Source organism: Diadema antillarum, unplaced genomic scaffold, assembly GCF_040938485.1.
Source record: "Diadema antillarum isolate AM-2024a unplaced genomic scaffold, OU_Dant_1.0 seq00000321_RagTag, whole genome shotgun sequence".
Taxonomy (NCBI): domain Eukaryota; kingdom Metazoa; phylum Echinodermata; class Echinoidea; order Diadematoida; family Diadematidae; genus Diadema; species Diadema antillarum.
The window spans coordinates 2,145,692-2,201,487 of record NW_027271340.1 but is presented as its reverse complement, the minus strand read 5'-3'; the positions used below and the strand labels follow the sequence as shown (position 1 = coordinate 2,201,487).

The window sequence follows — 55,796 nt, the reverse complement described above, 5'->3', positions numbered from 1 at the left end:
CTACTTTAATTTTACTCGTCTTTGACTTGTGCAGTAAATTTACACACGTAAGCGTAGGAGTCCTAGGACAGACAGTGCAGTGCCAGCCAGTGCAGTGACTGTCACTGTACAAATGACTACAGTGCAGAGGCAGTGCCTGTTTCATTCATTATTGTCATATTGAGCTTGTTGGGCTTGCACCTTGGCCTTGCCTTTTGGGATTTCAAATGTTTACAGTTGCGAAGTCATTGTGATTTTTGGTCGTCCACCCACACCTGTCACTGGCAGCCAAACTTCTCAATCCTTAGTTCTTGACGTTTGGGTCACTAGGTAGTAGGGGGGGGGGGGGGGGGGGGGACTACGTACTTACTACTACTTGTGTGCATGCGCACTAGTAAGAGGGACTTTCTTCCAGACACCATCCGCCTGTGGAACCACCTGCCTCAAGACGTAGTCAACTTGACATCACTTGACATTCAAAGATGTCAACTTCAACTAACCACCCAGGGCAGCGCAGAAGGATTTTAACTTGTACAAAAACTTTTTAGAAACATGTATATATTTTTTGTGCATTTTTATGCCTGAGTCTCATGATTTCAATTTCGGTTTTATTAAAAAACACCAAATAAAAGTCCGAAGACTAACCATATTTGGTTTACAACTAACTTAACAGCTTTACAACTGTACAGGGAGACGTAAAGAAAAGAAATAGAACAAAGTGACACTTTACACAACAACTGATGTCTGTCATGTGGAAGACCCCACCAAGTGTGCAAGTATACTCTCAGGAGGTTCTGCACAGTACAGGAAGAAGAAGGAGAAGAAGAAGAAGAAAGAAAAAGAGTAGGCCTATATTGTTAAGTTTACTACTCATAGACCACCTTATTTTTACTATTTTAGATGGACCAGCTTCACACAATGGCCTTTTTGCTTATAAAATCAGAAGTACAGATTGTACCCGTGGGACGGGGTGCAATATGCTGAAATATTTTAGCATAAATACAAATCAAGAGAAATGAGGATGGTACAAGTGAATAACCTCAGGAAACAGAAGGAAAGGAAGTGAAGAAAATCCTCATTAGTAATTGATGTTAACAGGTCTTTGCTATTTATGAGATTTCAATGGGCAGTTGATTTGAATAAAACGATGAGCTTGCACCGGCGCACAGTTAAAAATGTTACTTCCTTTTGTCCCCGAGAATTGCGTATATAATCAGTAATCTGAGCCTGTGATATGAATCTGTTATTTTCTGCCATAAATGAAATGAAATTAAGGTGAAACTGAGGAATTTTTACTAAGATGCTTACTTAGAAAAAATTCCCACCCAGGTTCGAACCATGCTTGCAGCGCCAATGTGGTCAAAACACATATTATGGGTATGAAACTCACCTGTCACGGGCGAACTGGGTATAATCTGACATCGACAAAATTGAGCTGGATGGAAGAACAAGAACGCAGGTAGAACAGAACAGGAACAAAGAAGATGACACAAACAGAGCACAGGAACGAAGAATATACGAACAGGATTGTAACTGAGCCGGAGAGCTGGAGAGAATAGCAAACCTTTCCCCCAGAGCTGTAGCAGTGGTGGCAGAGTCGAAGCAGAGAGGCCTTGTGGCTTCAGATCCAGTACCTGGTAGAGACGAGACCTCTCCAGACAGGATAAAGCATTGAGACAGTCTGCGTTGATAGTCTGCGCCCAGCCGGGCACAGGCATCCACAGCCCCAGTGCGCATGCCTAGCGCCGCCCCTAAAAGCTTGGCATACACACCTATACAATTGTACACTAGCCGTGATCAGCCATGCTTAGTGGCCACCCTTATGCAGTTACGTGTTAGACTGTACTATGCCCCTGTCGTGTGATTAGCTACCATTGGCCGTCACTTTCACGAGTTTACGAGTTTACCTGCACCAAGCTGACGCCACTGTGATTGGCCGCCATTAGCCGTCATCTGCATGCGCCTGTGCGAGCTGCTAATAGTCCATTCGGACCACACAAGTTATTTAGTCAAAAGCGGTCGATGAGTAGTAGGTCCAACCATACGCAATTTGACAGCTAATGTCTTGTGACATACAAACTGTAACAATACATGCAGGTGCATCCCATTGAGGCGCCACCCGATGACCATCGATCAATGCTGCAACAGGTAGTGGACTGATCACGTGACAAGCTTTGCAAAGTTTCAGTTGTGAACGTTCAAATATGCCTAGTTTGAGTGGCCTGGGAAGTTTCATGGGAAGGTTGTGGTCACACTGGCAATTCTTAAAGATCCTGATCTTAAAACCGAGTCTACATGCAATCATACCATTCCCTCTGGTAAGGGCAAAACACTGTCCCTATGACAGGACATTAAATGCAAAAACATTCAGTTCTTGCATGACTGCAGAACTGTCAATTTTTGCTCTGAAATGTATTCAGTCAAATGCATCTAGGAAATGTGTGAAATAATGCTGAAATAATAAATTATAGTTGAGATAATGACAAAAATGTGAAATATAAGCCAAAAATCGTGGCTGGAATTACTACAATCTCAGAGTTTACCCTATTGTGGTTGCTGCAGTGTACATGATGTTTCATATTTGATTACATCGATTACAATATATTGGGCCTATAGCATTGAAACAAAAGTCACACCGCTACTGTAGATACACCTCCTGGGTAATCCAACTTGCTTTTATAGTACTTTAACAAGCATCCTTGAATGTTTAGAAAACCATGTCCTTTCACTGCACTGTAAAGAAACTGTTCAGCTGCTGTCTATGACATTGGTCAATTAATTTGATACAACACTGTGTCTCAAGTTTTTCACAAATGACTTTTATCTGCTCATGTGCAGAATGTTACTCCAAGCTGGCTCATAAAATAGAGTGTCTGCATTAACGGTGCATAGTCCCATTAGTGTAGAGGGCGCTGTTGAAGATACTGCCGATCACCGTTAGCATTGATACGAAGATTGCCAAAGTTGAGCTGTCATCAAGAGTAAAGCGCGTAGGTGTTGCAAATAACGTTGCCTTCGTTGTCTTCTCTGCGCATCACGCAGTCTGTAGTAATGCCAGGGTGCGTGCATATGTGCTTCTTATTATGACATCACAAAAGAAGTTTGCTAAAGCTGTCATCCCCCGTGTTCACCGAATCATGAGCCGAACTGTGATCGGACCACTGACTTCAGTGGATCGGACTTCTTCGGACTCGGGGAAATGGGTCACAGCGTAAGCGCTGAAGAGGAGTCGGTAGCGTAGGTCTCTATAGGAAACTTGCGCCGTGCGCCCGCGTACGCATTTTGACTAAACCACCGGGACCATGTGCCTTTAATGCAGAGCATAACAAAAAATATTTGTCTTACTTGCCCCATTGCCAATAGTGTAAGCTACGCTGCACACTGGCACTGGTCCAACAGTCCTTGACCAGTAAAAAGCACTGTCAGACCAGTAACTTTTTCAGGAATTCACTAGTAAAAAATGGAAAAACTGGGTATCTACTGGTCCAATGGACTGGTTGGACCAGTAGAAGAAATGATTTAGTGTGCAGCCCTGGGGTATTAAAGGGTCTCATACATTGTACTTTGTACAGGAAAGTTCTTATCAATTTGATTTGTCTGGTAGTGAGGTTTGTTTGCCAAGGACAAGTGTAAGAGTGGTTTTGTGGCAGTACCCAACAATGGCAGCAAGATGTGCCTTTATGTTTGACATTTATTGGCAAAAATCTTAGCAGAGCAGGCTAGAGCAGATCAGAATAGAAAAACAAGTATTGTGTGGGTATTACTTTGAAGAATAATTTATCCTTCATGGCATTTAAACATCCTTCCTTTTTCAGTGTAAATGTCAGTTTTATTGCTTGTAAAAGATGAACCTTTTAATAAACAATTGTAAATTCAAAGTTGCATGTTCAGTGTTGTTCTGCCATACCTATCATAATTATGTGAGTGGCTGAGTTTGAAACTTGATGCAATAATGTGCATTAACTTGTACAGCTGTAGATGTCCTCATGGTAATTCTCTGATTTAAAATAACAATGTGCTGCAGTGATCAGCAGAGACTTAAAATGGAAGATGCTTGAATGCTGTACTTCAATACTACACTTTGTACTTTTAGATTTATTTCAGAGAGATTGCCCATGACCACAAGTTCCAAATTTTTTAAAATGAGGGGAATCATTTTCCTTCCTGGTATTGCATAGCAATTTGCTACATGCATTTTGGTATGATTGCTACTACATGCTAGATTCATTACAAAATACCATTTGCGTAGTATTTTCATTACATAGATTGTACACCATTCAGGGGCAGATCCAGGAATTCCGTAAAGGGGAGGCACCTTCACAAAATTATTTTTTTCTTTTCATATATATTTTGTTTAAAAAAAATATAAAGAGGTTGCGCATGCCCGTTGCGCCCCCCTCTGGATCTGCCACTGCATTTTGTTCCAGACATACATATTAAAACTGTTTTTCATTTTAGTAAAAGGAAATTATTCCTTGAAATGCCATCTCAGTGGACCATAAATCTTTCCAGATGGAGCTCTGTTTCCCATACTAGTAGGCCAGCCAAGACGATTTTTTTTACTTTGGACGGCAAAATTTGTTAATGCTAAGTTTTCCAGCTGAAAGTCTTGCAAAAATACTCAAGTTTAGCGTACGGCCGGATGTCAAGCGCGTTTTTGCCGAAAAATGCCTTTTTTAGCACAAAATTTGAAAGAATGTCAAAAATCACGATTTTTATTTTTTTACCGAAATAAGTAATGGCTGATAAATACCTTTCAAACTAGAAATGTGTTATATTCCATTTCAAGTTTAGAACCTGACTAATATGCATTTGAATGTAGAATTTTTACACGCACATATATGGCGCAATGAAACATAAAAACTTGATTTACTCAAAATTGTACTTTGTAAAATCTACCAATATTTCAAAGTTTTTTTAAACTACCTAAATCAATCTATTCAAAAGTTTTTATTTTTCCGAAATATAATATATATTCTGATATCTTATGCAGCAAAGAAATTACAAGATAAGGCGAAAGATAACTCGTTTTATGTTATCCTAAATGGGACGATGTATTTTTACCGGACGCGCATTTTGAATGAAAAATCGAATGTATAGCCTAAGCCCATATATATTGTACATGGTATAGTGCGTGTAGGTATTTATCTTACATAATTGGCGAAGTCAATGGACAGGTTGGATAGCTGACTGCAAAACCCTTTGTGGCACCTTGATATGACTGAAATGTGCTTCTTCCCCCCCCCCCCCCCCCCCTCCAAAAAAAAAAATAAATAAAATCAGTAGTGTTGTTACCATGGCAACTGATCATCATTAGGTCACTCCCTGAAAATTTCAAATATTCATAATTGTAAAACGTACGAAAGTGTTGAAACATTTTGTGTGTGTGTGAAAAATGTATCAATCTAACTAATCTATATTTAACAATGAAACCTAAGAGTTATATATAAATTGTTTACTATGTTCGGAAATGGTTGTCATGGAAACCGTGATAACAAATCACGTGTTACTGGGAAAAATTACGATACCAAATCTCCCATCCTGCATACTCACCCCTTCCCCCGAGAATGCTTTGGAATTCATAATGCTATATAGTTTGCATTCTCAGGCCCTGAAACGGAGCCCTGCAAGGGACAGGCACGAAATCACTTTTACTTTTGTAATGTTCTAAGGCGAGGTGTTTGCATTTTATTTTGATTTACTCTCCCGCAGAAGACTTATACTAAATGTTTCTTTTATGATGGTTGATTGTTTACATGAACGTTGTTTGGAACGCACACTTAGTCGGCGACATAAAAATGTTATTATGTATCCCGGATTTGTGTGAAAAAGTAAGGCAAATATCACCCTCAAAAGAGAAAACAAGAAGTAAAAAGGAAGAAGTGAAATGCGTACAATGCAATAGCAGCCTCATTTCCCCTTCCCATCATTAAGTCGGTTATATCGAGTCTATATTGCAGATTATATTAATCCTTGGCCAAGTTCTATGTCCTTGGAGCAGACATGTAACAACTTGTTTGTTTGCAATTCGATTTTTTTTCTATATTATCACAAATTTGTGAAAAAGAAATCATTTCAGTTATCACCAACACTCTGAATTCCCAGTCAAGCAACAAAACGTACTACACATTGTGCACACGCCCGCAACCACCGTCTCAAACAGCGTTCACGAATGAAATACAGTAAACAGTAAACGAGGCAATTTCTCTTTTTTAAAGCAATGATTTGCCATTAGCGTACATTTACTAGAATAGCAGCACTTGGCATCTATGTTGCTGGTTACCAAAATGCTGATTAGAATACCATACACAGTAAGAACATGCTTGAATCCTGCAAAATATATATAATTATTTCTCTTCAACAGTATTTCGTTTTGAAAGGTAAAGAACCTCAGTCTCCATTTGTGGACATCTAAAAACAAACAAAAAAATCCATCTGAAAGCAATCTTCTTAAATGATTAAAAGCATTAGAAAAGAATGAGTCCTCAGTGAAAATGTCTTTCATGAACAAATCTCTGTGACATACATCCAAAGAGTTTGAAAAACAATACAAATTGCGCTGACTACATTAACTGCATTGATAGCCTCAATTTTTTTTAATGTGACATATACTATAATGTGTCCAGCATCACAAACGTTACACCAGTTAGAAAAACAAAATGTTCTCTTTAAGCAATATTTCAATATCTCTATCTTATTAACAATCTGTGGTTACATATCCTAGCTAATTATGACTGTACGCTGTTGCATTGAACTTTCGTCAATGTACAACTAAATTAGAATGGTGACTGCCAAATTTTTAAAAATCTACTTTTAGTCTGATATTATTTTTGTGTTCTGCACACCAGTGTGATAAGATATCTGTACTGAATACTTGTCTCTCAGTGAAGAAAAAAAAATCACTTCTCCAAAATGCATGGGTAATGTTTCCCTCTAATACTTTCCCTTATTCCAAGTACCAGAATACATTGCTGGGGCCCTGAATAGCTAACATATATTACAGTATTACCAACATCATGACAATTATGGCACATGTGAAAGAAACCTGGCAAAACATACATCTTGACCAGTACATTTTCTTTTCACGACTTCTTGTACTTGGCGTTTGGATTGAAACATTTTACTTATGTTCGTTCCTTTAAGCTACATACTATTCTTTTATATCTTAAACTAGAAAAGAAAAAACATGCTCTATGCTATTTCCCTTCAGTTTCACCAACTGTTACTTTGTGAAATTTTCTCTTTTTAAGTACTTCAACGTGCAGTTTTCTTTTTTTTTCTAACGTATCACATATTTTCCTCCATCTGATGAAGAAAGGCAAAGTTCACTTCCCTTTTGTTGCCCCCCCCCCCCCCCCCATAAAAACAAAAACAAAAGACATTCCAATCTGACAGGATTGAAATGTTGGCGTTTGGGCTTCAAAGGAAATAACAGGATCAATTTCCATGAACTACTAGTATGCGGCTTGTAACTCTGAGTCTCAAAGGCATTGTATAGTTTTGGTTGAGATGCAGATTCAGACTTTAACTTTTTGCAAGCAAATAAAAACAACTTATGAAATATGAAAGAGCATCAAATTCTTAGAGTAATTTGAAGTTTGTTTGATTAAAGTTCTTGGTTTTGAAACGGTCGAGAATTTTTTTTTAAAAAGTGACACAGAATGATAATAATTAGAAGTGGGTGCCACCTTTATTAGGACCTCTTTGTTTTTGTACATCTCAGCCTTTTCAAAACCAATTTTTAACAAATAAATTTGGAATTCCTCTTGGTATTGTTTACTCTTTAATATTCCATAACGGGGTTCTCATTATTTTACAAAATCTCCATCTCAGCCCCCATCTCAACCAAAAGTAGACCATCCCTCATCCCTTTAATGCTGCCATCAAAATTGGAAGTAGATCTATATCAAATCATATTGTAAATGCTCTTTGCCAAGTAGTGTTGTGCACATTTTGATATCAGGCCTTGTTTTACTTCATCACTAAGGAAAAAAAAAAGAAAAAAAAGATTAGAAAATAAGCATTTAATCTGGATTAGTAGAAATTTCTAATATATACACATGTCTTTTTTATATTCAACTTCTATAATAGTCCTGAAAGCACATTGTGATTATATTTGAGAAGTTTAGATGGATGCATTCCACATGTAAGTTCAGGTTCTGATGACATCCTTCATACGGAATCTGGATGCGGACTGGATAGCCTGGCAGGGTTGTTTCTGGAGAGAGACAGAGACAGAGAGAGAGAGAAAGAATGGTGTATCTGTCTTTACTTGATGAGGAAAGTGACATGGGCATTTTAATCTTTGGTGAAGACACAGTGACATATACGCTAATAAAGACATATGGTTACTTGATTTCCTCTATATGTAGTGTTTCCTTGAAACTGTGAAGTATATTATTTTATACAGTAGATCCTAATTGTAGCAATTTAATCTTGAGTACACGATGAAATATTAAATGTAGGAAACTTTCATGATCCAAATATCCAATTCTTTCCATTAAGCTTTTTATTCCATTCAGAAGAATTTCAAGCTAGTGCTTGCCTGATACTGCAACTGGATACATTCAACACTTTCGTGCATATAATGTCCCCATGACCTTTCACATCAATACCCTCATAACTAATCAAAGTCAAATTGCTTAGAGGTTATGGTAACTTTGCCATCCGAAGGTAAATATAATGTCATGGTAGCAATGCTCTACAGTCAATAAAAATCAGGGTTTCCCTGTAATTTACAATCAGCAGCAAAATCACAACAATAACTAAAATGCTACTTGTACAAGGCTCAGCAGGTAATCATCTCTTCTGTATAAAACCAAAGTTGAAGATGATCTGCTGAGTAATGTTAAGTTATTGCAAGATGAGAATAGGACAGATGTGCGTGTGAATGGATGACTGCAACACCACAAAAACTCCTGCGACCATCTTTGACAGAGGCTAAAAAAAAAATAATCAGCGTTAATTCATGTAAATCTTCATTGTTGGAGTGATTGACTACATGCATATGCAGTACTGCATTCATTTAGCAAAACATGCGTTAATTTTCTGCCCAATGAACGATCGACAGTCAAAAATTTGGTCAAGATATCAAAGGCTTGACAAAATATTCCAACATATTTGGGGTTTACATTTTACATGTATTATTGCTTACCTCCCATATTTCCTTTCGAAATAGAGTACAGGATGCACAGATTAGAAGTTGGTAGTCAGGACATCTGTCTCTTTCTTTTTTTTTCTCTCTTGTCCGTAGTTGGCTGTGGTTTGCAGGGTCCATTTTGTCCACTTTGTGCTAATTCTGGTCGAAAATACAATTAACAAAAACTTAAATAAGTTATCATTTTTATGAGTGAAACAGGATAATCATACTGCAACAAAAAACAAACACATTCATCATGAATTAGAATTAATCATCACGATCTCATGAATCCCTTAGTATGAGATTTTGGATCTTCAGGTCACTGTCAACATTAATTTGTCTTACATGTAATACATTAATCATGTCATTGTTATTATCATCATTGATGCTCTAAAGCCATATCTTACTGAAAATGAATTATGTAGGATGGAAGTCATCTTGACACCTGTAATTCCTGTACACAAATATTTGATTGTATCATGCTCTCATTTGTATGTGGATTAGGATATGATTTCCTTGCATAAATCGGTTTGTATTCATGAGATGATATTCCTAATTTCAAATCGTTGACACTTACTTGTGAGCTGGAAAGGGCATTCACATCGCAGTCAAGACATCTTTCTATCTCCCCCTCACTCTAGTGGATGTGATCTCAAACTCAGCATGTCCATTTGTTGCTGACACCTTGATAAAAATAAAGAACAATACCTCACAGCATATCACCCTTACGTCATACTTAACGCAACATAATAACAATGGAAAGTTAATTGATTTGTGACTACAGACGTATTTTCATCTGTGCACACATTAAACACTTGTGCCAATTGACATGGTTGAGAAATATTTCATTACATATGATATCTTACTTGATTACATTTATGTTTGATTTTTATATGATCTCATCTCCAGTAGATAGAATACCGTTCTGTCATATTATGATCCTCTACAATAGAACATGCAATGAATTTACAAGAAAACAAGAATACACATTTGATCATAGATTTGCTCCCCTTCTTATATAAAGGGAGATACACGTGTATAAGATTATTCTCCTCTCTTTGTTTGCAAAGTACTTGTACACTGCATTGTAATGCAACTGTCAAAGTGAAAACATGCTTGTTACAATTTATTCAAATGGAATAGGAATATTTGATACTCAATGTATTTAGATTTGGCATTATTTTCAACCGGGCACTGAAGTAATACATTTTATAATCAACCACTTAGTAAGTTAGTATTTAAAAGATATTTCATATTAGACCGCTATTTAAGACATTTACCGTTTCTTACCTTCTGGTTGTTCTGCACTTTGTTGCGGGTAGAAAGAGCTCAGTCTTTACAATTAGATTTTGGCAAGTCAGGATAGGCCTATGTCTCTCTCTTTGGTGAAGTTTGAAGACAAGACTCAGTCTGTCCACTTGTTGGTACATCTAGCTGAAAACAGAAATCAACATGACTCAAATAATTTTTTTTTCATCTTTAAAGCAGAGCATTATAAGCTAACAGTGAACAAAAAATAAATTCAATTTGAAATTTGATTGTTTTGAAAAGGCATCTTGACATTGACATAATTTCCTTTGTACCCCATGCAAATCAATTATAACTAAAAATATATCTCTTTTATTAAGATGATTTTTTTTTTTAGCTTTTTAAAAAGTTAAAAAAGAAGAAGGAAGATATTTAGGTTTCAGTGAGTCGGTATAAATGATCCATTAAAAATGTAATATTTACATTTTTTTTCAAATGAATCTTTATTCTTTGAGACATTAACATAAGAACTTGGTACTTATGAGTAAAGATATTTCTAAATAGTTCCTCTTTGACTAGATCTGTTTGTAAACTAGAAGAGTACATGTAAATGATTCACAGATCAGGAGAGGTTGGCAGTCAGGACTGAACACTTTCTCTCTCTCTCTCTTTCGGGCATATTCGAATGGCAAGATCACTTTGTTGTAGACTCGCTTTTATATAAAACACCTAGGCCTAAATCCTAGACTCTTTTTCTGAACCCACAGGTCTACAAATACCAGAAAGAGTGGAATCAACCTTAGACCTCTGCTCTAGAGACTAATATTAGTCTAGCTAATTCACGTTAGAGCTAATGTTAGGATCTCCTAATGTTAGATCTAACATGAACTTTTTGATCAAAGTTAGCCTACATATATAGTATAATTATTATGCATAGATTTTAGAACCTCTAGAGTTATTCTAGATGTCTAAACTTAGGTCTAGCTAGGCCTAGTAAGCTGGGTCTTTACAACAAAACTGCCTAGATATGAGTAGTAGGTTACTAGAAACCTCTAACGTTAATAGGTAGAATCAGTGGCCCAGATCTTGACTAAGGTTAGACCTAGATCCTAATTCCAGACGCCAGCTATTTATGCTTCAGACCCCGGCCCTAGATTTTATATTGTAGGTCTAGTACTGAGTATATTAGACTCTAAACGTTGGTAGATCTACATCTACACCTTCTGTATAGACTACAGCCCCCTGCCCTGGACCTGGCTCTAGCCCTACAAATACATCTAACCAGCGCAGTAACGTTAGTAGTAGTGGGCCTGTACTGTCCACGTTTATACAACTGCTAATGTGCTAACGTTAGGTGTTACGTTCATTGTGATTATACACAGTACTATCATAGGGCCTAGCCCAATTGAATTGTTTTGGCATAATAACAGGCGTAGCCGTACATTCTAACACTATAAACACTAACGTTAGAGTAACACTACCCCTACTAGCTAGAATGTCTAACACTAACGTTAGTATTAACAGTTAGAGAGAGTGTAACCGTTAGATAGATTAGACCTAACAGTAGACGAGGATTCAGTCCAACTGCATGTGATGAGGCCATAGATTACAAACCTAGATCGAACGAACAAGACACCTAAATCTAGACGTAGACCTAATGTTTGTTAGGCCTCTTTTCGCACCGTGTCAAGACGTGCTTTACGGAATAATCGGTGTTCCACTAACAAGCACCGCCGGCACGGTCGGATGGCGGCCCGGGGGTTGGTAGGCATGCCCGCGCCCACGGGATCGGTGCGAAATACAGTAATTAAAGACATCGGACTAACGTAGTACTAGCGCTTGAACCTGGATATTAACCAAGTCTCAGATCAAAGTTGTATATCTAACTGTTAGATCAAAACAGATTTTTAAGTTCCGTTATGCAGTGCAATAAAGAACTATGTATTTATTTACTAAGTTACTTACATTCGAAGGAAATAGTCCCTTTTCCAGTCACCACGTTTCCAACTCAACGACCGAAACACGCAGCTCTCGCGCGAGAGATTTTACCTGTAGCTAGCAGCTCGTAGGGCTAGGGGTAGACGTACGCACACGTATTGAGTATTCGCGCGCACACAAGCTGCGCGGGGCTACTGGAAAATGCTCGAAAATGCATTTTCTGAGTTCCTGCAAGTTCAGAGTTTTGATTAAAAGTAAAGATTTCTTCAAGAAAACTAGAAATAATATTGACACATTCAATTAAACAAGCACTTGTAGTTTTATAAAACATTAAATTACTTTTGGAAGATCATCTAATTAGCTTGGAAAAGCAAACTTTGCAGAACGTTAATTACTCTGTGAATATTATTTCGAGAAAACAACACTCAAACATTTGAGAGCCCCATATATGGCTGTACAAAATGACTTTTTAAATTGCTAAGGAAACACATTTAAATTGCAATTTCATTAAATGGGACAATTGAAACTCATGATCTTTCAAATATCAATTGAATGCAAGCAAAAAATAAAAATCGTGATTTTTGACATGCTTCTGAATTTTGTGCTGAAAATGAAATTTTTCGGCAAAAACGCGCGTGACATCCGGCCGTACGCTATTCCTTAGTATTTTTGCAAGACTTTCAGTATGAGAACGGAGCATTAACAAAAAATGCCGTCGAATCCTTATCTAGAGCCTTTTTTGAGGTTTGGCTGGTCTACTATACACAGTCTGCGCACTTTACAGAATGAGTCCCAAGACAAAAACTGGATAAGGGAAATGCAAATTTAGCTAGGAAATTTGCCCAAGAGTGGGCTGAAATATGTGTGTAAGCATGGTGTGTGTTCGTGTGTGTGTGTGTGTGTGTGTGTGTGTGTGAGTCAGAATTGAATGATGTTGAGATGGTGATGAAACATCCATGGTGACAGCAGCAATAATTCCTGGACGAAAGTATTGTGTGACTGATTAGCTGACTGCCTGAAGGGCCTTGCTTGTCTGTCAGACTCAGGGTCTAGTACCGAAATCATGTGCTCTATGGTTGTACTAATATGTTTGTTTGTTTGTTTGTTTGTTTGTTTGTTTGTTTGCTTTCCAATTGTTAGACAAATTGTAACCTTTAAAATTTTGGCATGTGGTGCTTTGGGCTGTGTGCAATGCTAGAAGTACATGGGGGCAAAAACATTTTAGCATTTTTATATGAAAAGTCAGTGTGATCATGCTTTTTTACTGGATAGTCATACGCTCTGTAGGTGTGATTGTTAGTGATCTGTTTCTTTGCAAAGTTGTGGTATAAAGGCCTTCAGTATTAAAGTCTTCAGCACTCTAGCAAGACAAAATACAAACTGCTAACTCCAGGAGCTGGTGTTTCTTTTGTCTCAAAATACTGCCAAGTACGAGTACACTGTACACCCTCAGTGTATTGTTCAAATGGAAATTGGCCATGCAAATGAGTGCGAAAAATGATTCTGCACTGTCAACCAGCAAGACTGAAACCTTTAATTCAGAAATAGTTTTACAGATCCGTGATACATAAATAGTTCAGGATTCTTTCTCAAAGCATGAATAAGAACAGAAGTCAGTGAGGTAGACATAAATTAAAATTATAGTAACTGCAATAAAAACAAGGTGGGGTTCGATTTCATTTCCGTTTTGAGAGTGTGGCATGTACAGTGTAGCATGCTGAATGGTTTCCCTCCTGGTCACGTGTCCACCACTCTCCACAACAAGCTGCACTCCAGTTTCCGTCTGTGGGCGACATACTTGGGAAAAATTTGACGATGTTTTACATCTCACATGGTGAATACACTCAAGTACAAATGTCATCAGGCTTATGCGGAACCTTAATCCTGTACATTGCCTACGTCACTGTGTAATGATCATACCTGGTATGCGGCATGTGGGATGGGCATGGGTGCCCTGAGGGTAGACGGTTATGTACAAGTTACTGTAGACAAAGTCTGGTGGGGGAGGGGGGGGGGGATGTGGCACACTCTTGTACTGTCTGTTCAAGTGAATACAGACGTAACAATCTACTGGTGCAACTGCTATTGCAACATGATTGTTTCGGGTCAGCTCACAAGTTTTCTGCTGTGGATGTTATTGTTTGATGAGAATGTGTGTCGATAGGCATATGTTGACTTAGTGTGCTTTCAGCATCTAATGTACAGTACAAGTGTCAAAGGGCATAGTGACTAAAAGCACAAAACTGAGTAACAACATAGATTTTGAAGCTCTCACTTCCTTTCTGGCTGATTCCCCCAACAAAGTATCAACATACAGTACAATCTGTTCAGTATGATGTGTCTGCTTGTGACCTGTGTTGGGAAATTTCTTCACTTTGTCTTTTTTTACTTTCACTTTGAGCTTGTAATTTAATACTGGTTGATTTTTTTCATTCTTTCACATACCAGAGTGACAGTTGTTATCTCTTGTGAGAGTTAATAATGTTATTTTGTTTACTTTTTCATACCATCTCATGGAGAGTTCTCTTATTTTATTTCAGTGTTTGCAATTTGCAAGTACTGAAAATGGACATAATGACAATTTATCCAATAACACAGAAGACTTTGTTATTCTTGTAAAAACCAGGAAATTGGCTCTTAAACTATATTTCTTAATGAAAAAAAGAAAGTAAAACTAGCTGTACCTGTCATTAATTAAAGAAAAAAAAAATTTGCGAAGCACGCAGCAGACATGCCTTACTGTCTTTCGTTTGCCTGAGTTCTATGAGGTAAAGGAATTTCTATCACAAAAGTATACCTTGTGTACGTCTGAGTCTGTGCACCCACGAAGCGGTATTTGAGGATGACAGCACCATGGAGCTTCCGAAAGCATGTCACTGCCAAAGGTGAATGATAACATGTCTGACAGGAACAGATGTTTTACTACTGTTTTCACTCAGCAGTGCTAAAGGCATTATGTTTTGGGTTTTCTCTCTATCTGTCCATCTATCCATCCATCTATCCATCCATTCATCCATCCATCCATCCATCTGTCTAGTCATACATGGTGTAAAGTATTGAGGGATTGTCTCTTTTTAGCATACCCGGAAGTGGTACTTACTTGGCACCTCGAGGTATTTAACCCTTTACCAACTGAAGATTCCGTACATAATGGCCTATGGTTCCCTAGAAGATGCGGCATATTACTCTCATTTTGACATGTTCTTTCTAAATTATGTAAAATAGCTCACTGCATGTTTATTTTTGTCTATTACAAGTTATGTTTATTTGAAAGCCTGTTAAGACTTCACCAAGAGAATGGTATGTCACAGAAGTAATTCTGACATACTTTTGTTGACCTTTGACCTCTTTCAAATTATGTATACATTCTATATGAAAACAATAAAAATGGTAAAACGAAACTAAAAAAAAAAAGCAAACGAGTGGTTTCGGGTGTTATAGGGAGTAATAAGATGGTGGTTTTGGGCGGTACAACTACTAATGGGTTAAATGGGAACTTATCATAAGTGTGTGTGAACCATACGATGTACAATGTGTAGGGGCCTACATTGTGTAGGCCTACATTGCAAAAATCCAAACCACACCAGGGGGGTGTTTCATAAAGCTGTTCTTAAAGTTACCAATAACTTGAGAACGACTGATGATCAGTTCTGATGTCCTATACATAAAGAATTTCAATAATTCAGCACAAGAACTGATCACCAGTCGTTCTTATGTCGCTCGTAACTTTAAGAACAGGGCCCCGTCTTATAAAGCCTTCAAATCAATCACAAGTCCCCAAATCAATCGCAACTTGCATTGCAGCTCTCACAAAACTTGTGATTGATTTCTATCACAAGTCTTTATAAGACAGGCCCCAGGTTTATGAAACACCCTCCAGGATGAAGGCATTATACAACTCAAAGTTATGAGCATCAGGTCAAAGGTGACAAGGTTCCTTGACCAAAATCTCACCATGGTAGACAATGAAACAAACATATTGTAGGCTATAATAGTTTTTGGTTGGAGGGTGGTGTAGGCTGGCAAAGTCTTATTCAATGTTTCATCTTGTTGGAGAAACATTTTTCAGAAATAATGTCAACTTTGTGCCATTATAAAAAATAGCAGATCAGTTTTTATGCCATGCTCTTTAAAAGAGTAGTAAACCTCAGTGGTCAAAGTACATGTAGAAATGGAAATGATAACATAAAATTTGCAAATTTTAGCTGAATGGTTTAGATTGAATTTGAAGTTTATTTCTGTTTCTGTGGAAATTTGCAGATTTACACTCGTAGTTAAAGCACTATCAATTAAAGTTCAGAATTATGTCAAATACAGAACTCAACATTATTTACAGTACACACGTTCATGAGTATAACTCCCAGTGATTGGGTATAAAATTGTGTGATAAGTTTAACTACAATGTGTATGAATTTTGACTTACAATGTATGATGTAAAAACTGTTGAAAGATAGTATGATTAGGAATATAAGTTGTGTGCATGTGCTTGAGCATGTTACCAAACCTTGTCCTAGAAATAAAGAGCATAAAAGTGAATTAGATATATATGCAAATGGTAAATTCACACAATATTGTATAATATTATGATCATACAAATATAGCCATTTGATCTTTAATAAGATTAAGTACTTGGTAAATATTTACATTACTTGTATCAGTTCATTCGCAAAGTGTATCCTGCAGACTGCCTTCTTATCTGTGCATTCTTATCTGTGCAGTCAGATTAAGTTGAAACATGATACAGTGTATCATTAAAAGGATCGTGCCAGTCACAGCCGATTCAGCACACATCAATGTCAAATGCGGCTCATGGTGCAACAATGGTGTCGTTATTATTAGCAGTGTTGTAACCCTCGTACAATGTACAATGTATGGTACCTCTGACACCAGGGGATGGGGGAGTCAGACATGAAATTTCAAACAAAACATGCATGAATGTTCTACCTGCACCTGTCTTGGTTGTTCTTTTAAGCCATATATCTAAAAAAAAACAACAACAACAAGACACAAACACAGAAAATCATTTATTCAACTTGATATGTTTTTTTTTTTTTCACATAATGACTGCTCTCATTCAAGATACAGCTGAAGCTAGTGTAAACGTTTTATCATGTCTGCGTCGTGCATAAAAGATATTAAGCATATTATTTTGTACAATCATCTTAAAGTATACGGTGCACACATACACTGTATGTAAACAGGTATTAAAATGCTGTTAGTTGAACATAATAGGCAGTTACAAATAATATCTGAGAAGCAAGGCGATCTTCCCTTGGTTTTCTCCAAGTACAATGTTGCCGCATTTGTAAATGTGCAAATTTACCTCTGCTTGTGGGAAGCCAGTGTATTCTAAATATTCGGTCTTGTTCAATGATTTTTGCGCCTGGAATTGTGTGTGTGTGTGTGTGTGTGTGTGTGTGTGTGTATGTGTGTGTATGTATGGATGTGTGTGGTTAATTCATGAATGATTTGAATGAAATCAATAAATATCAAGGAGAAAAAAAATGTGTGTAAAATCTTGCCATGACCAACTTTTCATACAATTGATAGGAATATCTATATCATGTTTCAAACATATATTTGGGGTACATTTTATTTATGAGGAAAAGATATTTTCTGTATCATTTATTTCTATGGGAAAATGCACTGAAATTTGTGCACCACTAAAGTTGATGCCAATGCCGCATACAGTGAGGTTAAGTTTGTTAAATTTGTTTTGTATCCATTTTTGATGCAGTATCCTTCCTTCATCCAAGCTGCCCATGAGATGCAACACTCGCTGTAAGAAGTCTTTCTGTCAACTCTACTCAGCTCAACACAGCACCGACCATTCAAAGACCATCAAGTCAAGTGGCTCTAACTTGGAGGAACTCCGTGAAAAGTTACTTGAACTGTGAAGCGCAAAGAGCAGCACTCTGCCAAGAAGAAACCAGGAGAGAAACGAAGAAAAGTTTTCCTTGACACCCATTCACTTTCATCTAAAACCATCTCAGAATTTGCTGTCAGCTGTACCAGGGAATCGTTATACAACAGATAATGGCCAGTCCTCAATGGAAAATGCAGGTAAGGCAATTGACGTTGAACTGTGCATCACTTGTCCTTGGAGACTGCTATGAGGGGAATGAAACCTAAATATGCATGTGGACGGAATGAACACAGCAGTCCATTCAAAAGTAATGAACGAATGCAGCTATCTGTTCAAAAGTTATGAACAGTGCCACCTCCAGTGGATGAGAAAAATACAATAGTTTGTGACATCATTATTATTATCATTCATTATGCCAGAAAATGATAATATGTTGAATTTTCTGTACATTTTCTTTAATATCACTATCCTGTGTTGATGTCGCAAACTATTGTGTTTGTGTCTGTGTGTTTCTCTGCTTGGTTCGCATTATCCAGACTGAATTACTATTCTCTGCTATTTATGCTTTAAGATCACCAATTTATTAATTCCCATGCAAATATGTTTGGGTTTTGTTTTTTTGTTTTTTCATCAGTTGTACAGGGTAAACAACATCCATTAGAATTGATTACAAGTAAGGCGTATTGTGTACATGATATATGAACTTTAGAGCAAAATGTCAAATCAAAGAGAAAAGCAAAGGTAAGAATAAAGCATTGATCAATGGTACATCATGCAATTTGTATGGAAACCTTAAAGTACACATACACATTGGTGTGAAACTTATAAAACTTTCAGTTTGGATGACAGCATACTATGCAGTCAGTATAATAATACAGTATGATACTGTAAATCTTTAGGTATACAAGTTTTCCATTATTAGCATTCATTATTGGCTGCCCATGTTGAAATATCTGCTAAATTTTCCTTGGAAGGAAATGACAGACCTGGATATTAATTTTCAGAATTTGGAAAGCAAAAGAGAAGATGATTCAATGAGTTCTGCTATGAGTCAGGTACATCTGTGCTATGTCTGTGCATAAATCTGCTATTGATCTGTATACTGAAGCCCCCATTATGCTGGAATAGCAACCAAACCGAGCAGGTCTACATGTACAGTGTACATTCACAGTGATGTGCAAGTACACCGTAACTATTTGAAGACATCAGTGCTTGCTGCCCACTCCAACCAGCATAAACAAGCATTGTTTCGCGGGCATTGTAATTGACATCTTGGCAACGGCAACCACATTCCGTCATGCGCAGTCCAGAGATGCGTGCACATGTAGGCATGCATGATGCAGACAGATTTGCCTTTGAATTGTTTTTGCGCCGGAGGCAATGTACATGTACATGCAGTGTATGTGTAATATGTGAGGCATGGATTAGTGTTGTCTGAGTCGTGTGCCTGATGTTGTGTTCGTGCACAGTGTCTTGTGATGGGTAGTGCACAAATCCTGAATTTATATTTCATTTCACCAATTCGATAGCAAATTGGAAGAATATTGTTGCAAAGCATTGGCAGTTTACGAATGTACACTGAGAATAAAATGATTTGAGGAGATTCATTCCCTTTGCATGCTACACACATGATACAAAAGAATTTCAAAGATATGCTGCACACTAGAATGTACTCCATACAAGTGTAATGTAGTCACCAGGCTAAGGAGAGAATATTTACCTTCATCATTGCTATGTATTGTTTGTTTTTTTTAAATGTATGATGCTCATTCGAGATGTGTATCTTCTTGATTCTGTTAAATTTCACAATAATCATACATTGTACTTCTGACAAAGAAGACTTATTTAACCCAGTGCACCATGTGTAATATTATACATTTAGATGATATATAGAATGAACAGAAATACAGTGTAATTCCTTTTCACTAGAGTGCTTTATACATTGTAACTTACATTAAATGAACTGAAATCTTATTTCAAAATTTCTGTTTGGAGGTACAGTATGCTCTAAGTTTTGCTATACAAATGCAACCATGCACACTTGTAAGTGTGCACTGTTCCATTTTTAATGCCCGTGATTGTACCAGTGACAAGTTACTAGTAAAGTACAGTTGAACCTCTCTTATCCGGCCTCCCTTTATCTGGATCTCTCTATTATACGGACGCAATCTCGCCATGATTTTTTCCCAATAATTACGGGAGGAAAGGGGGATTCCCAACTCCTTGAGAACTCCTACACAATCACACATGAATTACATATACTTGATACATTTCTTAATAATTATTTAGGTAAATCATCCCAAGAATTTATAAAAGAAAATGATTTCATTCTTGCAAACACGAACCTCTATTTTGGGATCTGTTACTGAGTGTAACAATGAAAAGGTTGCAGTATACACATTACTACATGTGGTACTACAATGGGCTACATCAGTACATGTGTATGTATATGTACATGTATAAAGCATTGAGTCTCCCGTATCCGGCCAAATCCCTTATCCGGATGAGCCCCGGTCCCGACTTGTCCGGATACGAGAGGTTCAACTGTACTGGCAGTGTGTACAGTTTTATAGTTACCATGCTGTCAGCAGACTTCTAACCAGTTTCCCACATCCCAAGAAGTACTTTACATCTCAAATGAGAAATATCTGGAACCATCAGGGAAATGCTTTGAACAGATTTCATGCATAGAGTCCTGATTTGTTTTGTGTCAACACAGAGTTAAAGTGCTCGATCAGACACAACAAGGCAGAGCAGGCTGGGCCCATGCTTTCCTGGAATCCAGTTATGCGAAACTATGTGTACCCAGCTATGCCCCTTTGCACAGCTGAGGAGCTGCCCCGTGCGGGTGTTGAGCACATGTACAATTGTAGGTCTTGATCATGTGTTATTGAATGTCACCAGACAGCTTGTCATCACCAGCTGCTCATCCAGTAATTATCTTTGAGAGGGGAACCAGGGGTTGCTTGTTTTCCAGCATCAGCCCATCTACGCAGGGTTGTATTCCAACCGCCCGCTGCAGCGCAGGCATTGCTGGCACAGTGCTCACAAGATGCACAGTTGTGTAGAAATGATGTGTCATCGTCATGCCGAGTGATGATATTACTCAGCCTCTCTGTGCTTTGTTTACATCATTCAAATGGAACTAGTTGCTAGTCATAGTTCATATTACATTATACATTACAGCAAAGTTTAAATAATCATGTGGTTGTGTATGTGGTGCAGGAATAACAACATGATTAATTGGTTACCTACATTGTAGGTTTTCTTTAAGTACCCCCCCCCCCCCATTCCTCTTGTTTTCTTCTTGATTGGCACACAATACATATTAAAAAATTTGTGTGTGTTTATGTGATATTTTATATTGCCCTATCTTTCCCCGTTTCTGTCCTTGTACTTACTCCACATTCTTTGCCATTCCATGTTATAAAAGTCTAGGAGAATGAAATATTGTGTGTCTGGAATGTACTTTTTGTACACTTACAATGTCTGGATAGTGTTCACAGATGTGTATCGATGCATGCAGTATTCAGTGTTTTGTTTAAATTATGAACTGACATATATTTGGCCATATGTAGCAAATATTGCTTGACGTGATGCAATGAAAACTTGTAGCAAAATTCACTTGCCATGTTTTATCATGTCAAAGAGAATTTGTTTGTGGCTTTCTGTAAATAAAGTATCTACACAGTTACAGTGTATGTACATATACACTGTATATTGCAAACAAGTTTACAAGTGTGTAATGCAAGTAACAAAATGGAACAGTCTTTGATATGACAATTCAAGGCCAGATCAGTGTGTTATCGACAAGATTCCCCCCACCCCCCCCCCCCCCCCCCCCGACAGAAATAGCACATGGTTAGGATTAGATTTGATGAAATTAATGTATACAGCATCAAAAGCCTCCTAGTATTTGCACAATTTGTAGAGTACTTTCTCTTACATGTACAATATGTGGCAACACATTTGAGAAGATTAAAGTTCCTGTTCCATTTAAAATTGACAATTTTTGTAAATTTCCCTTTGTGCAGATTTACCTGCTTCATGATGTACAACTAATTCTCTAATGTAACATACAGTACATGCAGTAATATTCAGTGTTGCCAAGACTTGATGAATGAGGATGTGAATGGATGACACGTTGTTGTTGGTTTTTTTTTTTTCTCTCTCTCTTTCTCTTCACCAGCGCTGCAATTCCCAGGACCATTCCAAACCTTTTTCACCCAATGGGGGCGCCCTCACTTTTCACAGGTCAACGAGCTACCCAGGGACACCCATCAACAATGGGTAAGAACTGTGATAATGAACCTGATATTTTTTGTTTAAATCTTGTAAACTGTTTTGTAGGATATCTTTTATGGAAAGTGTTTCTAGTCGTTTTCATCTCCTGCACAGTGAAGGCAATTTTTCATGAATTTTTTATATAAGATATGTTTAGCAAGGCAACATTTTGTACTGAGACAGTCAGAGACTCCAACCCAAAGCACCTTCTGATCTGGAGATTCTCCCGCCTGAAACCCCTAGCAAACGGGAGACTCCAACTTGATGTGTGCGAAGCGCGAAGTTCCTAGGGTTCTAGATGCTCTCGGTGCTATCTAAGGCTTATTTTTTCAACATACGATAGAAATAAGTAAGAAATCCTTTCAAACGGGAGACAAAGAACCAGGGCGGGAGAAATTAAATCTCAAGCGGGAGAACGGGAGATTTTGCAAAAATGGGTTTTCGGCGGGAGATCTCCCGTCGAAAACGGGAGAGTTGGAGTCTCTGGACAGTGCACTGCCATTATAACGAATACGGTTATAACGAAATTCCGGTTACAACGAAATAAAAATTCAGGCAATGAGGCCGCAACATTAACCGCTCTTTGTTTTTATTCTTTATTTATTTGGTTATAATGTAATTTCGATATAACAAAAGAAAACTGCCGGTCCCAAGGACTTTGTTATAATTGGAGTCCACTGTACAACACATATTTACAATATTAATACCAAATACAGAATATTTGAGGTACTGTATATCAATAATCTGTTGCAAGTATAAAGCTAACTTGTATCCTTAAAGTTTTACATACTTTTTAGTCAGTCTCAGGTAATGCTTTTTTCATTTCTTCTGTTGCCATACAGTTGAATTATTAAACCAAGTCAAAACATTACAAAGAATTACACCACTCCTCTTTCTGTGCCACAGTGTAGACTTCAAGCCTTTTCTAGATATGGATGTCCACGTAACAAAAGGATATTTGTCTTATTATAGAAGGGGATCCCTGTACTCGTTAGTGTAGGTACAGTATGTGTATAAAAAAATGATGTGTTCTTGTGAATAATGTGCATTGTATATTTCAGTACACATATATGGGGGTTAACGTGGTGGTTCACTGCTTTTCAGATATTCTTGTATTATGCTATTTCCTTATTGTGGTGGTTGGTGTTTTGTGTGTGTATGTGTATGTCTGTATATAAGATGTGTCTTTATATTTATGTCTTTTTTTATCATATCAAGATTTATGTGTCTTGATTTCACCAAATGACTTGTTTCATTACCAGCAGAAAGACAAATGTTGCCCCAAGTTGCTTCATGCTTTAATATTGTTCATTGCTTTTCCCAGCATTGCCGCAGTGCCTGTACGAGAAACTGGTATCATTGAAAAAATGCTGGTAAGTCTCCTTCTGCCCATGACATTGCTTTCATTCCTCAGTATTAAAATGTATCACACATTCTGTCGTGTACGCACGTACAATGTAACTCCAGACAGGTACGGTTTCAAAGGGTGAGTGGCAGACTTCAATGTTTTTGCAACAGAAGTGATTTCCACGCTCCTTATCAGGCAGTGTATTTAAAGACGAAGATTCCAGCAGTCCCCTGACCTTTCAGTTAGCCAGGGAAGATCTGAAATCCTGCCAAAGTCAATGTGCTCCCTATCTCCTCATCTTTCCCCATCGATGTGGAAGGCAAAAGAAAAAGAAAAACCTGTCACCTTTTACTGAGAGTTGATGGATCTTTCCTCATGCCCAATTTGTATGACAATACAAAGCTGACTTCCCCATATTTATCGGATTTATTAAGTGAAATGAAAACGAAGTATTGTTTATGTTTTAAAGGGAATGATTGCAATGTGTGTTCCAGGAGGACTGAATTCTAGTGCAAGCCCCATGTAGAGCAGACAGTGTTTGACATTCATTCATTCAGGTGAAATATCAGTTGGACAGGCAAAGTGATACCTTGTGATGTCGTGCATACTGCTCTGTAGAAGGCAAGTTTGTTGTCTATGTTTTACTTCCTCATTTAGTAGCACATTAATATTAAAGGGTAAGTGATATTTGTAGAAGCACAAGACATTGTATCAAAGAGAGTACCTGTCTCATTAAACCTGCACATGGGTACGACTATCTTTAGCTCGGGTTGATTGAGTTGTTCTTGTCCTATCCCCTTCGTGCAGTCCTCCTATGGATTTCTCCAGTGCTGTGACCGCGAGGGGAGACTCTTCTTCCACTATAGCCACTTTGAGGGCCCCATCGAGGCTCTGCACATTGGAGGTAATGTCGCCCCCTAGGAGATTTTGTCTCCTTGCACTCTGAAAATACTTTTAGATGTGATGCACTTTGTAGCAGTGGAAAAAAAAAGTTTTTAAAAAAAGTTCTGCATTGTTTCTGTGCAGTGCAGTGCTGATATTTCATGAGGAGTAAATCTGCACTTTGGGTTTCTCTTTGTACACATGAAACAAATGTGGTATCCACAAATTGAGTGTACATATTTCCTACATTGCCACTTTATTGCTGTTGCATGTATAGAGCAAAAGGTTTTTGATGAATGTGTGACGTATAATTATGTATTATCCTGGGAGATTAGAGTGAAAGAGACACAGTTCAAGTAATCAAAAAAAAAAAGAAGAAGATTGACACCCATTTAAAGTCTTGTTTCAGTGTCTTTTACTCTATTTTGTTGTTTTTTTTTAAACCAAAGCTTGTTTTGTGGCAAGGTACTTGAGCACTTCTGGAGAATGACTTTCTGATAAATTCAAAAATATTGTTAGCTATTAAAGAAGAGTTGTTTATGTCAGTTCCTTTTGCTTATTTTTGTTTCTTGTTGTTGATATTCTTATATGTGGGCTAACATCAAAACCTGTAAAACATGAAAAGTCAGCAAAATGTGATTCAGGCTCATCACGTACTGTAACAGATCTTGACAGAAACAAAACACAAAATGAGGGGGCTCAGTCGGAAGTGGTTTCCTAATATGTAAGACATACTCTTGAAAGACAAGGAAGGAAACAACCCCCACTGAGTGGAAATATTTCAGACAGTGCTTGCAGTCGTGTGTGGGTAGATCATGTGACCGCATTTTGAGGGGAAGCTGGCACAGAAAAGAAACATGATGTAATGATGACAAAGTAGTAGTGCCTAGATCCTCACGTCTGAACTTGCACATCAGTCAATGTGGAGTAGTGTATTATGGTCCAAGATGATGAAAACATAGTATGTATTTGGTAAACAGTGGTCCGTGTTTGTTTACCTACTGGTCATTACACAGGAAGTGGATAGTGTGTAGGTGGTGCGCATGTGTATGTGTGTGTGTGTGTGTGTGTGTGTGAGAAAGAGACTTGTATAACTGCAAACTCTGTCAGAAAGCAGCACATGATACAACCAGCTGTATGGGCTCTGTGGAGTATTTATCACTTGACTAGCTTCATGTCACGACGCAGCTCACGATGTTTGGTTTTATTAGGAGTACTTTCAAGCGCATGTTCTAAATGATTAGCACATATCTCCAAATTAATCTCTGTTGCCACTAATTACTGTATAAGCTGTTATTTTCGCGAGGGTTTAATTTTCATGAATTTCACGAATTTAACAACACGCGAAAATGTCTCCATGCGCTAGGGTAATAGCGCATTTACGTTAGTGTCGGCGTCAGTTCGCGAAAACAACATCTCACGAATATGTCTATGACCTCCTCATTCGCGAAAAAAATCTGTACGCCAAAATAACAGCATATATACAGTATAGGCCTTGCCACAAAGGGTTTCTACAGATACTGTTGTTGGTACTTTTGTCTATGTAATTAACCTGTGGCAATAAACATTCAACTGAGGAGTGGTAGTTTAAGAACTGTTGCTCTTCTGTTTCCAGACCCCGTGGAATTTGAGATGATCAGCGATCGTCGTACAGGGAAGCCCATCGCCAGCAGGATAATGAAGCTACCACCGGGAATGGTGTCCACAGAGATCTTGGGACAAGAGCAGCTCCAGGGGTTGATTGTCACCGAAGCCAAACCGCAGAGCAGCAAAGCAGTGAGTGTTCGTAGAATTGACAGAGTTTCTTTCTTCCGTTCCTCCCTCCTTTCCCCCTCATTCTTCCTTTCTTTTTCTCTTCCTATCGAGATCTCTCCCTCCATTTGGGAGAGTGTATGCATGTGTGTATTAGATATGAGGTGTTGTAAAAAGAATAACTTTTCAAAAGAAGCAATATACACTACGCTCCTGGAAATTGTGCTGTTGTGCACATTTAACCTGTACTGTCCCATACTTGAAAATTGGTGCATCCGCTGGCTTGATATCTTCGTCAGTCGGCGCAGAAGTACTAAAAGTAACCATCACTGAACTTCAAAGGTGATGTCAACTCCTAGACCCCATGGTACTGCTAATGTAAAATATTTTGCAGAGAGGAATTTTCTTTTATTGTGTGCTTCACTGCACGAGCACAAATATCTTTGGGAGACGTGAGGAGTTGTGGATAAAGATGTTCTCAGCCAAGAATACTCACAATCATAAGAAACAAGTGAAGTTCACTAAAATTGACCCAATATGAAAACTTTATCAAGTGAAAATTTCCACAAGTGTATTACCTTAGCATTCATAAGTACAAACGTGTAACTGTAGCATTTATTATTCTTTAGTGAGTTGTCTACCTTTCCATTAAAGGTTTTTGTTTTTATTTGGGGGGTTTCAGGGGATGAAGAATTGCATTGAAGTAGCCTGGCAAAGTTCCAACAAAGTTTGTGGGCTCACAATGCAAAAGGGTCGATATTATGAAAACACGATGTATGAATCATATGTACAAACTTATAGCTGTTTTGGCATGTGTTGTTGTTTTTTCCTTGTATCTATTCAATAATGAAAATTTACAATTGTTGTGTTCATTGACTTTTGAAGTAATTGTGATTTGATTTTCAAGTAAATATGCATCGATGATAAGATAGTAATTCTTCTGTAACTGCTGTTTCTCATCCTAGGCTTCCGGATCTGAACCTTTCGGACAAGTAGCCTATGAAATAAGTGGGGTAAGAGCACTCTGTTTATGTGCATTCATTAGCAGTTGTCAAAATGTTTTCAATAATTTCTTGTTGCATGTGTTTGAGTGCTCTTTTTAAAACGTGCCATACCATACTGTACCCATGCCAGGGGAGCACTTTAACACTCGTAATGAGAACCGAACAGTGCCATACATGTTCAAAAGATCATCGTATCTCCTGATGTGGTCCAAAAGCGCACAGTTCCATACCTGTACCATACCCATACAGAGAGCACTCGAATGCAAACTGGTCCAAAAGCGTATCGTACGGGATATTGACAGGAGATGAGTGCAGGTAACGCATAATACAAAAATTTAAATCCGTGCCTTAGTGATGGGATGTTGGTATGTAATGTACAATGTAAGTGTGCTAAGTGATTGATCCTATTCTTATGCAATGTGTGACCCCTCAGAATCAAGTTCAAAACAGAGCTCAATCTGGTGCAGTAATGGTACGGTACAGTATGGTTCAGTTCACTTTGAGTGCTTGAACATGGCCATTTTTAACCATTCTTGATTAGATATGACACAGTGAGATTCGCTTCAGGGATGCAGGCTTGTGTGAGGATGCATCATCATTAAAAGCCATTGCCTGTCAGTGTGATAACCAATGTAGATTCTGATGTTTTATTTTAGACAGGCGTGAGGTTACAACACTACAAACACCTCCATGATCCATAATGATTGTAAATGCTGCACCACTAAAGAGTGTAAAGTTGGTCATTGAATCTGAATTGTGTACACCTTTGAACACTGCAAGTAGAGCACTTCACACATTGCAACAGGCCCCAGACTGCCCCATGACATCAGGAATTCAAATCTTGAAGATCAAGGATCTCAAAGACTAACCACAGCATTCTATTTTTTAATGGGAAATAACACTTTGCCAGCCTCTGTGGTTTTGTGGCCACATTGCCCCCTCCCCCCTCTTCCAGTAAGCCATGGTGGCAAATACCTTGATACAAGATATCTATTTATAGGCTAGATGGTATAAAATCACTTGGTTAACCGCTGATAGACTTTGGGAGATAAATATTTTATGTACAAAGAATGGTGTAATCATGGTGTTTGCACCAAAACTAGCCCTACACTTTATTCAAGAGGTATGCGATAATATGGTGGCGAAGATTGTAACTCAGCATAAGTTTAGAGAATAGTTTGTTACACTTTTCCTTTTGTTGTTTTTGTGATGAATGAGGGGGGGGGAGATTCGAATGAGATATTTTGGTTAAAGAACATTTTGAGTAAATGACTAATAAAATCTGACAGATTTGCAGAGCAGGTGGAAGGGGGAATAATTTCTGTGATGGCTATTTATGGCACAGCGACATCTCCTTCCTGTTTTTGTGGAGCATGAAAGAGGTCATGAACTTGTAGAGATTCTTTCCACACAGAATATTCTGTTAATAGCCAGGTGATTACGGCAGAAGGTCAGAATGAAGCATGCCTGCCAGCTAATGACGTGTATACAGGGGAAATGTTGAGTGGCACATAAAATTTCCATCAAGCTGCCTGTGATGTGCCAGTTCTTCTTAAAAGCCATCAAAATTATCAGGTCAACTCATTAAATGGGAGGTCTCCGTGTCTTCTGTGTCATACAAACATCTGAAATGGTAGATTTGATGACTTGGAATTTCTACAGTGAATTGGAGAATATGTAGAGTGATTGTGAACCAATGAAGCTACTGCCATATGAGTGAACGAACCATGTGTTGTGTATGGTGTGCGCATAGTACATTGTACATATAGATTTGAATGATTACAAATGAATACATCAACTAGAAAACAGCTTATTTATTTCTTTCTCCTGCTTTCTTTTTTACTCTTCCTCTGGCTGAAAAAAAAAAATGATAACAGGAAAGCTTTTTCCTGATGTACAGCTATGAGGACGTGCCAGAGGGGACTGCCATCAAGAAGGGGGATAAAGTTGCCTTCCTTGTTGCAACAGACAAAAGGTACACCAATGTTAAGCAGCATACATTGTATGTCTGTTATGTCATATGACCACTTACTGGCTGCATATCAATTGACGGTTAGCAAGTATTCAACATATACATTGTATGTAACTCGGTTCTAAGAGCTTGACTGCCAATTGCTTTGATATTCTTTGGATTTCTTTTAGAAGGCCAGGAAAAATAAGGAGGTAGAACAGAGTTGGAACAGAACAAAAATGGTATGATAGAAGTCAAAGTGAATAATGGCAGCCCTCACCAGCTATCCCACAAAAGTAAACCCATTCAGTAGCATCGCTAGTGTTTCAGAAAAGAAACACTGTCCTTTGAAGAGCCGGTGTGGCTCATTGGATAAGGCCTTGGGCCTTCAGTCACTAGATCCCTGGTTCAAGTCCCCTGGCTGCAACATTGTGCCTCCTGCAAGGTACTTTATCTTCATTTGCATAGTCCTTCTGAGGGAACTTTGTAAACTGTTGGTCCCATGGTTGCTTGCTTAGAAATGTCCATTGTTTCATAAATAGCAGCCACATGAAACAAATCAATCTAACTCAATTCAGATATAGAAAAAATATATATCTTTGAAAAGCATGGCAATTGAAGTTGAAGAAAGTCATTGAGCCAATGCGACGATTGATTTGCTCTGATCAGAAATGGCCACATGCAGGCTAGACAGCTGCGACTCCTAGAGTCAGCCCAAGTGCCTCGTTACCAAGGCGTCGTCTGCTCCATGAAGGAATCTTTCGGCTTCATCGAGCGAGCCGATGCTGTCAAAGAGGTAAGTAGGGCCGATCAAAGACTCGCAACCATCAGAAATTTCACATCTTGCATTGAAATATTACTATAAATGTCATTTAGGTATGCCCTGAATGATTCTTGAGTAGATTGAAATGTGAGCAATTATTGCACATGGAAAAGTATTCTCTCTTTCTCTCACACACACATGCACAAACACACAAGTACATTTGTCTGTTCTATACAGTGCACTCCCGTTATAACGAACACGGTTATAACGAAATTCCGGTTACAACGAAATAAAAATTTAGGCCGCAACATTATCGGCTCTATGTATTTTTATTGTTTATTTGTTGGGTTATAACCAAATTTCGATATAACGAAAGAAAACTGTCGGTCCCGAGGACTTTGTTATAATGAGAGTCCACTGTATGTCACTGATCCATCTGCCATAGGGTTGATCTGCTGAAAGATCATGATTTTTCAGCTTTGCTTTTTGACAAACTTGTACACATGAGAACTATTATCAAATTCATAGATTGCCAATGGCAATGTGTGAATGCTGTTCTGTTGTGAAAATTTTGAACGTAAAATCAAGTTGTGTGACTGCATGAAACCCTGTTTGTCTCCCAACAGATATTCTTCCACTACAGTGAGTTCACCGGTGACATCAGCGACCTGATCCTGGGGGATGATGTGGACTTTGAGATTGGAACTCGTAACGTAAGTCAGATGCCGAGCAGTTGGGTCAGCTGCCTTTAAGCCCCCTCATCAAATGCAATGAATTCTACCCTTCGTGCTCATTGCTGTAACTCTCACAGGCCTTAGAAATGAGTATACTCTTCCAAATATACATCAACAAACTCAGCATAGACTATGTGTGAAAAAGAATGGATGGTGTGCTGTTTTAAAGTTGGTTGATGCATTGTGAAATGAATTGTACTGCAAAAAAATAGTTATTCTCTGCAAGAACTCCCATATATGAAAGCAGTCAACATGAGTGGCCTTTCGTGGAAAATCTTCTCATTACTTAGCCAACTTTGTCTGTGGATGTCAGGTTGCTTTAAAGGGACTTGTCAAATTGTTATCAATGTTGCCATTCCTTTGCTTTGGAATTGAAGTTTGAGATGCCTTTTCAATTTCAGTCTTTTTCCTTCTCATTTTACTGTTTTTGGGAACATCTCAGTTTCCCCAAAGAAAAATTTGTAATATATGAGGTGTGAAACGTATTTCTGTTATATTATGATAACCAGCTACATCATCATTATTTGTTTTGTTTTGTTTTTTGTTTGTTAATATGCGCTAGTGATCCTTTTTCTTGTGTAAGTCTCTTTTGTGGTTTGTTAATTTCTTTTCCTTTTTCATTCAATGTAACAAAACATCAAATTATACGGCTTGTTGACAGGACAAGGAGGTTGCCACTAAGATCAAGAAGCTGCCTGCAGGAACAGTCATCTTTGAGGATGTGAGTCCTGAGACGTACAAGGGAGTCATTACCAAGGTCATTCCTCGCTTCACCAACAAGAAGACGACGGAACCATTCCCCGGAAAGGTGGTCTACAGCACCCAAGATGGAGGGTGAGAAAACCTCACATCATTTCTTCTTCTCCTCTTTTTTCTCTTCTCCCTTGTCATCATTTTTCTTCTTCCTCAGTAGTTGCGGTCACACAACTCAAAAGTGTGTATACTCTCCTTCCCGATAGCTTCCAGAAGTTTTGAGTACGTAGTCACACTACCAACAAAACTACACATAGTTCGAGTGATGCGAAGCTACCCATTGTTTTGGTCTCAAACACGGGGCAAAAACCATGCGCCCTCCTTGAAAGATGCAAATGAGCAACAACTTGCAGCATAATGCGCAGTTTGCCTAAACAACATGACATGAATCTAAACACATGAAATGAACTTCTTGAAGTTTAAGCCGTGCGAAGTCTCACTACACAAAACTAGGCATACTTTTACGAGAAATGAGAGACTTCTCAAGTGCATGCAGGGAGTTTTGAAGAAAGATTCGCTGGTAACTTCTCGTGAAGTTTGTGGTCACACTGCCCAAACTATGCAAAGCAAAATAGCGGGTAGTGAAACTATGCATAGTTTATGCACAAATTACATGGGAAGTTGTGAGGCGATGACATCATCAACTAACAATTTGCGTATTCATATTGACTGTTCAAAAACTGTTTTATGAAATTTAGCTAAACTTCACAATTTCATAACTTTCCTAATTTTATCTGATTTTGATCAGATTTTCACTGTTGTGTTTGTAAAATGTTACACTTTCTCTCAGACTTTTTGCTTGTACAGAATTTCCCTTGAAGTTGTTGAAAGAGGAGGATAAACAAAACTCTAGAAAATGCAGAGATTTTAGGTCTCGCTTAAGAGAATCAAATTGTAATCATTACCTCTGTCTCTTTATTTGTGGTCTTAAATTGTTGTCCACCACAATTTGCCCCTCTCAGGAAGCGAGAGCTCTCGTTTGGCGACAAGGACACCCTGCGTTCGTACACTTTCCTGATGGGAGACATGGTGGACTTTCACATCGCCACTGACCGACGGGACCACCTCCAGCGGGCCACCAACATCGCCCTCCTGGAGTGCACCTTTGAGTGCGGCAGCGAGACTCGCGAAACGGTGAGACTCTCTTTAGTCATGATAGTAGTGATGCGCATGCTCTGTAACATTCAAATCTGTGACGAAATTTTGATGGAAAATGTTTTTTCACATCATTGTGTTTGATTTTGAATTACTCACACACAAATAAAAAGGAGGCATCTTTTTATTGTTCCAAATAGCTTTGCACAAAAATTGCCTATGATAGTACTTTTGTTTTATGGACAGCAATGCAAAGAGAGCAATGAATGAATTAAGGAGGAAAAAGATCAAAACTATAGAAGTGTTGAGAAAGTCATAACCCTTCCCCACTTATGTAAATTACTAAAAAGCTGTTTTGATAATATCTAGAAACATGGTGTTTGCATCGTGCTGTTATGTTGTGCAAAATGAGGTACTTATTCTTGAATGTGTTTGATAACTTCCTGTTCAAGTGAGAAAAGACGTCACTGTCACAAAATAAGCAAAAGGGGCTTTAGAACAAATATGTTTTCTTCTATTATTTCTCTACACCCCTCCCCCCCCAAAAAAAAAAATGAAGTACTGTGTGCTCCTGATATAACGAACACTGTTATAACATAATTTTGTTACAATGAAGTAAAAGTTCAGGTCCCTTAATTGATATGCGTATATCTTTATTTGTTCTGCTGTGATGAAATTATATAAAATTTTATTTCATATTGAGAAAAAACTTCCGGTCCGGAGGACTTCATTATAATGAAAGTTGCCAGTAACAAATCGTTTGTAGATAAACAAATAAAATGATAATGATAGCAAGAAAAGAAATATGAAATGTCAACCAGTGAAAAAAAGAATATTTAACATTCTCAGAAAGTAAAAGAATTATTTTCTGTCTCATTGCTATAAGTAGAAAGTCAAGCAGCTGTTTTAGAGTCATATATCTTGTGTGTGGATGTTTCATGTAGACTCATGTAGCAGACTTTTCTTTCGATTTGTTATATTCAGGGCACAGTAGCAGCTGTGAAGGATGGATTTGGCTTCATAAAGTGTGCTTGCAGGGAGGCCAGGATGTTTTTTCACTTCAGTGAGATGCTAAAAGCTGTAAGTCTCACAAGCACACTGGCACATGATTGACTGAAATAGATAGTATCTTTCAATCAGCAATGTATTGTGATATTCAGAGTTCTCAAGTATGTGGCTTTTTTAACAGTCATTCAAAAGCATAAGAGATTAAGAGGCTTTTCTTATGTCTGCTGTTGTTTGATGCAATCGGAAAAATTGATTTAGTCTGCACAAAATCCCCCAAAAATGTACAAAAATCTGCCATTTCAGGGAGAAATGTGTTGCTGTTTTAGGAACCAGTTTAAATCTTAAGTAGCAATTAAAAGACCTTGCGAAATTCTGCAGTGAAAAACAGGGCTCAAATGGAAGAAAGCTTTACCCTACCATGTCAAATTTTAGCAACGAATATTAAGAATTATGATGTAAAAGTTTCAGCACAAAACCACCACCACCAAAAAAGAAAAAAGAAGTTCCCTTACATGATGCATTACTTCAAGATGAAGTTAAACACTCTTGAATGAAAATATGTTTGGATTTATATGTGGTATGACTGCCAGTTGTTTGATGACAATTAGTAAACAGATTGGAGCAATGCATAAAACCATAGTCAGAATTTACAAATGCTGTCTGCATTTTTTTCCTTTTCTTTTGATAGGGTGATATATGTGTCTCTGACGAGGTGGAATTCTCAGTTATACCAGTAAGTATTCTCTCTGTTTTCAGCCCTCACAAACTTATCATTGTGTTTTGTCTTGGCTTGGATGCTAGGGGGAATAGATGTTGCAATAGAGAAGCATTTTCTCCTAATCAAGCACTTGTTTTGAATTCTGACAAAATTACAACCCTGTCATGTGTTTCATTTTATGTGACATGTGAGAGAGCTTTTGCTTGTTGTCATGGCAGACAGATACTCTGTTTTGTGAAACCATCAGAAACCAAGAATTCATTTGACTAAAACTGAATTTGTTCCATAAATTGTCATCAGTTTGTTCTTTTTTTAATAGACTTATATTCAATGTTCACTTTGGGGTCAATGGTGTACCATTGCAGATTTCAAGAGTCACTGTTCGTAGATGCAAAAGTTTAAACGCTTCTGCTATATGAATTTCAAGAGTCTGGTGATTTCACCAGAGGTTAACAACGGATCATACTTGCACTTTACAAATGAATTTAAACATAATGATTGTCGCTGTCATTGTCACAGTTTTGACATGAAAATTCCGTGGCATCTTAAAATCATCGTTTTCAATGAATGGCTTCTACTCATGCACCTTGTATGCTTGTGCTGTATGGATATTTCTGCATCTAAAATGTGATAGTTGCTGTGCAGTCCTCCGTTAAGATGTTACCCTATCATCATGATGAGAGATGATGCTAGAATGGCATCCTGTATTTCTTGGCTTGCCATGCTGGACATGCTAATATGATTGTGTCATTTCTTTGTTGTTCACCACCGCAGGACCCAACATCACCACAGCGTCAGATCGCCATCCGCATCAAGCGTCTGCCGAAGGGAACCGTGACGTTTGAGAACATCCTCCCCGACCGCATCCAGGGTTTGGTGGACAAAGTGCCTGCCACTCTGGTGAGTTTACCATCACAAGCTTTTAATTTCAAGACCTTTCAAAGAGGAAACTAACGATTGAAGAAATGAACACACGCCTTGTATGACACCTATATGTACATGTAGGTATTTAGTGTGAAAGTGGACTTGCAAAATATTTTTCTTTTTGGTCCAGCAAGTTGATATCTTCAAGTTATCATATTTTATTTGCACACACTCTTCTGCAGATGCGAAGGGTCAGTGTGTGTGATGTCATTGTTTACTGGTACTATAGGCTATTGAGAACATTTCAGCCTAAATTTCACATTGTCTTTTCAGTCTAAAAGCCTGTGAATGTGCATTTCTTAGCAGTGAAGTTGTATTGTATGAGCATCCCAAAATATGTGAAAGGCCAAACTCTTAGATCTTCTCAATGCTCATAGCAAAGTGTGGACCCAATGACATCCACTAAATGGGTGTGCTGTGGACTGACTCTTGTCATAGGAATGGCGAGGCTGGCTATTGTCCTATAAATGGCTAGACTGGCTATTGTCCTATGATGATCCCAGTGTCAATTGTCTATTGTGTTCACCCTTGGGGCAAGTGCCCTAAAGATAGCAGTAATGAGAGTAAAATGAGGCCAGTGACAAATTATAGGCCAATTTGAATGGTTAACTTCCTGACATTGTACTACAATGACCACATCCTGTGGGTCAAGAAAGACCAGGAAACGAACATTCTTATATACACTATTTAACAACTAGTCAACTTACAAATGAGGTTGCATTTATATCTTTCAGAATGTTCCAGCTCAGTGTCTCATTTTCATGCGCAGTGTGGGTACAGTGCTTTATCTTTCTTTGACATTATACGATCAGTAACCATGACACAACTACCAGTTGTCTTTAATAGAGAGCATGTAAAGGAAATTATGAGGCAATGTGAGAGAGAACATGGACAACATACTGATACTCCTGGTGTAGATAAATTATTTCTAGTTGTGATAGTTATTCTTGCCTCTAAAAAATTGAAAAACTTTGTTCATGTTTTTTTCGGTTCGCAGTATGGACGTAGTCCTGGCAAGAACCGGGACAAGGAGTTAGACCTTGGTTGCATCACCTACGGTCAGAATGGCAGCCGCATCAACATCGCATTTCACGCCAAGGACACCGAAGTCAAAGTACCCCCAGCCATCGGGGACCTGGTAAGTCATGCTTCTGATCTCAGAAGCTTTGTTCAGTTTTATCTGGAGCAGACTGTCCAAAAGCTGATGATATCAGAGTCAAGAATAAGGTAATGAGTTGTGTCCCCTTTAACCCCTGCTGTGCTTATTTACCAGTCAACATACTGTAAAACCAGAAATTTGCGCAAATTTTGTGAGGAGCCAAGATTCGTGAAATTTAAATGGACATGAAAAATCTTGTCTATGCTGTCTGCATTTAATTGCCAGTAGCAGTTCACAAAATTTCATGCCACAAATATTTCTGGTTCTACCGTATCTGCTGGTTTTGCCATTTCTGCTGACTTTCTTTCTTCACCTGTCGGTACAGATATACAGCAACTAACTGTCAATAAGTTGGAGGTGTAAAAAATCTTGTTGTCCTTATTTCATCCCTATGGCCATTGTGTGAGATTGTGGCATTGTTCCTTTTGAATGAGTTGTCCAACTAATTTTGATTGTCAAGTTTGTTTTGGCTGTTGCAGTGATTGCAATGACAATAATGATGAATGACATTTATAAAACTCCTGGTACAGAACTTTGTAAGTGCTTTACAAAAGATACATAGAAAGATACATTCATGTAAACTTAACAATAAATTTTATTATACAGTGCAATAAATATGTAAATAAGTCAGAATGCACTCATAACAATGCTATTAAAAACAAGCATAAGAAAAGTCTTAATTACATACTACAAATACCTTAAAGAGGAGATGTACAGTAAGTGCAATTTTCTGTGAGAAATGGATCCCAGTGGTAATCCAAATCCTACTCTGCCTCTACATCAGGTGGAGTTCAACATCGCCGAGATAAAGAAGGACGGGTCCCGTATGGCCGTGAACGTGGTGGTCCTGAATCGCAGCGGCGATTCACGTAAGATGGGCGTGGTCTCTGTCATGAAGGAGAACTTTGGTTTCATCGAGAGCGACAAGAGAGACAAGGAAATCTTCTTCCATTTCAGGTCGGAATCAAGCAGCTTTCTGCTTGCTGCTTCTAAGGCAAACTTTTGACTTCTCAAGAATGTTTGCACAAGTGATAATTGATGGACTAGAAACATCACTGTAAAGCTTATTAGTGATGCAAGCATCCAATTCTAAAACTCTGTTTAAGATTATGACTCTGTTTGGAAAATTATTGGTGAAAATGTGTTAACAGCTCTTGATCACAAAGCTTTGCATCAGAGTGGCAAGTTATAATGATACAACATAGCACCATTGGTGCTTTATGTAATGAATATTGACCTTATGCATTGCTTTATTTTTGGAATGCAATCGATTGAGTTTAACCATGCACAGATATTGATACCATTTACTGACTCTTGCTTGTCACATGGGGGAAACAATGAGAGATCGGCATCATTCGCCTGTTTTCTGATGTGGTATGTGGGTGGACCACTTCTGTGGGTTAGCACCCTATTCTTTCCGAGATGGTAAATTAGGATCTTTTACATGAGTGAGTTGTGACTCCTTCACACACAGGTCTTCCATTTAATGTCCTCTGTCAGAGCGACAGAGTGTTTTTGCCTCCTACTAGAGGGGATGGCATGATTACACACAACATTCCTCAGCTAGACTCAATGGGAATCAAAACCTTAGCCATTGATTGCATGGTAGACATGCTACCATCTGAGCCACATCACCGCCCATACTAAGATGCCATATGAAGAAGAAACTTTTGATACGGAGTTAATATCACACATACACATTTACAATTGAAATCTCTTGACTGACAACACACCAGGAGGAATGTGGGAACTACTGTATATGCCATATATTTAGCGAGTCTAAATTTTCGCGAATTGCGACATCCCGACGATTTCGCGAGTGGTTAAATTCGTGATCGTGGATTCTGTACTGAACGGAGGAAAGTATATGCGTACGTCACATTCATATAAACTGATCGGAGTCAATATTTTCGTGTGTCTTTGATTTCGCGAATAGCACCTGACTCGCGAAATTCGCGAAAATAAAAACCTCATGAAATATTCAGCATATACAGTATTGATGCATACAAGTATGCCTGCAGGCTGTAATCAATGTTGACATCAACATCACTGTCATTATTCTCAGTATACACTATGAAAGTATGCGGTAATTGAAATGTATAAAGTTCTGCCTCACTTCATATTCAGGGGCATTAAATGTGAGATCAAGAGAAATATTTGTGAAGAGACATTTGTTTCCTTTGCTTTCAGTGAATACCATGGCAACCTGAATGACCTGGATGTAGGCAATGAGGTCTCTTACTCTATTGTTCGTAAAGGCTCCAAACTGAGCGCAGAAGAAGTCAAGAAACAGCCAGCTGGCTCCATCCCACCCAAGGTAAGTTGCTACATTCATCCTTTCTCTTGAAGTCATGGAATAATGAACTCAATGAAGTTCTTTGTTATTTTTTCTGCAAATAAATAAATAAATACAAAAATATGAATAAGTACAGTGTAAAACTAAATAAAGAATTGTTCGTATTCATCTGTTACTAGTGGATGGGATTGACTTTTGTAAAACATTTTCACGAGGTGGCTGCCCAGCTTTTCATTGACCAAAGTCTTTTTTGCAAATTGATTCTGATGTCTTTTGAATTTGAAGATTCTGTTTGAAAATCAACTTGAATGAGATTTCAAGGTTCATTATTTAGGTCATGATACTGCCCCCCTGAAGAAATGAGAAATATAGTCTTTTAATGAGAACTCCGCAGAGACGTAATGTAAGATATTTGCAGGCAATGGCTCTAGTGTGTTATACTTTTAGACATCGTGAGAGGAATACTTCTCCACTATGTGTGGTTCTGTCTGGGAGTAATTCTTGTATGCCTTCACTCGGGAGGGCACTGGAGGCATTTTATGTTGAGGCTGTCCGTCCCTCCATCTGTCTGTCCTACATCCTGTTATCACAATTTAATGAAACATTTCTTGATTCTCACAGTAAGAATAGGAAATGATGGCCGAAAAGACAATGATCCACTAAAGCTCATGATAGGGTGCCTGAATTTCTCTGCAGGAGGTCAAACAGGGACAGTACAATGGCACCGTCATCCGTCCACTGCGCAATGTTGACCCACACCAAGAAGAGTACACCGGACTGATAGCTTGCAATAGTGAAGGTAGCCTCTTATTTCTTTTTCTTTCTTTCTTTTTTCTTCTTTTTTCTTTTTGAGGGGGGGGGGGGGCTCTTTGGTACTCTAGGACAAATGGGGCCAAACATTTCACCAAAAGTTGCAGTATTCTTTGGGACTTTTTATTTGGCACATTTGCTGACAAATTTAAATTTGCTTGTTTACTATATCTTTCGTCTTATATGCCAAAAATGATTAATTCACAATTTAAGAATGTCGGCAGCAGAATAAGAAATTATGCTATTCTCTCTTCAAGAAGCACAGTTAGTGATTTCCAGTCATGTTATGTTATATGCTTGCACTTTCATAGTAAGCATTGCATGTGGCATGGAGATGCTACACCATATACATAATCAATTATAGAACGTCACATAGTAACCATGATCGGATGTGCTCTAAGATTGCAATACTTCCGGCATACCTTTTTAGTAATATTTTGTTACCCAACTGAAATCATGTTATCACACCATTATTGTACTTGTTTCTTGTGTATATGTCTACATTTTGGAGCAAAAATGGACAGTTTCTGCAGTCATTTGGAAACTACATTTTACCTTTAACTCCCCTTTTCTCCCCCCCCCCCCCCCTCCCCCCACCCAATATTTGTTGTTGTCCAGATGGCAGCTCCACCACCACCTATCCATACTCCATCACCAGCCTGCTCAACAAACATGAGTTCCTGCAGAAATCTGACAACGTGTGCTTCCAGCTCTGCACCTGGCCAGACTCAGACCAGGTCTGGGCCTGCAACGTCGCTGCCATCCGCAACATTCAGAGGACCAAAGTAGACTCCATTAAGGGACAGGTGAGGCTGAAAAAAAAAATACTAAGCAAGAAAATAAACATCTATTGCAACTGAATGACAAATTACCCTTCATTTATTTTAATAAGCAGCGACCATCAGTGTTTTAGTAGTAGCCATGATAAATATCATGGGCATACGTACTTGGGGTGGAGGAGAACCAACGATCTCCTGATTACTTGACAGGCATTGTATCCACTAGACTGCCGAGCTCCCGCCCAATAGCCAGTGGTGGTTCTGATTCCTCGTAGCAACGGGTACTGTGTATTTATTCAATTCATTTATTTATCTAGATTTCTTTTTCGTCAAAGTGTGTTTAGCCAATCGGTTGCAATGAAAACAAATTGTCGCAGGAATTCATTAATTTGAATGAACAAACATATTCTTGCTCCCCTTCTTGGTAGTTCTGTTTTGTTTTATCACCATTACATATTGATATATGATTACTTACCCATCGCATATTCACATGAATGACAAATCAAATACTGTATATGCCCTGTATTTAGCGAGTCTAGATTTTCACGAATTTGGATTCCCGACCATTTCGCAAGTGGTTAAATTCGCGATCGAGGAGTACAGTACTTTCAAGTGTGCATGTCACATTCCTGTCAGGATCAGGGCCAATATTTTTACATGTCTTTAAATTCCCAAATAGTACCTGACTCATGAAATTTGCAAATATAAAAACCTCAGGAAATATTCGGCATATACAGTAGTTCACCTCACTGCATATAGAACATGCCATCTCTCGCCTCGGGTGTAGTCTTATACCGTCCACTATCTGACATCACTCCACCTTATGAATGATGCGTTGAATTGCAGTACGGCTTCCTGGATTACGACATCGGGGACGGCAAGAAGCTTTTCTTCCACATGAGCGAGGTGACCTGCGGAGAGGTGCGCTGCGGCGACGAGGTGGAATTCGTCCTCATCACCAACCAAAGAACCAACCGCCAAAGTGCCGTCAACGTTTGCAAAGTCGCGTGAGTTGGACAGAGAATAGATTTTTGCACCCTACCAAAATGCCCCACGTTGTCTATGTTCGGGAAGAGTAGAGCTATGTCATGGCTCGACACTAACTTTTTTGTTTGGTGGCCCGATGGGGTCACCAAAATCCTAAATTTCAAATTTTTGGTGGCCCGAGAGAAAAATTTGGTGTCCCGAAAAAAACAACAATAAAAAACATTAAAAAGTCCTTTTTTTAAATGAGTCAAATATTTAAGTTTTATGATAGTAAGAATTAGAAGTTGGACAAAACTATCTACTCATAAATAAACTTCAACAAACTTGCAACACTCACTCTCAGGCACTCATTCAGTCCTTTTCATCCATTCTTTAAACAAATTTAACTGCTAATTTCCGGCGCAAAAAGTAACAAATTTATTGACATACTTTTCAAAAAATTTTGGTGGCCCGAGGCGGGCCACCAAATTTGCCCTTTTTTGAAATTTGGTGGCCCGACTTTCATTTTTGGTGGCCCTGGGCCACTGGGCCACCGTTAGTGTCGAGCCCTGGCTATGTGTATACGCTTAATAGAAACATTTGAGATGTCCAGACTGGTGGTAGTGTTTTTGTGTGTGTAGTGTCAAGTTAATAATAATTTTCCTACATTATTTCAGTCCAACCCTCAACTGTTGAAAAACCAAGAATGTCCAGTGGTAATATAACTTACAAGGGAGGATGGACATAAGAAGGTGATTATTTGCATGAAGTGATTGTGGCAAAAGATCAAGGAAGAATAGAGGTAAATTAGCAATTCCTTGGATGATATAATGGGTTACAATTCAAGGTCAAATTTCACTGGAATTTGGGATAGAATTGTCTCCAGCTAAGAAAATCTAGGCAGAAGCCTTCCAGTTTACTGCATGCTGCAGTTGAGTTGCCCTTACTAGCTTGTAAATGTGGTATATACAGTGTATGATTATAAGACCAGAGGTTATGCAATTGTCTGTGCCTTGTGGAATTGATATATTTAAAATCACGCCAGAACTTTATCCACTTTTTTTTTGTGTGTGTATGAATGGCATGTTTTTAGGAGCACCCCAAGACCTGAACGCCTGAGTCGCCTGAAGAGCATCCACAGTGACGAGAAGGGACTCCGGCTGATTGTCCTCCGCCAGCCAGTCGGGCCCAAGAGCGCAGAGTTTGGATTCATGCTCAAGCGCTAAAGTGACCTTTTGACCTTTGCTCGGCGTTCGTCAACATCCGACAGGGGAGCTCGGCTATATTGGCTCTTCAATTCACTCCAAGCATCTCAATCTTTGTTTCTCTGTCGCTCTTTTACAGTATTTGTCTTTCTATCTATCTGTCCATCTATCTATTATTCTATCTTTTTCTGTGCTATCTGTCATGTATTTTCATGGTTCAAGTTGCACCATAATGAAAAAGCATTGTTGTTGTTATTTCATACCTTTGATGATTTCAATCATTAATTTGTTCCTATTCTTTATTAAGTTGTTTGTTGTTTTTTTTCAAGAGTTTTTTCAGTTATTATGCTTTGTTTCTGTAGAATAGAAATAAATAAATCTTTTTGAATGTAGTTATAAGGTGTTTCTGATGAAAAGGTACAAACTATACAAGAAATTGAATGAATTTCATTCAGCTGATCACTTGTTTTGCCTAAGAAGAAAAGAAATGATCGGCTTGCAACAGGAAATGTGGCTGCATATCACACATGAATATATCAGTGTATAGCCACACAATCTATGTGTAAATGAGTTTTGAGGATAGGGTAAAATGTTTTTTGACTAATGATTCTCCTCCTGAATGGATACTGCACAAAAGTATTTTGTACAAAATGATCTCTGTGAAGACTGCGTCACCATGGAGTGTGATCTATGTCTCTGATTTCTGTCTCAAAGCGACAACGATTGGAGAGTTATCGACCTTTTCTGTAAACAAAGTCTGTGGTACTAGCATGAAGGGGCTCACGAACTAAACTCGCCATTAAGCGCAAAAATGACAACACCGTCAAATATGCCTACCTCCTTGCCAAGAGTCGAATGGTGCATATATTGTATACGTGCTTTCGGTGACGCCGGCCAAATGGAAGCGTCTACCTTCCTCCTGCAGACAGGCTGAGTGCGAACTGAGCATTCCGTTGCGACGGAGTCGTGCTTTCGTGCCGCATCGGAGCAAAGCACATTCATTGTCAGAAGACAGAGCCTCAGTGATCTAACCAGCGCTCTGTGAAAGACGCCCATGTATGGAGTATTCGTGTGCAAAGCGCCTTTTTTTTTTCCTTCGTCATCGTCGTCAACACGGATCAATAATCACAATTCAAGTATTTTGATGAAGGCCACATGTCGTTTTGTGTGGAAAGAAAAGAAACGTGTATGTGTCGTGATTGTCCCAGATTTCTACGTTTATAACGTGCCACAGTATCCATGCCACCAGTCATGCTCATGTAGATAGCTCATTTTAAATGGAGCAGGCTGGAACACCATGTACAAGGAGATGTACAGGTCATCTCTGCCTCTGGCACGCATATTTTCTGTCTGTGAAAGTATTCGCAGTCCAACTGCAGAAGGGTGTTAGATTTACGTTGAACCCTGTACATATTCTAACGCCCTTCTTGCTCTCATGTAACGATCTGCCCGACACAGTCTGGGTAGTCTTGTAGCTATTAGTGACCATTTTGTGTACCCTCACCCTCAGGGCGCGTGTGTGACGAGAGGGATGCATTCTTGAGAACTTCCTCAACAGGATTGTTTGGAGCATGGCATCTATATGCCTTTTCTGCTGATATTTGCATGTGATAGAATAGTACACGTACAATTTATCTCTACGTTTGAAGCGTATAATTATACTGTGTTATTTTGTGTTTCTCTCTCTCTCTCTCTTCTCATATCAAGATAGAGGGGTGAGGCTAGCTTGACGAAGATTTCGCTGTGCCACGAATCTTGTTGACCAAAAGCTCATGCCAAGAATACTGTTCGTGTTGTAAGAATGCAAAATTGTGTGCAAGACAGTTGTGTTTACATCTCATATCATTTGTATGGGTGGGTCGTTGCATGGAGTTGACACAAATGGTAGTCAATATCAGGGGTGTAGGAGAGAACAGTAATACCATGCTAGCTACTATTATCTCATTTATATGCTTAGCTTCATTTGTGTGCAGACTGTAGTCCAATTCCAAAATATCTTATTCCTTTTCCCCCATATGGCTATACCTTAGAAAAATTCTAGATGCAAGCATTTATTTGACCCCACCCTCAAATCGCCATCATTTTATTTCAGAGTGGGTGAGCATTACATTATTCTTTGTTCTGACACATTGACCTCACATTGATAAGTTATTGTGTTGAAGAGAATAACTCCATAAGTGTTCACAAGAGAGCACTCTTCAAGTATAAGGTCATTATTACTTAACTGAGGATTATGCCAGTGTTTATGTTTCAGCCCCCACTGGGGAAACTAAGGCTTGCCTCTGGACCACTCTTGCAATGTTCATTCAAAGTTCTCCCGACTTTCCTGCTCCTACTATAAATATCGCTGATGTCATGATATGTGATCAGGGTCCTGCTGCATAAAAGTTGGGATCAAACGAAGTCAGAAAATCAAACCTAAGTCTCTTAATACTCAATTCTGATTGGCTGATACTGTACCTGAATTAAGTTTGATATTCTGACTTATGTTGCTTGCATCTTTTTATGCAACAGGGCCCAGTTTCACTCTGTATAAGTCGCCCTAAAGGAGGTGCATCTATGCCGGATCTTCAATTTGCACTTATTTCTTTATGAGTCAATACGATTGAGTGAACTGTGCCTTTAAATCTGTTCACAGCTTGTGCAAAGCGAGCTACGGCTGGCATTGTACTATGTACACGTATGCTGTGATACAGGCCAAGTTTGTTGTGCATGATGACAGATCCAAGTTTTCGATCTTGCCTAGAAGAGTCGGCCAGCTGCACTTCTCTGCGTCTTGAAACCATGAAATAATGACGGGTGAACTGAACCCAACTGGATGAAATATGGTGCAAATTTAGCAACGATACCTTGGCGCCAGTGATTGCATGTTTTTACATCGAAGGCACTGTCTACAGGGAAGCATCTTGAATGTAATATATCTTCAAGTGGGCATCTTGCTGGCAGTATGCACCGTGTATAGAGGGGGAAAAAATTCTTGGGGTTATTGTGACACAGATGATAGTGTCTTTGTGTGTGTGTGTGTGTGTGTATGTGTTTTTGTGTTTGTTTTCTTGCCTGTCGTACAGTACGGGAAGGCTGTGATATGTAAAGCGCTGAGAATACGGAACATTGGTATACTGTGATATAGTGAAGCTACGTAGCATGGGGGAGCAGAGTGAAGGTCAACATGCTTTCCTCGGCCTAAACACTTGTCATGCTGTCATTTAAGAGCAATGGTAAAATTATTGCACTTTTGCAGCTCAACATGTTCCGGTCGATTATATTGGGCAATAATACAGTGACGTGTGTGGGAGTTTTTCTCTTGAAGGACAGCGTGATATTTGTTCCACTAAATAATGTAATAATCGACAGCGTTCTGATTAAGTCTTGTGTGTTCTATGCAGTGCATTTTGTCAATAATGTGCCACATGATGTCTACAGATGTGTGTTTTAAAGCGAACCATATGCTTGAAGGTCATGTGACTTCTATTAGGAATGTCAAATATGAATTTGACAACTGAGCTCATCATACAGTAGCTGCGATTAGCGAAGTTGACATGGCTTCATTTTCGTAACGAAAAAGCGACTGCCATCAGCTACAAGTTCTGTTGGTTATTGAGCAAGATCAGATGGACTGCACTAATGAGTATGCTGCATGCAGCTTCTATTTTGCGTGTTACAATTATTCTGTGGTGGCTGTGAGATTCCTAGTAGTTGTTCAACGTGTATGTCATCCACAGTCTTCATACACGTTATCTTGAAACTCACACATTTCTCTGTTGGAGGAGTTTCTGAGTGTGCGGTTAGGGGGTAAACACACAAGATGTCTGTTTAATTTATCACCTTGGTGTTGCTACATCAGTAAAAATTATTAGAAAAGAATGTCTATGTAGTGCTCACAGTCTTAAATTGTGCGGCGCTTGATTAGTTGCTCACCATAGGGACTTTTTCGAAGAAATTCGATCAAAGTAGACCGAGACCTCTAGGTAGAACAGTTATGCTGGAGGGAAAAAAAAACAACAAACCAACCCAAGGAATATTGAAGCGTGGGAATATTTCTCCCGACGTTGCATTTTCATTTCTAATGACCTAAGTATTATAGCAGTATCGACATTCAACCGCACCTCAAAATTGATCAACCGTGATGGACCTGAAGACTTTTGTTGTTATTTTTCTTTGCTGGTATTTTATGTGACGACATCAGTAGGAATTTTGTCAAATATCTGATACAGTAATGTCACGTAGAGCCAGCCTATATATCTTTAGCTTGTGCCTTGATAACGTTATTTACCCAGCTGTGTTCATGCACAAATCATAATTCCGGTCCAGGGTTTTCGGGTTTTTGTTTTTTTTTCTCTCTCTCTCTCTTTCTCTCATTCAGTGTTATTAATATATATTATATTGTATGGTACCCCATCTACCAAAAGGTCATATATTTAGCATCTGGGAAAGTTATTTCATACAAAGATGGTTACATGTACGTTTATCTTGTAACTCTAATTTGAATATTCTATGCCTGTGATATAAATCATACATGTAATGTGAAACCTGGAGTTGTATAGGTTTTGGTCATATAGCCTACTGCTGCAAGCGGTGTTCATGTACAAAAGGTAAAAAAGTGGGATGATTTTGGATGTGCTCTAGCCACAGGTTCTCTGCCCACTTCGGACCAGGGCAGGGTTCGATCTGGGACATGTTGGGTTGTGCACCACTTGCCTAAAGCTCCTCCTTAACTTGATTCCCTCTGAATACACTGTACCTCATTTATTGAGCTGCCAAATTTACTTGATTGCACCTACTTTGCCTGGAGACTCCCAGAAACATGTAGTGTATATGCCATATATTAAGCAGGTCTAATTTTTTTTTAAACATATCTGGACTCCCGTTAATTTTGCTTGTGGTTAGAATATGCGATCGGGATCATTTGTGCACATCCATTCACATAGTAGGGGCTGCAAGACTTAGACTTACTAAACTGTATTCTCACACATCTTGTTGACATACTTTGTACTGCATACCAGTACATGTAAGCATGCATGTTGGGACCAGAGTTGATATTCACAAGTAGCACTCAACTCACAAAATTTGTGAAGATAGAAACTCTGTGAAATATGTGGCATATACAGTCCATCTTTCTGTTTCCCCAACTGAGAGTGAAAATATGCTAGATGGCCACTTTTTTTGCATACTGTGTATGATGCAGCCTGTGGTAGATATATCAGTATGTCAATGTCTCATGTAAAGCTCTGGGCAATTATTACGCAAGCCAATTCGATAAGCAGCACAGCATGTTTACTTAATGCTAATTTCAAGATCTACCAGCCTTCTGAGATCCAGGAATATGTAAGGCTGATTAGCCCTGCATGAATTTGCCTACAATACATACTGCACCAAGGCTTACTAAAGTAGGCCTCTAAACTGTTACTTGCAGTGTGCTGCAACATCCGGTCATTGAAAGCCGTGTCTTTCAAGCGACCTTTGACCCCTGGATTTGGTTATCGGGGCCGAGTGGGCGTGGCTCGTAGAGATGTTAATGTTTGTTTGAAGCAGTGTGCAACTCCTGTAAAGACTTTAACTCTTTCCATGACAGGGGCGTTGGATAGTGCATACAATTCTATGGAGCTTTGCTTGTGCCAATCAGAACTCAAAACGGATGTAAGCATATCGGAGAAACGCCCTCTGTGGCTTGACTTATTGTATTAGTGTATGGGTGAGTGTATGTATGTGTATTACTGAAAAGAGGTCGATGTGCTTGTTATGTGTGGTACATACTTTCCTGACATTTGTGACAAAATAACATGCCTTGAAAAATGTTGGGCAATATGGCAATCATGGTATCTGCTTTAACACGTCTTCAAAAAAGAGACTGTTTTGATACGGAGCTTTCACTCGTAACGGGGGGAAGAGATGTTCCCGCGTGCTAACTGTGTCGTTTACCATATATCGGTGACCTCATTAGGCACAGTGTCAGTGGTATTTTCAGCAACCTTCTTTTTTTTGGGGGGGGGGGGGGGGGGAGGGGCCTTCTTATAGGAGGTGTAGGTATGTAAGGTATGTATGTGTCTATCTTTTTTATCTATTGCAAGTCTTTTTTCTCTTTTTTTTTTATTTGGCTTTTGTGAAAATGTGATTCTGTTTTTCAAGCTTTCATTTGTTTGCTATGTATTGAAATCTAAAAGATATCTGGTATTGTACAAGTTGATGACAGAACCACATTATAGATGGTTATCTATTTGAATTTCTGTGCCTTAGTCATTGTTAATCGTTTCATGATTTCATTTAAAAATGTCCAATCATTTTTTTGTTTCAAGGGACATTGTTTTTATTTTGTTTTGCAAATTCATTTGATTTTTGGTATTGATAAAAACTGTGAGGCTGTAGATATTGCTTTTTGTATTTGAAATGTCATGAAAAGATTAACAACAAGACTAGCATTTGTTTTTGTTTTTTCTAAGCATGCTGATTTCTAACGAAAAATGTGAAAGAACAAATTCCACATGCGAGATCTTGCAGGGGAAAATGTTTGATGGAAAAAAAAAAAGAAACTCAAGCTGTGCTTGTACCTAGTCGGGCAGTGAACTTGATTCAAAAGAACTTGTGACGCGTTTAAATCTGCATGTACCAGCTCTATGCAAATTAGTATTTTTTCCCCCTCATTCTCTATTATCTGTAATATGATATTTGTGTACTTAATGTTGCAATTGAATGGGAATCTTCAGTCGTACATGTATGTCCATGTGAGTCCAGTGCAGAGTGTGAAAGGTTACGCTGTGATACTGTCGAAAGAAAGCTAGTGATGCTATATGTCAGTGTTAGAGTGAGAGGGAAAAATGTGTAACCGAAACTGAGACAGCTTGAGGTAAAAAACATGATGATGTTATCACATTGTGTGTACTATGTAACATCACATGTGCAGTACACTGTAAGAGCTTCCATTACTTGTGGAAGCTAGTTGTACTTGCATGTGCTCTTGAAACTAAAAGAAAAAAAAAAAACTATTCTTCTCTTGAGAAATTTGAAATATCTCACTGCAAATGAAAATGAAAAGAATTATGATGTGAGTAGCATTTGTTATATCTCATTCACAAAGGTACTATAAACTTTGTATTACGGAAACTTGATATAAGTTATAGAAACAACTATTCAGAAATGAAATGTGCATGGTGTCGTGCAATAAAGGTAACCCGAAACCAACCAAGCAACAAGTAACAAACAAGTATTTTGTAACGTGATGCAATGATCAAGGTAACAAAGTGAACATGAAGTAACCAAAATAAAAAAAAGTGGCATTCTAAACCTATGTGTGTCGTGTTTGTGCTTCTGAGTGTGTTTTGAAGGCATAGATGTGTATGAAGTAGACTCCTCTTAAAACTAGAAATATCCGTTGCCACGCAATGGAAGTGTTTCTTTTGGGTTGTTCAACTATGGGAGTATCATGATGGACCCGCATACCAAATTGAAAAAAAAAAGGATAAAATATGTGGCCATAAAGGTCCATATTCACAAAGGTGGTTTAAACTTAAACCATGGTTTATGCAAAGTTCTTCTGCATAAATGTGATTGACAGATTATGTAATCCAACAGACGTCCAATACCAGTCGCGTATTGATATGCACATGTCAAAGGTATGCCTATTTCACACTTATTTTAGACCATGGTCTCAATTTGTACCATGGTGTTTAGTTAAAACCACCTTTGTGAAATTGGGCTAGAGTGTATACAAGTCAGGAACCTAGATATGACCTTTGACCCTAAAGGGCCTATAAAAGATGGAACACTGAGGACAGCATCACCAAAAAACAGCAAGAGTCTACATTTGAACATCATATACCAAGAGTACAACATTTCAACAATATCTGTCACAAAACGCCACTTGATGATATGGCGCGCACAAGACACCCACCAAAATATGACATCTGACCCATGCAAAGTGGAACACTAGGAGCAGCATTACCTGAAGCAATAGGGGTCTAAATTTCACCATGGATGCAGGTAAGTACAGGACATGAGTTGTTTGTGGGAAAAAGTCCAAGATGGGTGGATGTATGGTAGAGTGCACAACAGAAATATAAGATGGTGGCTGCCTTTGACCCAATAAAAGGCAGAACATTGGGAGCAGCATAACCCAAACTTGTACAGGTCAGGATTTGACGATGTTATGCCACTGTACCGAACTCGAGTGAGATCTGTCAGGAAATATGGCCAGTATAAGAGTGCAGACAGGGAAATACTGAAAAATCAACCATTCTGTGTGTGAAGATGGAACAAGAAAGGGTGCTACCACCAAAGTTACTCGCTGCTAGACTTCTAGGGTGGTATTCTGAAAATCTTCCTAAGAGTCTTCCTAAGTTTCTTCCTAAGTCAGAAACTTAGGAAGTGCCTCGGAAAGACAGAATTGGTATTCTGAAATTTCTTCCTAGGCACCTCTTAATGCAAATTAGGCCATCCTTATCCCCGCCCACGTCCTTTCTTAAGCCAATACGGAATGCCGTATCATAAGGAACCAACCAATGACAATCGCATATTACTATGACGTAGGGTCAAATACGCGAGTGCGCGGCATGTCCCCTTTCTCATGCTCATTTCGCGCATCAAAGTAAATGTGCGCGCAGTGAATGACAAGCGCACCTATCACGATGTCTGCAAATTGCTATTCTTAACAATGTAGGCCCTACTTAGGACAGGAGTGGAGCTTTCCTGAATATCTTCCTAAATTTCTTTCCTAAGTGCATTCTAGAATACCAACTTCTTCCTAAGTCAGAAATTTGCATACTCCTGCCCCCTTCCTAAGTTTCTTCCTAAGTTTAGGAAAAAACTTAGGAACAGACTTGATAAGAAACTTAGGAAGATTTTCAGAATACCACTTATGAAAAAATCCTGACTTAGGAAGAAATTGCTTCCTAAGAAGGATTTCAGAATACCACCCCTAGAGAATAAACTTCCATACCTGGTAGAAAGCTGATGTAGAAATGTGCTTGGTGCACCCTGTAAAAGGTGGAACATGTGGGGGCAGTATCACCAGGAATTGTATGGGTTCCGATTTGACTATGATAAACCTAAGTACAAACATGAGCAAATAAATCTGCCAAGATATGTAGCTAGTAGAGCACCGCACGCAAGCAGACCCTCGCAAATCAACCTTTTTGTGTATAAAGATGGAATAAGCGAGCGTGCTACCGCTAAAGGTAATAGGAAGCTAGATTTGTTAATGATTCACCGCTATATCAAATTTTTAAAAACCCGTTAAGAACTGAGGCCAGTAGGCCCTATTCATGCACACGCAAATGAGACACCGTGGGGACAGCAAAGCATCCTCCAGTACAGGTACACGGGGGACACGAGAAACAAAAACACCATGCACCGAGAGCGGTGACAGGAATACCACTATTCTCTACCTAGAAAAGCACTCGGAGAGCACAGACCTCCGCCAAGCCAGCAACTCATTTCCATCTTTTACTCGCTTACAATTTCCCAAAATAGAAGCCCTTAAGCTTGTTTATGTCATCCCACGGCGCCTTGCCCGAGCAGAGCGTGCGCTTTAGTGTGCGTATGTAACCTCCAGTATGTGCAGTTTGAACCCCCAAGTTCATTGATCTTTTATGCCAAAAAAATTCATAAAAATTCTCAGATCACTACCAAAATTGACCGAGGTGTTCCTTGTGTCAGTATTGACTTATTATGCAAGTTTAATTTTAATCCGTACGCAAATTTTCGAGTCATTTTGCAAACAGACAAACCAACACCGATGATCACTTACATTGCAACCTCCCCCTTCCTTGGCGGAGGTAATAAAGGGTTGAGATGCTTGAGGCTGAGCCCAATGCACTGGATGAGGTACTTCATGTCTATTTGCCTGGGAGCAACTGCAAATTTAAGCCTTGAGATGTTTCTGGCTAAGGTTGATTTCAACTGTGCCTCAGTCCAACAGGAAGGCCATGTGATAACACAACAGAGATTAAGGGGATTAGGTAATCTCTGTTCATTGGTTAATAGTTTCTAGACACTGTGCCAATCAACAAAGAAAACATTATGCCTACTGGACAGGTTTTGTTGCCGGGTCTAGGACAATTGCCCCAGATCCTTACCCTAACCCTAACCCTATTCCTGAACCTAATCCTAACCCTAACCCAAACTCTAACCCTAAACCTAACCCCACCCTAATCTTTACTCTAACCTTATCACTGACTAGTATTTAACTGGGTTTGGGGGGGGGGGGGTTGTCCTCAGGGGGTAATTGCCCTGACACGTTTGTTGCCATGAAGGAAGTTGGATATCATTGACATTTCCTCTGTGATTATATACCTCATGAGATTCCTCTCATCTGATTGGTTAAAAGTGGAGTCGTGAAAATAGCTGTGCCCCATTTTTAATCAAAATGACGTCATGATTTACTGTGCCCGGGGCATAGAATCAACTGTGCCCTGTTAATAGGTTTGGAGACAGTCGCAACCCTGTACACATAGATCACTCATATGTACGCACCAACGATACGACCGCCGCGCTGTCGATCAGCGTTGATTACGAGTGCTGTAAAAGAGACTAGAATCTATATTTTCGGTATCTATATTTCGGAATCTATATTTTCGGTATATAAAGCAAATAATGACAGCTTGATATTCAGGGCACAGTTAAAATTATGTAGGCCCTCGGTGATGTGAAAACCATAACTATGCCCTCAGCTTCGCTTCGAGCATAGTTATGGTTTTCACATCACCGTGGGCTCATAATTTTAACTGTGCCCCTCATAGCAGTCATTATTTGTATAATGTATGGCTTCACAGCCAACAAGGGTCAAACATAAGGCAACATCCACACACAACACATGGGAGAATAAAGTAAAAGGACACTTTCAGATCCACACTGCAACCATGCTCTTCTCAAACACCATAAGTACCAAGAAACCATACGCACGGTTGAACTTTATATTCAAGTTTTATTTCATACAGATGGTCACCAATGTTAAAATTACAATGTTCAGACATACAGAGAGCTATTCAAGAAGTTGAGTGCTACTGCACTAGCTTTGCTATGGAGCAAAAGCATTATGGCTGTATGCTTTTTAAACCTCCTATGTTGGCTGCTGTCATAATTACTGACAGGCTATTAATACAGGGTTCATATAGAGTGATGACTGTTTTCTACATGTTGCAAAAGAAAGAAAAAAGAACAAATAATGGATGAGTGGTCAGCAGTGCCACCATCCTCCAAATATAACTGACAGACAAAATGTGACTCAAAAGAAAATAATTAATTTTGTGGCAACATTAACCCAGGTTGATCACAACTGGTCAAGCAATACAAGATAAAAATTCAAAAATATGCTCAAATAAAAGGTGTATAGATCAAGGTCACCAACTTACAGAAGAATATCAAGAAGTGGCCAGGCTGTCTTTTGCAAGACATTTTGACCACTCTCTGTATTCTGAACATCAATATAACAAACTCTTTACACACACTATCCTTCCAAGTCCGCCAGGAATCAACACACTTGTCTGTGTGTGGCTGATATCTCTCCTCAGTTCCCTGTTTCACGAAACTTTGTTGTCATTGCAAGTTATGAATGACAGTAACAATCTGTTTTAAAAAAAGGTGGGAGTCCTATGGAACATTCAATGTAAGGATCATTGAAAGAAAGAAAGAAAAAATGCTGTCGCACTTCTGATAACTTTTCTTGCAGTCATTCTTCTTCTTTTTTTTTTTTTTTGTATCATATGATTCTGGTTTTCTGGCTCCTGAGATGACCACAAAACCTTCCAATCAATTCATTGCTTTTGTTCTTTGGATGGAATTGTCCTTTTTGACCACTCTATGCGGGTGTTTTCAAAAAAGGTGAACATACGGTCTTTGATGTAAGCTACCTCCCATCCCCCCCCCCCCCCCATTAAAAACAAAAAAGATTTCCAAAAAAAGAAAAGAAAGTAGACATTTAGATTAAACAAACTAAAAAAAGGATGCAAGTCCAAGCAAACTTCACAGAGATTTGTATTCAAAGTTACTTGTACTTTTCATCGCATCACCTACATACAAAGTTTCATGAAACATAGTATCAGCTTGCCAGTTCACAAAAAAAAAAAAAAAAATCAGAATGTCAGTCTTTAAAATCGAACAAGCTCTTCTTTCTGTCTCCGCCCTCCGACACATTGCAGACTTCTCGCATGTAGGTTCTATACATCACAGCGTAAACACAACAAACTGGACTGTCATAATGGCATTACAATTTCAGGAAATATCAGAAAATATTGAGAATGGTGGAGAAGTCCACAGGTTTAGTGAACCGTCAGGGAAAATTATAACAACAAATCAAAATTTTCTGCAGCCCTTTGTTGGCAAACAACCACACACACACACACACACAAAAGAAAGAAGGTCATGCAAAGGCACTCAGACATTTGACCACTTCACAATATCATTTTCAGAATGTACACACACACAAAAAAAAAATCGACAACATAATATGTCTCTTTACAGACTACTTTTACGCATACGCGTTACTATGACACATAAAGATTTCAAAGTATATAAGCACAGGTGTTTAAAGCTATTTAATGTGCCATACTCGTTATGCAAATATGTGATTAGAAACAGTATTTGGGATGAACTAAAATTACACTGTTTGTACTCCTAGCCTCAATACCAGACAATATATTTATAATGATAATAATTTCCAACTAAATCTGAATAATATATTTGTAATCTTTTCTTGTTTCTTAAACGGAGGACTAAATAAGATCATTTTCAAAAGGAGACAGCAAAAACAAAACAAAACAAAGAACACATATGTTTGATCTACTAAGTCATCTACATGTGATAATCCATCTACAAACCGAATAAACATGCTATTCATTAAAGTGCTCGCCTTACACCGTGAGTCTTTCAAATGTAAAAGTGAAATTTCTCTCTAGACAATACTGGTATCTCATGGCAAACTATGTCAAGAGCAGAAGTTATCATGCGATTTTGAAGTAGGAAATAATAACACATCTGTGCAATTCCACGGTAAACTTTCAATGAATGCCAGAGGCAAATGTAATGAGAGCATTATCATTGGGATGTTCTGTTCTGACAATGAACTTGAACATTGTGTCACAGGTACTGTAATTATTTTTTACTATGTATGATACTTGGTAATAATGTACCCACGAATTTTCATTCCAAAGCTACAACTGGTCATATTGTAGATGACTTCAACTATGTGTGCTGTGCGCATGGAATG

General features: G+C 38.6%; 1 protein-coding gene across 1 annotated transcript; it reads left to right on the top strand.

Moving 5' to 3' along the window:
* The first annotated feature begins 18,024 nt into the window (after positions 1–18,024).
* On the top strand, positions 18,025–42,698 carry LOC139730568 (cold shock domain-containing protein E1-like). Its single transcript, XM_071641420.1, has 21 exons — positions 18,025–18,367; positions 22,360–22,460; positions 23,779–23,827; positions 24,610–24,706; positions 26,300–26,460; positions 27,402–27,449; positions 29,318–29,415; positions 30,061–30,187; positions 30,781–30,867; positions 31,550–31,722; positions 32,604–32,775; positions 33,721–33,816; positions 34,433–34,477; positions 35,237–35,362; positions 36,384–36,524; positions 37,330–37,502; positions 38,736–38,862; positions 39,538–39,640; positions 40,270–40,457; positions 41,277–41,437; positions 42,490–42,698. Exons 1-21 carry the CDS (start codon positions 18,341–18,343, stop codon positions 42,620–42,622), a joined length of 2,433 nt encoding a protein of 810 aa, XP_071497521.1. The 5' UTR covers positions 18,025–18,340; the 3' UTR covers positions 42,623–42,698.
* The last annotated feature ends 13,098 nt before the right edge of the window (positions 42,699–55,796 follow it).

Coding starts and splice junctions, on each gene's coding strand:
- LOC139730568 (XM_071641420.1), top strand. CDS start 18,341: ATGGCCAGTCCTCAATGGAAAATGCAG. Junction 30,868..31,549: donor TTGAGATTGGAACTCGTAAC/GTAAGTCAGATG, acceptor GCTTGTTGACAG/GACAAGGAGGTTGCCACTAA. Junction 35,363..36,383: donor ACAAAGTGCCTGCCACTCTG/GTGAGTTTACCA, acceptor TTCGGTTCGCAG/TATGGACGTAGTCCTGGCAA.